Source organism: Ammodytes marinus, assembly GCF_949987685.1.
Source record: "Ammodytes marinus genome assembly, chromosome: 17".
NCBI lineage: Eukaryota > Metazoa > Chordata > Actinopteri > Uranoscopiformes > Ammodytidae > Ammodytes > Ammodytes marinus.
In genome coordinates, this window is record NC_137221.1 from 27,566,961 (window position 1) to 27,639,049 (window position 72,089).

A 72,089-nucleotide genomic window follows, 5' to 3' on the forward strand; every position below is an offset into this window, starting at 1 on the left:
TTGTTTGCAAACTTAAAACTGAGCTCACAGACTGCTTGCCTGCAGTCTTTATCTTCCCGGATCTGAAGGAAGTTTCACCAAAGAAACTTCATCCTACCGCGGCTGCAGAAACTCAGCCGTGCCTTTCTCCCTGCCAAACGGAGAAGTAGCCGAGCGTTCCTGAACGCAACTGACAGTAAACTGCCTTCCTTCATCGCCGCCTCCGCAAAAGACGCACGCGACCCCACCGGAGCAAGCCAGCTGACCGCGACGGGCCCTGTCTTTCCCCAGAAGCAAGATCGCTCGACTGGCATAAAAGCAGGACCCTCCTCTAACCTGCCGTGTGGACCACACGATCGCACTCTTCCCCTTCCTCGCTTCTCATCACCGTCGGAGACGGTTCACAGTAGGCATTTGTCATCACAAATAGTCCTGTATAGTCGGAGCGGAGGGCTTTGCCAAGCAACGTGTAAACAACTTAATGGGAATGAACCCATTTTATATACTATCTATGGAGTGAACTAGTCATCCAGATACACTCCTAAGTGAATGAACGTCCTAAAACAAAGTTTACTTTGCTTCATCATCATCAAATTACCATTATTTATCTGAAATAGTCATCATTTACAAAATATACACAAACGCATCGTGATCCATACTGCCTTCTCTTGTTCATTCGCTTTCTGTGAGGGCAAGGAATAATTCCGCTCCGTGAGAGTGGTTAGTGACATATGCCTCGTTTCCACCGAGTAGAGCGGGTCGGATCGGAGCGGTTCGGTCCGGTTAGTTTGGATTTTCATTTGCCAAAAGTTGGGTAGGGTACGGTTTAAGCGCACCTAACCGCTCTGAGCCGCTCCCGATCTCAGTACTCCTCCGTACGGGTACTAGCCGCCTGAAAGCGGGCCGAAACGGCGGAGCTACACACCCCCGTCATTTGATTGGTCGAAAGAATCATTTCCGCCATGTGTAGTCATCTCGGCAAGAGTGAAGAGAGTATTGTGTATTGGCGAAAATGTGAGCACAGCAATGTTTATTGTGTGGTGTTTTTCCTCGTCAATAAATTAACCAGTTGGTTACACTGTGTCCCACTAGTCACGTAGCTGCCGCAGCCAGCACTGTTCTCTCACTGTCTCTATCAGTTGCAACTTGCACCGAGCCGTCTCTGTGTTTTCGCCATAGATAGTAGTAAATACACGCTCACAACAACACGGGGGGAATAAATAAAGAAACGGCTGGTTTGACCAAGCAAAAACGAGAGACCGCTGGCTTGTGAGCGCGGCACTGTTTATTGTGTGGTGTTTTTCCTCGTCATTAAATGAATCAGTTGGCTACACTGTGTCCTACTTCAACGATGCCGCGTAGTTGCCGCAGCCAGCGCTGTTCTCTCACTGTCTCTATCAATTGCAACTTGCACCGAGCCGTCTCTGTGCTCACAACAACACGGGGGGAATAAATAAAGAAGCGGCAGGTTTGACCCAGCAAAAACGAGAGACCGCTGGCTTGACCACAGTTGTTCCACAGCCCGATAGTTTAACCCACATTCTGGCGGAGGCTATTGCAGTCCAGCCTAAACCCCGCCCTACCAGCAAGGGTAGGGTCGGCGGTGGAAACAACACCGAGATTCTTAAAAGTGAGCTGTCCCGCTCTGAGCCGCTCTGATCCGACCCGCTCTACTCGGTGGAAACGAGGCAGTCTCGCAAAGCCAGACCAAACTACAGCAAGTAGTATGGTCTGGAAGCACTCCGTTTAGAGCCGTCTATTCGGGGGGGAAACTGGGCTGGCCTGTTTTTATTTCTTTAAAGAGGACCTATTATACTACTTTTCTGGTCTTAATTTCTTGTTTTACACTGCAGGGAATACGTCGAAATGCATGCAAGTCATTATTTGATAATTTAGTATGGTTAAGCATGACTATGAATCATCATAACAACGTTTATAGGTCATAAAAGTCAAAAAGCATCATAGGTCCGCTTTAAACCAATCACAATCATCTACGGTGGGGCTAACCCCGGGAAGCAGCAGCGGTGTCCTGCAAAATAGTGCTGGGGGGAACTTATTTTGATGGAACGTCTTCACGTCCAGAGGCTGTCAGAGAAATAGCTAAATCTAACCCGCAACCGGCACAAAAAAACTATTAAAAGACAAAAGGAATACACATAGTGTGTTGCTTTCTAACCAGCATGTCAAGACACCATACACTTTAGCCCCTGAGGAGCTCACGGGATAACTTAACCGGAATTAACTAGCCACGTAGTCACGCAGTGTCTCTGGTAACATTATCATCGGCGGCCCGTTGTACTGTAAATCACCAAAGAAAGGGAACAGCGGATCTTAATCTATCTGGATATAAGGTCCGGTGCTCAATCCAAACCCTCACGCTTCATTTCCCAGTGTTTATGAGGGTATTTCAGCCCGGGGGAAGTTGTACAATGAAGTTGGCTAAGCTAGGCTGCGTCCCGGACCGCCGCCGCCAATATTATTATCCCGAAGTATCGCCACACTTTGGTTGCGTTCCGAATAGCATACTCTTTCTTTTTTCTATTCTACATACTACATCCGACGATAAAAAGAATCTAGTTAGGATGCAGTATGCATACTATTGGGACTAGGGGTGGGAAAAAAAAATTCGAATTTCCGATTAATATCGATTCTCTCTCGAACGATTCTGAATCGATTCAGAAAAGTTAATAATCGATTTTTTTTTTTTTTTTTTATATAATTTTTTTTTTATATATTTTTTATTTTTTATTTTTTTTGTAAATACTAATACTTCCTGCGCCATTGCGCATGCACACCACACATGTGCGAGTTGTTTCCAAAGTGGCTTCAAAAGGGCTGAGAGCAGCAAACCCATGACCTGCACCGGCTTTATCTCTGTTTACGTTTTTGTATGAGAGCTGAATTCCAAGCCATACTTTTTGTACAATGTGTTGAAATGACATAGAAAATAGATAATAGAATAGAAATCCTATAGAAACATGATTTACAAGATTAGAAATAAAATAAAACTGAATCGGTTTAGTTTTTACATACTTCCATATTGTGTTGAAAGCTGCATTGATTATTGCACTGTTCATAGAAAGTCATATTTGTGACAAGAAAAGCTTTTCTCTTAGTACAATAATAGAGAAGGCAATTCATCTGTTGATTGTCTTTAATGATCATCACAAAAGTAGGAAGTGATTAGCAAACTCTGAGTAGCAAACTCAGATGTGCATATAAATATATTTTTGAAATTCACACATAGGTATGTACATAAAAAATGTTTTGCTTTGAGATGCATTGAAAATCGATTTTGAATCGAATCGTTGACCTCTGAATCGGAATCGAATCGAATCGTGAGGTGCCAAGAGATTCCCACCCCTAATTGGGACATACTTTACTCTCTTATTTCATCATAACATTGCGCCTTGATCTCTTGCCTCTTGCTTTTATATCCGTCGCATCCCCATTTGTTTTCATATGGAGGCTTCGTCGATGTGACGTCACTTCACGTGAGCACTGGATTGTGGTACGTAACATTCAGCATGCTTTGCTGAACTAGGGCATCTTGTCGCTTAGCGGGGAAAACAACATGGCTATCGCTCGGAAAATGTTCCTTCGGATCTCGGGGCCGTGGATGAGGAAAGGAGAGATTTTTTTTGTTTTTGAAATTTTGGCAGTCCCTAGGCACACCGTGGACCTATAGTTATGTTCCAACACATTTAAAAAGTGCGTTTTGCATAATATGTGATCTTTAACACTCAGAGAGATGTGCGAGCCACACACACACACCACACACACACACACACACACACACACACACACACACACACACACACACACACACAGACGTTTCTTGCTTTATAGATAGATGATAGGCTGGATGCAGCGTTACCGTTTCTAATGAAACAGCCTCTCAAACTGCCTCATGAGTATTATATGACTTTTGGGGATCTGGAGTTTTGGTATTCTGCAGTTTTACATTGAGGGATAAAAACTAGGGCTGTCAAATTAACGCGTTAATTTCGATTAATTAATCACAGAAAAATGTACGCGATTAAACAAATTAACGCAGATTAATCGCACTTCTATATTACCCTTTGACCCGGTGCAAAAGGGGTGGACGAGAGCGCGGCTTGGAAAGAAGCAGGGGAAAGGGGCCGAGGTCTCTATGGATGTGTTATGGGATGTTTCGGGCAAAAAGGTAAGAAGACAGCTTATTACATTCTCCGCAGTGTCTGTGAATTATTCATTTAGTGGGCGCCAACAATGTAGGTTCAAAAATCAAGTAGGCTATCTCTCAATCTTCCTCCGTGTCTCACTTTCATTTGCTAGCTGCGTGTGTGTGTGTGTGTGTGTCTCAATATTTTTGGCTTTGAGTAGTACTATGGCGAATGAGTCGGCGCTATGCGCAGTTGTATGCAGTGCAGCGCTGTCTGTTTTGGAGATAGACAGTCTTCATTTAGCCTGCTGTTTTTTTTGTGGTTTTGACTAGACAATTTGCCCCGAGTTCCTAATTTTATTCCATGTAGCCTAGAAACCTGGCTAAGGAGAGGAGATAGAGCTACGAGAGATGGAGAGAGAGAGAGAGAGAGAGAGAGAGAGAGAGAGAGAGAGAAACAACTGTTTATAAACAGGCACAAAAGTGTCATATTTAAGTATGCGATTAATTTAGATTAATTAATCACAGAGCCTGTAATTAATTAGATTATTTTTTTAATCGCTTGACAGCCCTAATAAAAACATATTCTTGAACAAAACTTTTCCTTTAAAGCCACTACGCGTAAAATTGCCCGTTGGCGGCCCCTTTGGACAAAAGCGGTAGTATTTTTACGACGCCAGCTCTCGTGAAGCTGTTTTCTAGCTCGTGCCGGGCGTGCGAGATTCAAATGATCAGGAAGCAATATAGTGCATGTCCGTGTGTTGAAAGTGTGAGGGCACCGGACTCTTGTCGGCTCCGTGAGAGTGGTTAGTGACACAGCATCAACTAATGCCTGTCAGTGCGTCACACACACACACACACACACACACACACACACACACACACACACACACACACACACACACACACACACACACACACACACACACACACACACACACACACACACACACTCCTGATTGCAATGAGTTGATGCAGTGTCACCTAACTAGGGCTGGCCCGAATTATTCGAATATTCGAATACTCGTTCGGAAAATTAGTATTCGGAGTTTAAATTAGTATTCGGAGCTTAGTTTTTTTTTTTTTTTTTTTTTTTTTTATAATTTTTTTTTTTTTTTTTTTCAACATTTTTTTTGCAAGAAGCTAGTACTGCAATATAATGTCATCAAATAATTTTATATTTGGATATAAAAGTTAGTAATATTGTAGTAGTAGTAGTAGTAGTATTGCTCATTTAGGAGGATATTACATCACTAAGTGTCATAGCGCATCCATTACTTCACCTCCGAGCGCGTAAATCTTCAACAAAATATGCAGATACTGTCAAAATCGGTTCCAGGGAGTATATAGGGATTATTAACGTTTAAAAAATAAATAAATAAATAAATAAATATTTAATTTTTTTTTTTTTATGTTGTTTTTGATGGTGTGTTTTTCTGGAACGAATATTCGAATATTCGCTCGGAAAAACCAACGAATATTCGAAGCCTGAAAAATGGTATTCGGGCCAGCCCTACACCTAACTACTCTCTCTCACGGAGCTGAAAGATTCCGTGTCCTCACACAAAGCGAATGAACGAGACACGGCAGTTAGTATGGATCACGATGAGGTAATGTGTTTATGTTGTTGTAAATAATGACTATTTCAGATGAATAATGGTCATCTGATGATGCTGGTGAGGCAAAGTAAACTTTGTTTTAGTAGGCTACCGCTCATTCATTTAGGAGTAAACACTGCAGTCTAGGTTTGCTCCCGTGAAATTGAGTATACGTTGCTTGGCAACGCCCTCCTGCCCGCCTATCACTCTCCCTATCACTCTCCCTTTTAGCTTTTCATCATTGCATTTTCTTTTTTTTCTTTGATGGTTCAGCCCCAATATCAGTCATTATGACGACAAATAACTGTCTCAAACTAGGCTCCCGCTCCCCTTCCCTCACCTGGAGGGATAGGCTTCTCAAACCGCATTGCTGCGCCACACTGAAATCTGCGACCAATACGGATATGTGACCATAGAGCATGCACGCGTGAACCGAAAATCTGACTGGGTGTGCGACCAGACCAAATGCAGTAATAAAAACTATATAAAAACGTCTTTCTTTGCACTGATGGTCTCGTTTGCTGTTAAAGGTAATTTATGATTATGAGAGGAAACATGAGGCTGTTTAAAAGATATTTAAATGTTACTCGTAGCTGCTTTAAGTTAAGTGGCTAAGAGGAACTTTGGACAAATGTGGTAGTGTTGTAACAACACCAGCACCTGCTGTCCTAAAGGTCTTTGCTAGCGCGTGCCTGCAGTGCATGCTTGTGTTTTGAGAGCGAGTGAAAGAGAGACGGGAGGATACCTCGTAATGAGGGGTTGCAAGCAAATGCGATGTCATCATCTGTCTGCCATCACCAGTGTTAATACATACAGTGATGTGAAGCTGAACTTCCATGAAAGAGCAGATGATAGGAAGCCAGGTGACAGAACAGAGCAGGCCGGCTGTCACGACGGTGTGAGCTGCTTTACTGTACCGCCTGGGACAAAATATTAACAAGGGAGTTTAAATATGAATAGAAGTGAGTGTATTCCATTTACCGCCGAAACTGCTGCTCCTCGGGAACTTTAAAAAAAGTAGCAGAGGCACATTTGAATGAAACTTTAATTTAAGTATTTGTTGTAGTTTTCCAAACTCAGTGCCCTAGGGTCATTGTTTATCTAAAAGAATTGTACAATCCAATTGATCGTGTATAAAGGTCAACTTAAAGCTGCACTCATCATGATTCTTTCTCTACTTATTTTTGTGAAACTATGGATCAAAGTATTACGTTTGATGTGAAAGCTGATGCTCATAATGACAAACCAGAAAATCCTCACTAAAGTTCCACTCAATGGAGCTTTTAGCCTCTTTTAGCTGATTGTTTTGGTTTGCTGACCACAAATGTTGTGCTTTATTCTCACTGCAGGAAGCTAGCTAATGCTAATGATGACAGGGTGATAAGTGTGTAGATAGGCAACTGTTTGCTAACACATTTGTCATAATAACTTTATGTGGTGATTATATACCATATGTGTTTTGTTTGCAGAATGTTCTGCAGCCCCAAGATGACAAGAGACAAAAAACATAATAATAATTGTTGCTTTAAAGTAGTATAATACACTGGAAATAATGCCTCTTTAATAACAGGTTAAAAGAAAACCAGCAATACAGCAATACAAGGCGTATTTCACTTGTAATATGTAAAACAGATCCGACAATGGAAAAAGTGAAAATTCACTTGGCAAGAGTTCTTAAAATAAGATGCAATATTTAACCCTTTCAGGATAGAATATATCTTGTCATTTGCTGGGGAAACTAATTTTGAGCTATATTTAAAAGTATTAGGAAATGTTGTGTATCATATTAAGACTGTAATTCTCCAAAGCAGTATTCTTCCCCCGACTTGTCCACGTCCCTTTCTTAATTTCAAGTGTGATTTAAATTATTTCAAGTAATACATAAGAGTCACTGTTCTAGATTGAAGATAATCAGAATATTATTAAAGGTGAAGTAAGTGATTTATTTATGTAAATATAAGTGTTAAATCGCTCTTTATTCATACAGTGATCACTTATATAGTGTGCGCGTTTCATAAAGCCGATCTCTCAGTCACGCACTCTGCATGTTATCGGCAAATTAACTTTTCGGGGCTCCCACTACTGATAACCAATCAGAAGAGAGAACGCTACAAAACCGGCACCCGTCTCACTGCCAGTGCACGTGCAGAGTGACAGATGGGTGAATGTGTATGCGCCTACAATGGCGGAGCAGGTAAAAATCCGTCCCAATGTCTGTTTTGATGGTTTTTATCATGTTTTATCACACTTATGGATCTGATATGATGCTAGATAACTCGCTGCTTGAAGACCGCAGTGCATTAATGTGGTGACGTGGGAAGGGACTGCTAACTGCAGTCACTGACAGGAAGTTAGCTAAACTGACCATTCCGCTTACAGCACCTTTAAGTGATATATTAGTACTTAAGATGAGATATATCTTGAAGTTAGCTGGAAATAAACATATTGAGCATTGGTTACTATTAATAGAAACAGCTTTTGTGTCAAGGGTTGCGTTCCGAATCGCATACTTTCTACTATATAGTATGTAGAAAAAAGATTTAGGATGTCCCGATTCTTGTGGCCAGATTTAGGATGGTTAGAATACCCGGATGGTCTACTTCATGCGGCCAAGATTGTTAGTGTTGAAAAGTGCATCCTATTTGGGCGATTCTGACCCACAATCCAGTGCGCACGTGAAGTGACGTAACATCGACGAAGCCTATAGGTCCATGTTATGAAAACAAACGGGGATGCGACGGATATAAAAGCAAGAGGCAAGATCAAGGCGCAATGTTATGATGAAATAAGAGAGAAAAGTATGTCCCAATAGTATGTCTACTGCATCCTAACTAGATTATTTTTATCGTCGGATGTAGTATGTAGAATAGAAAAAAGAAAGAGTATGCGATTCGGAACGCAACCATAGTATGCCAGCCTTGTAATCCTCATTTTCAAGTCAAGCAACATTTTTTTTCTCAACATTCACCAAAAGCACAAAGACTGAGGCTATTTCGAGGGCCTAGACACACACACGTGGAACTCATTTGAATTGGAATAGAATCTCACCAAAGTATAAGGCCACGGAGGGCTAAAACACACACACACACACACACACACACACACACATACACACATATTCATTTTCACTTCAGGGACAGTTTTCTTACAGTTTTTTTTTTAATCACTTAACAACAGTGGGCACAACTGGAACGACATGTGCAAAACTCTAGCAGCAGTTCAGTGGACCAAACTCTAGCTCGTTTTTCATTGCTTAAACACAATTTTCAAAACTCTACACACTTATCTGCTGGCTTAATCACAACCTGCACAACACTGTGGATTTCCAGCACTTTGTTCCAATGCTAACACACTGCTGTCACAACTGTAAACCACACATTCAAAACAGAATGGATTTCAGCCTAGTGCATTTCAAACACTGCAGATTGCAATTTCAACTGACACACTAAGTCTTTAGCACATGTAACGGCAGATTTAGAATGCGTACACTAAAGTCACAAATGTGTAACAGTAAATTTGAAGTTGTACATTTTTTTCTACCATTGTGGACACAAAATAGGGGCTATGAGTTTACAAGTCTTTGTTACAGGTGCACAAATCCTATCCTGTGCATCACAACTTCAAAGAGTCATGCGCTTGACACTTTTGCTACAATCATTACAGCTCAGTTGGTGCAAAACACATTTGCACACCCGTGTTTCATAATCTGAGAACATGCCCAAAATTCGTCAGAAGTTGCACATCTGTGAAAAATGTCCTCACAAATAAAATTATATAGAACACAAGCACAAGTCCATCGATACAACTGCACGAATCTGTTCCTACAAGTCTCAGCTGTGGGTTTTTTACGGCAAAAAATCTGCTCCTACAAGTCTCAGCTGTGGGTTTTCTTGCAGGTTTTTTGCACCACGTCTAGGTGGTTCATGTGTAGCAAAAGTGATTCGTATCCGTAGAGCAGAGTGATTTGTATCCTTAGAAGCAGATAAAATATGTATATTTTGAAGCAAACTTGTGATTTTCATTTATTTTTGTTTACCTAAAAAAACTGGTAAAAAATAAACAATTTCATGTGAAAGAATTTCACTCATTCCTCAAAGAAAATATTGTGTTATTCGTGTGAAGTAACTCAAATTATTCAAACTGTAAAGATTAAAAGTTTGTCATTTGTGTATTGGGGTTTGATGCTAGTGTTTCTACTCTGAGTGTGTTCTGAGTGACAGTGTGTGTTATCTCAATGATGACTGTTCATAGTGTTTGCTGCACTGAGCCTGTTTTGCAGGTGAAGTGAACTGTTCAGCTCCAGTGACTGTTGGTAGTGCAGACTGTAGTTAGAGTTTTGCATATTAAGCTACAGTTGTGCCCACTGTGGGTTAGCGATTAAAAAAAACTGTAAAGGTGCGAACACACCAAACGCGTTGGGTGCGGTGGCGGCGTTGAAAAATCCTATTTTTGCATGGGGAACCATTGGTTTAGGCGCGATGATGCGTTAGCCGCGGTAAAGCGGTACTTTGGGCGCGGTAGCCGCGTTACCAAAGCGTCACCGCACCATCGCACGAGTTCAAAAAATTTAACTTTTAACGCTCCAACGCGTGACGTTTAGCCGCTTTGGCCAATCAGCGGTGAGCTTGACCCGACGTCACGGACATCGGCACGGTGGGAGGACAACACAGAGGCTGAGAAACACCGGGGAGGAAATGTATTTGCGGCTGGCCGCCTAGTGCTGTATGAAGCCGCTCGGGGTACGTGGGGAAAGTGAGCCAGGAGAATGGGCTTTGTCACTACACGATCTGAGGAGCCTGCACGATATGAGGTGCGCGTGCGCAAAATGGCCGCCATCGTTAACAGCCCGCTTAGCTCAAAGTGTTTTGGAGAGCCACGGGCTGTGTCTTGATTCAGGGTTTGCAGCCTTGGTAGGACGCAGTCTCGCGGTCTATGAAGGCTATAGCCTATGAAGGCCGATTTTAAGGCCGGTTTTAAGGCCAACGAGCCTTGTTAAATGAGACGGTCTCCGCAGGTCTCGGTTTACGAGCATTTCCGGTTTACGTAACAAGCCGTTACCTTGCGTGACGACTCGCCGCTCCTGTGCTGCCTAGCAACCCTGATTGCTGCCAACGGAGACAGCCTTGTCAACGGAGGAAAAAAGAAAAAGACGAAAAGAAAAAAAAGTACAAGAAAAAAAGAAAGGAAGATAAAAGTTAAGAAGATGGAGCAACACGTTGCTGTTTTGTTATTTTTTATTTTATTTTATGCCATCTCTGAAAAAAACGCAATGAATCTTGGGATATGTTGGGCCACGAAGGATACATCTGATGCAGCCTTCAAAACCGTGAAACGAAGGCTGCATTTCTCGGCCGCATATGAGGAGCCTTGCAAGGAGCCTTGCAAACGGGACAGCCTTTGCGCGCCGCTATGACGCAATCGGTCTTCAAATGCCCCTGAATCAAGACACAGCCACAGACTGCGCATGCGGTCCTCATATCGTGCAGGCTCCTCAGATCGTGTAGTGACAGGCTTCCTGGTTAATTCAGTGAATATGTGCGGCTGTGCTTTAGCCGATAAACCAAGTTAGCACCGGTTGGATAGCATTAGTTAACTCACCCGGTTGTGTGCGGTCACCGTCTCCATATAATGAACCCAAACATAACGGCTAAGTCCGGGGAACTTTCACGACGAGTAGCCTACAGCGAAGGACCGGTGTTTAGGCCTATATCTACGCCAGCCACGGTCCTGTCACAGCCAGGTAGGGTAATGTAGGCTACTTGCCTTTATTTTCTACTGCCCTGCACACAATGCTGCTGTAAATGTGTTTGGTATGGTTCTGCCTTGCTGTTTGTGTTCATTTCCGAGTGGCGTGAATCTGCAATGCTGTTTTAAGGCTATTTGTTCCGTTCAGTTGCTGTTTATTTGTCTTTTGGCACAATTGTTGGCCGTGTTGTTGTTGTTTTTGTGCGGACATGATCGCTGTTGTGTCGGGTCGGGTCTGATCGCAGCCATGGTTGATTAGGGGAATAAATATATCGGGAGGGAGACTAGCTGCGTAGCGTTGGGCGCGTTGAACCATTTTTTGACACAAAATGACCAAGCGCCAGATCAGGTGCGTTGGGCGCGATGGCCACCGCACCCAACGCGTTTGGTGTGTTCGCACCTTAAGAGTTTAGCAAATTGAAGCATTTGCCAATAATGACTTCATATTCTTTTTATCAGCCAGTTGAAGTTATGAAATATTTAGTTTTTTTTTATCTGTGGTTAATTATGTGTATTTCTAATACATAGGGGTCACATTTAAAAGACTGAATAATGGCACATAATGCTGTGTCCACTGTTTGCTTTTGCTTTCACAACCTTATACTGACCAGACCAACTACTCCTCTCCTCATATTCTCTCAAGCCATGTGGATGGATCATAGGATGCTTTTCTTATGTTGGTACACATTCATCTCTGGAGTTTTTACATTTGAAATGTTATGTCTAAAGTTTGAGACTGATGCATTCACTCTGACTTTCACCCTCACTTCACAGTTCATCATATCATGAGCATCACCATCAGAAGGTCACAGGTTTACGCACCCTTTGATAAACCAAAGCAGATAATCCAGCTGTCATTGAGCTCCCTGTTGGAAGCTGTTGGCATTTTCTCTAGCAAGTCATTCCTCTCCTCTGCCTGTTTTATATTGTCTGTCTACGTATAGACGGCAGCAGCAACAGTCAGTCTGATGTCCTACCTGTGGAGCAGAACAGGTGACAGTATGTATTGTTCGCAACGACGGCCACTCACCAACAGATCTCAGAGCGCTTCGCCGAGAATAAAAACCAAGTGAGTACGAAGTTGGAACTATCCGCCAGCAACCATCTTCTGCGGGTACGAAGAGGAGAGAGTAAAGGGTGTCAGGGGCTCCGTGCGCCTATTCCACTGCTTCATAACGGCACGGTGGTGGGTACACACGGCGCTCATGCCAGACGGTCAGCCGCGCGCGAGTTTGAGCGTCAAGCTAGCACACACTTAGACGGGAGTGAACCGGAAAAGAAGAATTGGGCTTTCAAAATAAAAGCGGAACAACTTTCGAGAAAGAGAAGAAAGGGGAAATTCTAAAATTATCTATGATTTGCAAATTATTATTATTGTTATTAGGCTTTTGTTATTATTATTAGTTTAATTAGATGTTTTTATTTTGTCTGTGTAATTATTATAGTTTTTTAATGTTTTGTCTTCGTTTTATATTTGCTTTGATAAGTAGACTAGACTGTATTAATGTTTTTTATGATTAAGTTATTTAACTTAATAATGATAATAATAATAATAATAATAATAATAATAATAATAATAATAATAATAATAATAAATAAGTAAATAAATAAATAATGTAACATGTAATGCTTCAAATAAGGACATTATATTCCTTTATTTGTCCCACGTTGTTACAGGAACATAAGGAACTACAGGAAAAGTAGGCTACTTTATACAATTTAACCTAGGCCTATGTGTTAGTTAGACTGATTCATTAACTTCAAAGAGATTAACACTAATGTGTGCCCTAAACGGACATCGAATCATTGGACTAGCTTAATTGTGTTTCCTCTGTGATGAAGAGTTCATTTAAGTTGTTATCTCGTGATCACAAGATATTTTGCTCGTTATCAAAAGAAAATCAAATGTACAATTCTGTGACTGTTAGGGGCTTCTTTACTAGGCCTAGTGGTGGTTTAAGTGCTTATCTTTTATTTTGAAGTCCCGTACAGTGTTCCTGTGTAGTTGTTGCTAACTCGGACCGCCTCGCCGCTGCTCCACAAAGGTTTGTACCATTGTCTTTTCATTAAGGGGTGCGCGTTATCTACACATTCAAATATTAGTCGGTAAACTCCGTCGGTAGCTTGTTGCTTTAAATATTGGCACCGTAAAGGATTATGGGATACCACTATCTCCTTTCCTTTCGCATAGGTTGGTCCGGAGTAACCTATGCTAAAGGAGGGTTAAAGGATGAATCGAGGCTCCTTTCCTATGCCTTTCCTAAGCATTTTGAGAATTCGAATCACCTATCCTCCGAGCACTTCCGGGTCATCTCGATAGGAAAGGAAATTTCCTATGCAAAAAAGACTATTCGTAGAGGCCTCTGGATAACCCCTTAAATGCATAAATGCACATTTTTTTTTTTTTACCTCGAGGCTTTTATTTTGAAGGTATTATGCGTATTTCCGCCTGTTCTTTTTGACAGACTTGACTTCGCCATTTTGCCTTAGTTTCTTCCCTAACTTAGGAAGTTTTCACGACGTCGGTAGAAATTGAGAATTAAACGAAAATGGGTGCTTGTCTGGCTGTGGGTTCCCTCGCCAGCTGTGTGAGTATACCTTAACCGGTCGTAGTGTCGCCACATTATTTACGTAGACATAGTATTTCTTACAGTTTCTTGACTCATTTCGCTTGTTTTGTTGTTTAGCCAAAAGGTAAGCTACGTCATGTCAACACAACGTCATGTGAAAGTTGCTTTTTAAAACTGATATTTCACGGCTGTCACATTAACGCATCGACGTGTTTCATGTGACATAATATTTCTCGTGAAGCTGAATTCCAGTTACAAATGGTGTTCAATTCTGCAAATACCATGTTATAAGACATTCATCACATTAACTTATGGAAGGCCGTCCTCAAAAGCTGTGAAAAAAAAGGAAAACCCCCGCATTTTTCAAGTCGACAAACTTGTGGCGCTTGCTTAGTTAAGTGTAATGTCATGCCTCATTTTAAATAAACCTTCAGACGACTCATTAAACGTTTTAGTAAAATGTGTTGGAGTAGGCCTACAACTGGTCCGTCCGTGTTTTATGAAAAAGCGCAATTTCCGGTATCGAGATAGTCATTCCCTCTGTAACAGGGCGTCACATTAGTTTCGCTTTTGCTTGTCATAATAATACTACCATGATTTTTAGGTGATCTTCAAGTTGTGTATTGTTGTTAGACCGTTTCACCATATAATAATGATTACTATTCTTAGCATATTATTGTTTATAATTATTTATTTATTTATTTATTTTAAGCACAGAGTAGCCTTGATTTATTCTCGATTGTTTGACAGTGATCAAACCTTTACTTGATCTCTATGAAGAACAAAAGTATGCATCTTCTATTTCAAAAGGATACATAGCCTATATTTGTTCTTCATTTAAAGAAGAACTCTTTATGGCGCTTTTCCACCGCATGGTATCAACTCGACTCAACTCGCATTTTTGGCTTTTCCACCGCAATTTCATGGTACCTGGTACCACGTAGCGGCTGCTTTTTTGGTATCGCCTCGCTCTAGGTTCCAAGCGAGCTGAGCCGATGCTAAAAGGTGACATCGGCAGACGGCCGGCCACTGATTGGCCAGAGACTATTGTCTGGCCAATCAGTGGCCAGAGACTACCGGCTTCATTCTGTTGTTTATTCTCCCCAACTCTCCGGGACTTTTGAGTGTATTTACGCCGCGTGCAGCCTTCTCTGGCTCTCTTTCATTTGATTTGCATCACAGATCTGAATTTATTTTCCATATATTCGCTAAGCTCACCCAGTGTTGGTTGTTGGGGAAGTTACTTATCATACGAGAGGAGACATGTAGGGCAGCTAGCAGCTAGGCTCATATAGTAGCCAGCTGGGACAGACATGATAGCGAGCGATTACATTACAAGCCTCGGACTGAACTGATTACCTCAATAAAATATTCAGGCTGAGACACGGCTTGCATTTGAAAACACGTATCCTGAAACAAGCACTAAACAGTCAACTTTATCATGCCCGTGTTTACGTGCATAGGGATGTACGTGACGCATCCCTACAGCTGACTGTGTGGCAGAGTCACACATCGGGACAACAACCATCCCTTTTAACCCTCTGAACCCGGAGCCCGCAGTACTGCGTTCTATTGCGTTACTTGACGTGCTGATCACGTGATCACCTTCGATCCGACGCAGCATAGAAACTAAAGCGGGGACAACTTCGCCGACGGTGTGTGTCGAAAGTACTGGCTTAAAGCTATATGCCAGTCTTTGTTTCATTTAAATTGACCCAGTATAACCAGAGATATAATGGTTTGAAGTTGATACATATCTATTTTATTTTCGCGGGCTCAAAAGTATGATAATTCGATGGTCGCGGCCATTATTTTGTCATTTTACGATCAGAAAATGATGCCGGAAACTAGTTCCTACTCAACAGGCTGCATTTACCAGGGAGGGGAGGAGGAGGGGCAGGGGTTGGCGGAGTGATACGAAGCTACACCAAAAGAGACGAAGAAGAAGAGTGACAGGGGGCCGGGAGCTGTGGGAGAGTCGAGAGAGAGACGAGGCTGCTAGCTAACAAAATTGACAGACTCGAGAGGAAGATTGAGAGGTACTGAGAGGTTTGAAGATAGACTACTGAGAATGTTTTAGTCATATTGAAGAAAACTTTGAACGTAAGTCAAGCTATCGGCTTGTTCTTTGACATGAAGGAGGAGGACAGTTCATCCTCAGAGTCAAAGTATGACTATGTAGGCTACATAAAGCCATTGTTGTCTGACTGAAGCACTGAGTACACACACAGCCGCCAGCCTTCATAACGTGTAGCCTACAGACACAGTAGCCTAATAATCTGTTATTTACACATACATGTCATATATGTATCCATATACTGTATGTTTTATTATATAGGTCTACCTAGGCCTAGCTTTTTTTAAATAAAAAGGCATATATGAATTTTTTATTTTTATTTTATTTTTTTTGTGGTTTGGGTCCATAATCAGGGTTCGACATAACGTATAGCCCGATGGCCCGGGGCCAGTAAAATCATATGCAGGGCAAGTTGATTGGCCAGTCACTGTCCCGCCCGGGCCAGTGACTGGCCAATCACAGTTCAGTATCTTTTTGTAGACTACATCATGGTTCATTGTAATGCGCGTTCTGAGTCGTAATGAAAGCAGTGTTTATTTAAGACTCAATATAATAAACCTAATATAAAATATATTTTTTAATGAAAGGCCAGTGGACAACCGATGCGTGGGCGTTTTGACAGGCACCGTTGGCAGAGCTGCCTACCGTCCGCCTGCGAGTCGACAAATCAATCGACTTACTCTGCCCCCTTTCTTTCTTCCCACAGCAGAGGTTGAGGCGCAGAAAATGATAACTGCGCTTTTCCTTTATCTGCCGCCGTAATGTTACAATATTTGCATCCAAGCCCCAATGGTAATACAAATGAGAGGCGTTATTTAAACGCTGTGAATGCGTCTCCGGTGATTGTGTCGGTTGTAGACAGAAACGAACGGAGGGACTCCGCTCACTGTACAGTTCCTATAGTCGCGCAGTTTGGCACTGTGTTTTCAGGCTCGAGACATTCAATCAGATCGCGGAAGTCTTTCCCATTGAAATCGCTAACGGGGAGAATATCCCCGGTTATTATTTTAGCCACAAACCACAGTTCATCTGCGCGGCGGCTCACTCGCTGGCGAGATCACACGGTGAAACGCTGCTGTGATCAGACGAAGGCATTGTGTGTTTCTAAGGTGATTTAACGTCATAGTCTTAGACGAGCGTTTAACTTATGCTGCATATTTTGCACTGCATTGTTTTTTATCAATAGTTTGAAAAAATGGTCCCACACCGGACTCTTATATGTGAAGCTGACACTTCATGGAGAAGTGACACTGCTGCAGCGCGCTCACGACCAGACGTGAACTCACATACGGTGAAATCTCCCATTAAAAAAACGGCATAACCCACTGATTTTCGGATTTCTATTCTATTTTTAAAGTCAACTTGAGCGAAAGTGGAAAACCGGTCATTCGGTCGACACATTCACATCCCTAATGCATATAGAGAAAGTAATAAAAACAGCCTACCACACCACAAAGAATGATCAGACCTTCATCTCTTATTTATTTTTTATGTTTGAACATGACTTCTGCAGGTGAACTATTCATTAAACTGCCCAAATTCAAGAATAAAAACAACCTTCAAACTACTGGACTTTAAAATACTGGCCGACTCTTTCAACATACTTTCAGTTGTAGGCTTCTAATTCAATATGTTTGCCTGGTTTTATATTATGTGTATGAGCAATATCAACATTTCATATAATTAACTAAAAGAAAAATAACCAAATCTAAAGGGAATATCTATACTGTTACAGTATAGATATTCCCTTTTAGATCTGGTTATCTTTCTTTATTTTTCTAATACAGGTATTATAATTATTGACACTAAATTATGAAGAAAAAAAAAGTGTGTGCAGGGCCAGTGAAAATATACAAGGGGCCAGTAAAACTCGGATCCACTGGCCCGGCGGGCCAGTAGGAAAAAAAAGTTATGTTGAACCCTGCATAATGCTCAAATATTATGTCAAATTGAAAAAAAAACTGGCAGGTAATGTAGGTGAAGTTTTACTGAAACAAAATATACCAAACGCAGCAAGCTTAAAGAGGACCTATGATGCTTTTTGACTTTTATGACCTATAAACGTTGTTATGATGATTCATAGTCATGCTTAACCATACTAAATTATCAAATAATGACTTACATGCATTTCGACGTATTCCCTGCTGACCGTCTGGGGTGTCTGTGCAGAGCACTAAACACTATTCTAGCCAGTCGAGAAGTCACGTCTTCAAAGCGGTCTACCCTTTCATAATTGGTGACGTCGCATAAAAATTGGTGATGTGACCACGCGGATGTTTCCATGTATGGTAATGCTGTCACTTCCCTGTTCGCGTCTGCCTCGCGCCCTTATAGGTCCATGCTCGCGCTTCCCGCCACTGAAAGTGTTTCGGAAGGAAGGTAACCAATCACAACGGAGTGGGGTTTGCAGGAGGGGGGGGGGAGGGTAGCGGAGATGGCCGATGCACAGGCGGAGGGAGCGGAGATTGCCGAAGCACACACACTCAAGTGTTGACAGGATGTGCTGGATCGCCAAAATAAGAGAAAGAGCTTCCCGAAAATCTACATAGTTTTTTGTGATGTGATTCGTGTCAGGTTGCTCTATAGCAGTGTAAAACAAGAAATTAAGACCAGAAAAGTAGTATAATAGGTCCTCTTTAACATTTTTGTATGTGCCCTCTGTGTTATGATTGACAGAACTTTGAGGAATTTGGGGAAAACGCCTATGTATTCACCTGCTATTTGTTCATAAAATTTGTATGAAGGTTGATGCCACCTCAATCAAACTTTTAAATTACCATAAAAACATTCCATGTATTCATTTTCAGCTTTCAAAAAAATTCAATATGAATTTTTGAGTTACCCATGGTAGCAATAATATATTTTTTAATCCGTTTTTACATTTATCATGTTGTTTTTGGTCCAATATGATCATTTATCATGTCAAAATTTTGAACAAAAATATACCAAACTTTGGCATGATAAACATTTCTTACTGTAGTTTAGTAAGGATTGATCAAAAGTATGCAAAACGGCCAAAATAGCCCTAGGGTTCAGAGGGTTAATGGCCCGTAGCAATATTCTTCTACTTCTTTTAGCAAACAGATACAAGGGGGGTATTTCTTAAACATTTTTCATCCGTGTTTTTGGCGGTTGGTTCAGTTAATAGTGCAACAACTGCTCGCAATTTCTGCTCTGCTACTTTGCTCCGGAGTAGGCTTTCAGCCCCTTACGACGACCCCGCCCACGTTCAGCAGGTACTATTTGCGGTGGAAAACGACCCGTGCTGCTACCAAACCAAGTTGAGTCGAGTCGAGCTACATTTGCGGTGGAAAAGCGCCATTAGATAACTACACCATCACCAGTGACGATAGTTGTTACCTACAGTTCTGTAATCATTTATGAGATTCACACATCAACATGATGCCTTACTTTCAGAACTAAAACAATTTGCTCCACTAATAACACTTTCATTTATTTATTAACTAAAAGGAACTAAGACTGCTGACTGTCTCACCACAGGAAGCTGAAGTTACAGTAATGTTATAAATGGGCAGGATTATGTTTTAGACATCAGATGCCAGCTATTAGTCCTTTTACACTTTACTGTGCTACGCACACATTTTGTCACATCAGGAAAGTATGAATTTTTTGCAAAATATATTAATATTAATATTTTGTATTATTATGCTTGATTCTCCTACAGCACATACACTCCTGAACAAAATCTTAAGACTGGAGTAAAAGGCTATGGTTTTTAACTTTTGATCAGATGATGTTTGAGTTTAAATTCACTTTTCAATAAATTGCTTGATTTGTTTTTGTCTCTTGCTCCTGTTTGCATTGTGTAGCTCTACGTACAACTTGGTTACGATCAACCACCGCAAAATGCAAATACTTGCAATTTTATATTTTGCTCAGGAGTGTAGAGGCACATAGAGACATATCACACGCTATCCAACTTAAGACATTGGAAATTAAAAGAAAATAGCAAATTAAAAAAGGAAATTAAAATGAAAAAGTTCTTACAGGTCCAGATCATGATGAGATATAAAATATTAATACAGCACTGAGTAAATAGATAAAATCAGCAATAAATAATCACAAATGCAAAATATAGCTATGACTTACACTCACCGGCCACTTTATTAGGTCCACCTGTTCAATGGCTTATAAAAACAAAAAGCTAATCAACCAATCACATGGCAGTAATTTAATGCATTTAGGCATGGTCAAGACAATGTACTGAAGTCAAACCGAGCATCAGAATGGGGAAGAAAGGGGGTTAAAGTGACTTTGAGCATGACATGGTTGATGGTGCACGGTAGGGCTGGGCGATATGGACCAAATCTTACATCACGATATAGGTAATCTTATATCACGATATGGATATATATCACGGTATAGTATTTTTCCTTTAAATTCAATGGATTACAATAACCGTACTAAACTTTAATCACATTAGATTATTTTCATCTTTTGCTTGGAACTTACATTTCCATACAAAAGAGAAACTGGTGCACAATACCACACCAGTCTGGCTTTAGTCAGTCAGTGCAAAATAAAAATGACAGCATCAACCAAATAGCCTATATTTTCCAATTGATAGTAGCCTATATCAAAATAATGAAAGACTTTTTCCTGCAGTATTTGCTCATCTTCATTTTAAAAAGCTGTCCAAATTAACTAGTGAGCAAATGTCTGGTAATACTTTCAATCGAGCTTCAACACAAATAATATTTGACATGTTTTAAAGTTACATAAAACCAGCCTTGCTGGCTGTCTCCACCAATAACAGCACAGGGGTGAAGCCCCGAGTAGGCTAAAGATGTCATTATTAGCCAGCTAGCTCACGAGAGCTAACCCATGTAGTTTGCGGCTTAAAACAAGCCAACTCTGCGTCACGGCAACAGCACTGAAGCGCACAGCAGCAAGTTTCCTTTCCCCGATGACATTTTTGACCGTTAATACCAGCTGCTCTGCCACCGTGACACAGAGTTGGTTTGTTAACTGTAGTTACGGCACACCGGAGCTAGACCATGGACCAATCCGAATAGTCTTTTTTGCATAGGAAATTTCCTTTCCTATCGAGATGACCCGGAAGTGCTCGGAGGATAGGTGATTTGAATTCTCAAAATGCTTAGGAAAGGCATAGGAAAGGAGCCTCGATTAATCCTTTAACCCTCCTTTAGCATAGGTTACTCCGGACCAACCTATGCGAAAGGAAAGGAGATAGTGGTATCCCATAATCCTTTACGGCGGCAAGATTTAAAGCAACAGGCCACCGCCGGAGTTTACCGACTCTACACGAATACGAACGAGAGGTAAAACAGAAGAGAGGAGAGGAGAAGAGAGGAAGATTTAACTCGGCTTAAACAAAATACCCCTCCCCCATAAATAATAAAGAACTCATAAAAGACCAACATCATAATAGTTATTTTCGTAGCACATAATTTACACCATAAGAAAATAAAATACCAACTTCACATTTAATGAAGTTACTGGGGGCAGTTCATTTCAACATCAACATAAGTGTAGCCTCTTTTTATTCCACATGTGAATTGGGATATATGCGAGTGATTCTCACTCTGTTGGCGACAACCTGATTAAAGTCAATATGAAAAGAACGCATGGATCAAACAAGCGCTTGTTGTAGTCAATTTTCGGAGAATAGGCTAGTGTAGTTTCACGCTAGTGACTCACGTGAGCAGTACTCGCCGTCGCGCAATGACGTCGGTTAGGAAAAGTGGAGTCGAATTCATTTGAAACAGTGCTGTCTTTTCCTATGTTCGATAGGAAGCACCTTTCATCTCTCCTTAACCCCGATGACGTTTAGGGGTTAAGGCAGTGGTTCTCAATTATTTTCTGTCATGCCCCCCCTAGGGGACAGAAATGTTTTCGCGCCCCCCCCACCCCCCACACTCCCCCTAAATTGAAATACTTTTGAGAACCTGCTAATATTTATTTATTTATCCGTACAAAACCACTGTATGAGTTTCTGGCACGAGCATTCTGCATACAATCACCTTATTATCAAATTAGATAACGAAAATTAGCTGAGATAACTTCTGCAGCAAAAAATAGAAAATTCAGTTTATTAGCTCAATTTGTAACATTTAAACAAGACTGCTCAGTCTGTGTGAATCTCAGGACAGAGAAACAAGAACAAATGATTCACTGAGGTTTGCATTTCATTCAAAACATTTTTAAACTGTAAACATAGTTAGGGTGGTGTTTTTTATTATTATAGGCCAGGGGTGTCCAAACTACGGCCCGCGGGCCAACTGCGGCCTGCGGCCCGCTTTTTATTGGCCCGCGGCCGTTTTTAAAAATATAATGTGAAATGGCCCTTTGAAAAAAATAATAATTTTTTTTTTTGTTGCATTTCTTAGTTAACCCACTAGTGCAGGGGTGTCAAAACTGATTGATTGGCCCATGGCACATTTTAAAAATGTAATGTAATATGGCCCTTTTAATTTTTAAATAATTTAAATGCGCTCATTATATTACAGAGAAATATGTCCCATAAAAGAAAAAGAGCACCAAGCCCATCCCAGAGGATCCTGCATAAAACATTTTTTTAATTAATATTATCATGGAAAATCCATGTGTCCTTCTCCAATAGCTTCTAATTCATCTGACACAGTGTCTCCATTTTTATTCATACAAAATTCTTCGGATTTAGCCTCTTAATTTATTTTTTCTCCGCGGTATAAACGGTATGGCCAAATCTCTCCCGGTAGACACTCTCATATCGTCCACGGTATGATACCGTCATATCGCCCAGCCCTAGTGCACGGCAGGATGTTGTTTACGCCAAATTCTGAACCTGCCATCTGATTGTCGCAACTGAAATCAAGACTCATCAGACCAGGCATGATTTTTCAATCTTCTATTCAGTCCAATATTGGCGACCCTGTGAGAATTGTAGCCTCATTTTCCTGTTTTTAGCTGACAGGAGTGGCACCCGGTGGGGTCTTCTGTTGCTGTAGCCCATCTGCTTCAAGGTTGGTCGTGTTTTGTGTTCAGAGATGGTATTCTGCATAACCTGGTTGTAACGTGTGGTTATTTGAGTTACTGTTGCCTTTCTATCATCTCGAAACCAGTATTCCCATCCTCCACTGACCTCTGACTTCAACAAGGCATTTCAGTGTTTCCCCCAGGAAATGTCTTAGTCAAGGTGGTCACTGTCTAGCCGTACAGGAGTCGCGGCGCGGCGAAAATTTTGGGGGTATTTTGCTCAAAGATGCCAATGCGCACTAAAGAAATAGTTCTGTTTATCTGAATGACACTGACCTTACAGTTGTGCAATTTTGTTTGCTATGTGCACATTTTGTGCAAACATGCAGACGGTACAAAATACAATTAAAGAAAAATTCTACTGTTTTGGTGCAATACCATGCAGACACACTAAATGAAAATAATGGACCATACACTTAACATGTGTATGCACATCAAAGTGCTTTTTAAAGTTCCTTTTTGGATGGGGGGCTGTTGTGAGATTATTGTGGACAATAGGCATACTGTGATGCGATTAATTCATATATGGTTATTATTAGCCTACTTGCTTGATTTCTTTTTAAATACATAAGTTATTGGTCGTTTTGGAACATGTATTTCCAAATTTAAAACATAAAAATAAAGCAGCATTTAAAATTCAGAAAAATAAATCTTGTTGGCCTACACAAGCATGCTGTTTGAAAAATAATTCAATAATTGAAATAATACAATGCAGGGTTCGACATAACGTATAGCCCGATGGCCCGGGGCCAGTAAAATCATGTGCAGGGCAAGTTGATTGGCCAGTCACTGTCCCGCCAGGGCCAGTGACTGGCCAATCACAGTTCAGTATCTTTTTGTAGACTACATCATGGTTCATTGAAATGCGCGTTGAGAGTCGGAATGAAAGCAGTGTTTATTTAAGACTCGATATAATAAACCTAATATAAAATATATTTTTTAATGAAAGGCCAGTGGACAACCGATGCGTGGGCGTTTTGACAGGCGGAGCAACAAGCGGGTGCACTCTCGCTCCGTTGGCAGAGCTGCCTACCGTCCGCCTGCGAGTCGACAAATTAATCGACTTGCTTTGCCCCCTTTCTTTCTTCCCACAGCAGAGGTTGAGGTGCAGAAAATTATAACTGCGCTTTTCCTTTATCTGCCGCCGTAATGTTACAGTATTTTCATCCAAGCCCCAATGGTAATACAAATGAGAGGCGTTATTTAAACGCTGTGAATGCGTCTCCGGTGATTGTGTCGGTTGTAGACAGAAACGAACTGAGGGACTCCGCTCACTGTACAGTTCCTATAGTCGCGCAGTTTGGCACTGTGTTTTCAGGCTCGAGACCATGCTCGAGACATTCAATCAGATCGCGGAAGTCTTTCCCATTGAAATCGCTAACGGGGAGAATATCCCCGGTTATTATTTTAGCCACAAACAACAGTTCATCTGCGCGGCGGCTCACTCGCTGGCGAGATCACACGGTGAAACGCTGCTGTGATCGGACGAAGGCATTGTGTGTTTCTAAGGTGATTTAACGTCATAGTCTTAGACGAGCGTTTAACTTATGCTGCATATTTTGCACTGCATTGTTTTTTATCAATAGTTTGAAAAAATGGTCCCACACCGGACTCTTATGTGAAGCTGACACACTTCATGGAGAAGTGACACTCCTGCAGCGCGCTCACGACCAGATGTGAACTCACATACACAGTGAAATCTCCCATTAAAAAAACGGCATAACCCACTGATTTTCGGATTTCTATTCTATTTTTAAAGTCAACTTGAGCGAAAGTGGAAAACCGGTCATTCGGTCGACACATTCACATCCCTAATGCATATAGAGAAAGTAATAAAAACAGCCTACCACACCACAAAGAATGATCAGACCTTCATCTCTTATTTTATTTTTTTTATGTTTGAACATGACTTCTGCAGGTGAACTATTCATTAAACTGCCCAAATTCAAGAATAAAAACAACCATCAAACTACTGGACTTTAAAATACTGTCCGACTCTTTCAACATACTTTCAGTTGTAGGCTTCTAATTCAATATGTTTGCCTGGTTTTATATTATGTGTATGAGCAATATCAACATTTCATATAATTAACTAAAAGAAAAATAACCAAATCTAAAGGGAATATCTATACTGTTACAGTATAGATATTCCCTTTAGATCTGGTTATCTTTCTTTATTTTTCTAATACAGGTATTATAATTATTGACACTAAATTATGAAGAAAAAAAAAGTGTGTGCAGGGCCAGTGAAAATATACAAGGGGCCAGTAAAACTCGGATCCACTGGCCCGGCGGGCCAGTAGGAAAAAAAAGTTATGTTGAACCCTGCAATGTGTTTTCCCTTTAAAATTACTAAATGCATTTCAAAGACAGTTAGTGTGCACTTCTGTAAACTTACTGAAAGGTGCCTGGGCCATCACTCTCATGCATGTATCAGACTTTTCTCTGCGCTGTATGAGCCGATAAATTGTGTTGCCACGGTGATGTGAAGTCTTAAACTAGTCTAGCTTTGCAGAGCACTTCTTTCTGTTCAGCTAAATATCCCCATAGAACCGCACTGCGTTTATTATCGCCACCGGTTAAATGTCGGTTTGCTGCTGCTCGTTTACCCTCCCGCGTACATGTCGTAGTCACGCGCGGCACGGTTGCGCGCGCAGAGCCCCCGACACAGAGCAGCTGATAGTCTGAGCAGAGAGAAACGCTTGGAGACATATGTGCACATTTATTTACCGCAAATCACGGCCTTTCGTGCATTTCTGACCATGAAAAATCACACATCGCGCTTGCTAGTACATTAATTGTGCAGCACTAAAAATAAAAAAATTAAAGATTTTTTTTTTTTTGGTCGGTCAGTAGTCAAGGCGGGGGGCTGGTTTTGCTAAGGCGGCCGCCTTAACTATAAAGCGCTGGGGGAAACACTGCATTTTACGTCCACACAAATGCCGTTCACTGGATATTTTTTCTTTTTCTGACCATTCTCTGTAAACCCTAGAGATGGTTTAGAGTGAAAATCCCAGTAGATCAGCAGTTTCTGAAATACTCATACCAGCCCTCCTGGCACCCTCAACATTGCCATGTTCAAAGTCACTTCAAACCCCTTTCTTCCCCATTCTCTTGCTCGGTTTCAACCTCAATAAGTTGTCCCGTCCAGGTCTACATGCCTAAATGCATTGAGTTGCTGACATGCGATAACTGATGTGTTAACAAGAAAATGAACCGCTGTACCTAATAAAGTGGCGGGTGAGTGTATACCTAAATGTAATGGCTGCAGGGATAAAACTGTTTGTGTCTTTTAGTTCTACACATAGGGACTGTTAACCTGCGCCCAGAGGGGAGAAGCTGAAACTCAGTGTGCAATGGGTGGGAACTGTCTTTTAGAACTGAACCTGTAGTGCATATGTAGTGATGGATGGCTGATCTCAGCTCTGTTGTCTGGCTCAGTGCTTTACACATAGAGTATCATATAGAATCTGAATCTGTATAATGATAGGGGTGTGTAACGGTACACACAAGTCACCTCGTTTTTGAAGTCCCTGTTTTGGTTTGGTTCTCAGTTAAGAGGAAAAATGCAAAAAAAAAATAAAAAAAAATGCTTGTTTGTTTAATTAGGTAAAAAAATAACAGTTAAACATTTGTTACCTGTCTGACTTAGCAAGTGTTTCAAATGAAATGAAACATACAAATAAAATGTATACAAATATTTAAAAATAAATATATTTAAAAATAAAAACTGCTGCAGGTTCTCAATTATTATTATTATTATTTTTCAAAATCAAAGTGCAGCTTAAAAGTATTTTTCAGTATTAAAAAAGAAAATACTGCTGCAAACAACTGCACCACAACCAAAACAAGCCTGTACATCGGGCATATACGCCATATTAACGCTATTTGCGCCATAAATACAGATTGCAGTTTACCTCTGTAACAACCCATAACTGCCTGTATGTGACACTTGGATACCAATCCGGTATTGTTCCAGCCCTAATGAATGCGCTGCTAAATGTCTTGTTCAGGCGTCCTGTCTGTGTGGCTCGGCCTCCTGCCTCCTGTCCTCATGCTGCCCCTCCACCTACAACTCCACCATCAGCCGGCTGGCCTTCTCCTTCCTGCTTCTGCTGGGGACTCTGGTGTCTGTCATTATGATTCTCCCGGGCATGGAGGAACATCTCAAAAAGGTACGTTACATTGAGCTGCATCAGGCTCTTTTCAAAGGTGCAGTCAGTGATTCTGGGGAACGCTGGTTGTGTCTGCGCTGGGGGGAGAAAAAAAACAGCGCATATGAATAACAATAGTACACTTAATATGAAATGAATAACCATACAATATCTTCAACACAACACACACTGGACTCTTTTGAAAAGGGATAGGAAGAAACCTGGGCTCATCAAGTCCTACCCCCATTCTTCACCCTAAACCAGTGGTTCTCAACCGGTGGGGCGCGCCCCCCCGGGGGGGCGCGGACACTCTACCGGGGGGGCGCGAGGGGGATGAAAAAAAAAAAAAAAAAAAAAACTTAATTTTTTTTTTTTTTTTTTTTTGTAATTTCAATTTTTTTCCTGATATGTAGCCTAGTTCAGAGATGATATGTATTTTTTTTCTTTCTTAACTTTTTTTGATAGGTATTTGCCAAGTTCATCACACAAACACTCCAATCCACTGATATGAGATCAGTTTGCAATTTTCAAGTACTGAATTAATGGTAGGACTGTGGCCACTAGAACTGGTCTCTGGTCAGCAAAGGTCTTGAAAACAGCATAAGTGTGCTTGTGACATGCGTGCCACCCATGCACGTGTATGGGCACGTGTCCCAGCAGATTTTTGAAATCTGAATAAAAAAATGTAAGTTTGTAGTTAGCAAGTGTAACATGTTCTTAGGGCAGAATTTCATAAATAAAGGTTTATTTTTTTAGCAAGATATTTTGTCAAAAGCTAGTTGTCGTCCGTCCCTCTGCCCAGTTGTTAGGCATCTGGCTGCTAGCAAGTTATGTTGTCTTGCTAATTTTACTATTCATCTGAACTGAAATAAATATTGACTTTTTCCTTTATTATCTTCGCCAGAATGCACCAGAATGCTTAGATTACATGTTAAAAACACAAAAAATCTTCTGGGGGGGATGCCCCCAGACCCCCCTTCAGGGGTTTAGTTTTCTGACAAACATTACAATGGATACTAACATGATTTGGGCATTTGGGATTATAAATCATCTTTGAATTGGTTGTACAGCATATCACATGCTATTCATTCAGGGGTGCGATGGCCGTCTAGCTCTGTGGCCCACCTTGGCCACCCCCAGTCAAAATTTCCTGGAATCGCCACTGAGACACACACAATTCCGCGTTCAGGCTGCACAGCACATTAATCGCAGGTAGCATTTTGAGCTAAATCTGGCCACTTTCCAAATCCAAGACTCAATAGTTGAAACATTCTCTGAACTGGGTTGTCAGACAGCAGTGTTTCCCATTGATCATAGACTTTGTTTTGTGAAGCTTTTTCATAACAGGTATACCTATTGTAGAATTTATTCTGTGTATGTTCTAGTTAGGCTACTATTTTCTTCTCTTCTAAGGAGATTAAAAAAAAAAACATTGATACAATCTCATAATTAGCTTTTAAAGTGCACCAGAATTTAACGTTAAAATATAAGAAATTTCCGGACCCCAACCCTAAACCCAATGTTCAACTCAAAGGTGCGCCACTGGCCTAGCCCTTGTGATAATAACAATAATTGATAGATTATCTATCTATCTATCTATCTATCTATCTATCTATCTATCTATCTATCTATCTATCTATCTATCTATCTATCTATCTATCTATCTATCTATCTATCTATCTATCTATCTATCTATCTATCTATCTATCTATCTATCTATCTATCTATCTATCTATCTATCTATCTATCTATCTGTGTAGGGTGGTGTGTGTGTGTGTGTGTGTGGGGGGGGGGGGGGGGGGGGGTTGTCAGGGTCGGTGGGGGGGCCCAACTGCAATGACCCAGCTTTGGGGGGGCCCAGCTTGCAGAAGGTTGAGAACCCCTGCCCTAAACAATTGCAACTTCCAATGAAACTAAATTATACATACAAGATACTACTCTAATTAGTGTCATAATGTATTAAAGGTCACATTGTTGGAACACAACTATGGGTCCACGGTGTGCCTAGGGACTGCCAAAGTAAAAAAAAATTAAATAAAATCTCTCCTTTCCTCACCCTCCCCCTTTCTGAAAACCTCTCCAATATACTCCAGTCAGAATTCTCGCCGACTGTAACGTCACAGTCGGCACAGCCACATCCCCATATTTTCTTTATATGTCCATGCTTCCCCCCCACATTAGTAACCAGAAACTTCCACCGTGCAGTAGTCTATGATAACCCCACCCCCCCATTTCTTATTGGTCCACGGCCCCGAGATCCTCTGGAAAATTTTCCGGGCGACAGCCATGTTGTTTTCCCCGCTAAGCGACAAGATGCCCGTAGTACAGCAAAGCATGCTGAATGTTACATACACCAACACAGAATGCTTTTGCTCAGACTCCACTAATTTATCTTAACCACAGCAGTCTATTAATGCCTCGTTTTTAATAACACAACGGATAGGAAGCTACTTGTGCTTTTTTTTAAACTGTGAAACTAAAAGAATAGTTTTTATTGGTATTTTTGCCTGACTGGTGTATAGCTATTAGCTTTGGGACAAGCAACCAGCTTTTGCTCATAACAAGCTATTTATATTCCCCACAGCAGTCTGACTATGCCTCGTTTTTAGCAAGACAAAGCATTGGAAGGTAATATAGTCGAAGTCTAACTTTGAAGCTAATTTTTTCACTGATTTAGTGATATTTTTAACCGTTAGCCCCTGAGTAGCTTCGCAGTAGCCTCCATCTTTTGCTGCATTTTTATTGTGAACATGCCGTTTCCATTAGCTTGTGGCTGTCAGTGCATCTGTATGAACATAGTCTTTCATGTAGACAAGGACCGGTCATGTCAAACTGTTCAAAGTGCGGTACTAGCACTAGACATGGTTCTTCTCATGGGTAAACCTAACCGTGGTAACATGCAGTACAGGCACGGCAAGCTATGGACCTATGGACAGACGCCAATGGCTTCGCTTCCAGACAGGGGCAAAGAGAAGGGGGCGCCCTTAGCTCAGTTGGTAGGGCGTCCGCCCCATGGGCCTCGGCCAGCAGCGGACCCGGGTTCGTTTCCAGCCCTCGGTCGTTCTCTGCATGTCACTCCCCTCTCTGCCCCATTTCAACTCTGTCTCTACACTATCAATAAAGCATAAAAATGCCAAAAAAATTCTTAAAAAAGAAGAAAGGAGCACCATTTACATCAGTGAGATGTACATTCTCTTTCCTCACTTTAAATTGCATTATATCAGTGATTCTTGAGAACCGGGACAAAAGGCCGTCTTCCATATGTAACTGCTGTTATGTTTAAAACTAAAAATATTTAAATTTGTAGATTAAGAATATAATGTCTGGAGCACAATTATCCCTTTAAATTAAATTTTATCATTATTATGTCAAATATGACACTTTTTATCTTCTCACGACATCCAAACTGTGTCCTCAGAGAAGGTTTCAATCTTTCATATGCATTAAAACCTATTAAAAATGTACTTTAATGATTTAAAAGTAGCTTTTTTCATCAAAAGCGACACTAAATAATCTCTCATATCAATAAAAACTGTTTTTCTACAACACATTCATGTTTTATAAGGATTCTAAGTGGTGGGACCACTTTAGGGCTGCAACAACGAATCGATTAAAATCGATTACTAAAAGCGTTGGCAACGAATTTGGTCATCGATTCGTTGAGTCGCGCGATTAATAAGTCACTTGTAGGCGCGGCACTGTTTACATCCAGCCGCCGACAGGTTCATGCACGCCCACAGCGAGCCTTCCGCACGTGAAGCGGTGCGGGAAAGCTATAGTGTGAGCGGCCACAGCTTGTATTTTGGTCATATCTAACACTGGACTGTAGGCCTATATAAAAGTGTTGTACCTTTGCTGTCTTTGGGTTAAAAAAAACTCCTTCAACTCTGTATCCTTCTAGTCCAAAAAAACTCGTGTCAGCTGCTGCTGCTGCAGACGGTGTGCAGACGGGCTCGGAGAGTCGGCATCGGCGCATCAACAGTCATTCAAAGCAGTGGCAGTAATCACACAACCGAACGGTGTAGAAAGTCCCGCCGTCAGTTAAAAATAGTAATCCAGTGGACAAATGCTCTTTTCATATCCCCAGCCAAACTCTCAGACTGATGGTACTACATGCATTTTTTCTCCCTTTTTTAAAATGAGTAAATCAGCTGGGTGAGCGTGACATTTTTGTTGCTTGTCATTTTGACGTATTGTCTAACTCACTCGCTTTTTAAATATGTATCTCTATTTTAAAACGGCTGGATAAGCGTGTCTGTTTTTTTTTTTTTGTTTTTTTTTGCCATTTGGACAGCTTGTCTAACTCACGCCTTTTGCTTTTTTTGTATTTTGAATCTGTTGGGTGAGCATGGTATTTTTGTTTAGTGTGTTGTCATTTTGACAGTTTGCTGGATTGTTCATAGTGTTACTAGGCTGTTATGGGGTGAATTGTACAAGACCTAGGTGGGAGCTAGCACAGGTCAGGAAGTTAAAGCTTGGAATGTTTGTTGTGAGACTAGTAAGGGTCTTTTGGGGTTTGCTGTTTAGAGCAATATATGGGGTGGGTTCTGGGTGGGATGGGTTGTTGTTAACTGGGGGTTTAGCTGATAAGTCATCACCTGCTTTGTTTACAGTTATCTATGTTTTCCTTTTTTTGTGTGTGTTTTTTGTTTCCTCTGTATTTTGCTACTCTTTTTCTTATCGGAGCAACTCTTTTTATTCTCACTATAACTGAGCTAGATGAAGGGCAATCTTAATTTAATTAGTTGGAATGTCAAGGTGCTAAATCACCAAGTGAAAAGGGGTAAGGTCTTAACCCACCTAAAACGGCTCAGGGCTGGAATAGTTTTCCTTCAAGAAACCCACTTACATGACTCTGACCATGGGCGACTAAGTAAATGCTGGCGTGGACAATTTTTTCATTCTAATTTCAGGGGTAAGGCTAGGGGCACAGCTATCCTTATTGATAGTAATATTCCTTTTGAGTCCTCAAACATTATATCGGATAAAAATGGACGTTTTATTATTGATTCAGGCAAACTTTACAATAAGTCAGTCATCTTGGCCAACGTCTACGCGCCTAACGTTGATGATGTAGAATTCTTTAAGAGATTTTCTCAACTCCCTGATCTCAATTCCCATTCTCTTATTCTTGGTGGGGATTTTAATTGTTATCTAGATCCAGTCTTTGACCGCTCTTCCCCCAAACCTGCCACTCTTAGCAGATCTGCAGGTTATATCAAATCATTTCTTGCTGATTATAGCCTCTCTGATCCATACAGGTTTGTATACCCCACAGGAAGAGAATATTCATTCTTTTCACATGTCCACCACACTTACACCCGAATTGATAATTTTTTTGTTGATAATTCATTGATGTCAGACCTAAAGTCATGCAGTTATGAAAGTATTGTGATCTCAGATCACGCTCCTCTGCTCCTTCAACTGGCTTTTTCTGACGTTGAGTATACAAGAAGGCAGTGGAGACTGGATCCATTGTTGCTCACAGATGAGAGTTTTCTTTCACACATCTCTACACATATTAAAACTTTTTTGAGTATAAATAAAACACCAGATGTGTCCAATGCAACAATTTGGGAGGCCCTGAAAGCCTATTTGAGAGGTGAAATTATATCATTTGCAGCATACAAAAATAAGTGTACAAAACAGAAACAAACTGAAATTGCTGATCAGATTCTGAACATAGACAGACAATATGCTAATTCACCTTCATCTGAACTTTACAAAGAACGTTTAAAACTTCAGACAGAATTCAACCTTCTTTCCTCCCGTCAAGTTGCTGACCAGTTGCTTAGGAGCAGAAGTACTTTTTACGAGCATGGTGACAAGATTGGTAAACTCCTGGCCAATCAACTGCGCGGATTTAGAGCGAAGCAACTCATCCCTGGAATACGGACAGACAGTGGGTGTACAACATCAGATCAGAAATTGATAAACGAAAAGTTCAAAACATTCTATTCAAATTTGTATAGTTCTGATTGTACAGTAGACGTAACGGTGATGGAAACCTTTTTCAGTAACCTAAACATGCCTTCCCTTTCTCAAGACCTGAGACATAGCCTTGAGGTACCTATTACTCAGAAGGAAATTATTGCAGCAATAACATCTATGCAATCAGGCAAATCTCCTGGTCCAGACGGACTTCCATCTGACTTTAAGAAATTTTCAGCCGAATTGTCGCCTTTTTTATGTTCAGTATTCTCAGACTCATTTGACTCAGGTAAACTCCCGCCTTCGTTCTATCAGGCCTGTATTTCCCTGTTGTTAAAAAAGGATAAAGATCCTCTAGATTGCGCATCATACCGACCAATCTCACTATTAAATACGGATGTGAAGATACTTGCTAAAATTCTCGCCCACAGATTGGAGGATGTTCTCCCCTCTATCATATCCCCCAACCAAACTGGGTTTATAAAGGGACGCCAATCATTTTATAATATCCGCCGGCTAATGAACATTTTATATTCCCCCAGAAATATTGAATAAGAATGCCTCGCTTCTATGGATGCTGAAAAAGCATTTGATAGAGTAGAATTGAATTATTTGTTTTTCACCCTTGAAAAATTCGGTTTGGGTCCTGTTTTCACTTCTTGGGTTAAATTATTATATGCATGCCCTTCTGCCTCAGTATTAACAAACAGCCGTTACTCAAGTAGTTTTGATCTGCACCGTGGGACCCGGCAGGGTTGTCCTTTGAGCCCGCTCCTTTTTGCTATTGCAATCGAACCACTTGCGATTGCCATTTGCGGTAACAAACAGATTCAGGGGATATGGAGAGGAGGAATTTAACATAAGGTATCATTATACGCCGATGACTTACTTTTGTTTGTCGCCAAGCCAGCCACCTCTTTACCGGAGGCACTTTCTGTGTTGGAGGTCTTTAGTCAGTTTTCTGGCTATAAACTTAACTTGAATAAGAGCGAACTCTTTCCGATTAATAAAGAAGCTCTTAAACTTGATTATACAGCTCTCCCACTCAAAGTGGTGACAGATCATCTGAGTTACCTTGGGATATGTTTTACCAGAAATTTTAAAACCCTATATAAATCGAACTTCCTCAAATTATTGGATCAGGCGAAGCAAATATTATCGAAGTGGTCTCCTCTGGCTTGCTCTCTTATAGGTAGAATAAATTCAATTACAATGACATTACACCCAAAGTTCCTATATCTATTCCAATGTCTCCCCATCTTTCTCCCCAAATCCTTTTTTCAGGCCCTTGACTCTTTAATGATAAATTATATTTGGAATGGTAAACACCCTCGGTTACGGAAAGCTTTTCTTCAAAGACCCAAACAAACAGGTGGAATGGCCCTCCCTAATTTCCAATACTATTACTGGGCTGCTAATATCCGTTCTTTAGTGTATTGGGTGCATTTTCACCTTGACGACTCAGCCCCAGTATGGGTAACAATGGAGTCCAGCGCTATTAGCCCATTGTCTCTATCTGCCCTCTTAAGTGCCGCACTTCCACTCTCTTCGGCTATTCCCAACAGCAGTCCCGTGATTAAGCACTCCCTTCGAATCTGGACCCAATTTAGGAAGAATTTTGGAATGCAGAATTTTTCATTTTTCAGCCCAATCGCAGCTAATCATTTGTTTACTCCCTCGACGGTGGATGGTGCATTCAAGATCTGGCATAAAAAAGGCTTAAAATGCATCGGTGATCTATTCATTAAAGAGGACCTATTATACTACTTTTCTGGTCTTAATTTCTTGTTTTACACTGCTATAGAGCAACCTGACACGAATCACATCACAAAAAACTATGTAGATTTTCGGGAAGCTCTTTCTCTTATTTTGGCGATCCAGCACGTCCTGTCAACACTTGAGTGTGTGTGCTTCGGCAATCTCCGCTCCCTCCGCCTGTGCATCGGCCATCTCCGCTACTCTCCCCCCCCCCCCCCCTCCTGCAAACCCCACTCCGTTGTGATTGATTACCTTCCTTCCGGAACACTTTCAGTGGCGGGAAGCGCGAGCATGGACCTATAAGGGCGCGAGGCAGACGCGAGGCAGACGCGAACAGGGAAGTGACAGCATTACCATACATGGAAACATCCGCGTGGTGACTTCACAAAGTTACATGCGACGTCACAAAGTTACAAAGGGTAGACCGCTTTGAACACGTGACTTCTCGACTGGCTAGAATAGTGTTTAGTGCTCGGCACAGACACCCCAGACAGTCAGCAGGGAATACGTCGAAATGCATGCAAGTCATTATTTGATAATTTAGTATGGTTAAGCATGACTATGAATCATCATAACAACGTTTATAGGTCATAAAAGTCAAAAAGCATCATAGGTCCTCTTTAATGATCTATTTGCTAGTTTCTCAATTGACAAAACATTTTGGTATCGAAAAGACACATTTTTTCCGATTTCTGCAAATCAGGCATTTTACGCAGAAGTTAATTCCCCAATTCCCTTATAAACCGCCAGCCAATCATGTCGATTTGTTTCTTTCTGTAAACCCCACATTAAAAGGCTCAATTTCTGTGTTTTTCAACCTTATTTCGAAGTTGCATAGCCCCTCATTAGCAGCTATAAGAACCCTGTGGGAGCAGGACCTAGGTTCTGCCTTCACAGATCACATGTGGGATTCAGTCCTGGATCGGATACACTCTACCTCCATGTGCGCCCGACATGCTCTTGTGCAATTTAAAGTAGTACATCATATCCACATATCTAAAACTAAATTAGCTCGTATGTTCCCCGATGTAGACCCGACCTGTGATAGCTGTAAGAGCGCACTGGTTGTGTCCCACCTTGACTGAGTTCTGGCCATCAGTTTTTCAAACAATTTCTGAAGTACTTCAGCATCAAATTGAACCGAACCCTTTCACTGCAATCTTTGGCATTGCTCCAAATCCGGGCTTACCTAAAGTGAAGCTGAAGGTACTGGCCTTTACCTCATTACTTGCTCGTAGGGCTATCTTACTCAAGTGGAAAGATCCTGCTCCTCCTTCCCACTCACATTGGATTAGAGACATTATGTCATGCATGAATTTAGAGAAAATACGTTACACCCAGGGATCCGAGAATAAATTTGACAGAATTTGGCGCCCCTTTCTAAATTATTTTAAAAAACCAACAATAACAATAGAAGAGTAGCTACCTCCTCCCCTCTTTTATTTGATTTAATTTTATTTCTTTATGTTTTTTTTTTTGTTTTGTTTTTTTCGTGTTGATTGTTTGTTTTTGTTTCTTGTAGTGTGTATTTCGTGTGGTTGGGTGTGAGGGTGGGGTGTGTTCGGGGAAAAAAAGGGGAAAATGTTTGTACCCATTGTGCTGCAATTCCTTTGCAACTGGCATTTAATAAAAAAACCTTTGAAAGAAAGAAAAATAGTAATCCAGTTTTTAAATCCATGTTAAAATCATGAAAATCGGAAGGATATAGAGCTAGTTAGCTTAAAAAAAGTAGCAAACATGTCAACTGCGATGTGTTCAGGCCGGCTCAGTAATATGATTGATGTGTTCAAATGCAACACAAAAATAAATAAATTTGAGATTTTGGCGAAAACTTGTTTTCCCAGCGATATAAAATAGACAGTAAAGATGGAATTATGACCTGTTTAATGTCCTATGTTGAGCTATGATCATATCAGCAATTAAAGCAATAATAAAAGTTCTATTTCAACAAAAGACTTAAATCGTTAAGGAGTCTCAAATGGTATCAATATCAATAAAAATGTACGATCTCCTGTCATCTGAGAGAAATTAAGATGATTTAATTAAATAAAAATTTAACCGTTAGTATTTACCGGTTAAAAATCTTATCGGTTGACTGGTTTACCATGGACATCCCATACACACATTGTATGTTTTTTTTTGTGTTATCCCAGTTAGGTTTATTTTTATTTTTTTTATCATTTAATATTACTTTTAATAGTTCCGGGACGTTGGAGCAATAACCTGGTGTTTGACACTGCAGTCTGCACTGTGAATTTGAAGTGATGTTCAGTTTTTGAATAAAGATGCGGCATTTATAAATGTTTTCTTTTTTTTTATCCGATTCATCGATTAATCAAAAAATAATCGACCGATTAATCGATTATTAAAATAATCGTTAGTTGCAGCCCTAGACCACTTTACTGTAAGTCAACACCGTCAGACATTTCATTATGTAAAATGTAATAAAATCAGGCGAAATAAGGAGCAGCTGTCACTTTGAAGGACCTCTCGTCAAATTCTACCTCTGCAGAGTACATTAGAGTCAGACAGGCTCTGATAAATGTTGTAGTTTTAGAATATTTTACATTCTGAATCTTGAAAGTTCTGTGTCACAACCATGATATGACACTGACTTACAATTTCTGAAGAAGTTATTAGAAATTTTTTGATCGTTTTATTTTCCTGAAGTAGTTCATACCAGCACCTAAAATCAACAGATTAACCAAATGGCTACTAGATAAATTCCATTTGTTATGTTTAAGAAACGTTAAATATGTCAACACCGTCAGACAGGAAATCTGACGGAGTTGACATCTGACGGTGGTGATAGGCCAATGACGGTAAAAAAAAAAAAAAAGCTGGGAGGTTGTGTCAAAGCTTAGCTCAGTAGCTTAGTATATGTTGGATACATACATGTAATTAAATTTGCCGAAACATAGGGTTTGTATTTTTTCAACATTGCACCCTGTTTTGTCCCACTTCTCAAGAATCACTGATATGTTTATACTTAATGTTTTATGGCTTTGTCGAGACCATTCTACAAAACCACCCCACATAGAGAAATATTACACAGGCTTTTAAGTTTAGTCCAAGCATTATGCCGGTTCAAAATTAATTCCACTCTTATTTAGTCCCTTGCACGTCCACCATCCATTCTCTCCTTGTTGTTTGTCAGATTCCAGGTTTCTGTGTGGGTGGATCAGGCATCCCTGGCTTAGAGAACCATGTGGACTGTGACATCATGGTGGGCTACAAGTCAGTGTACCGCATGTGTTTCTCCATGGCCTGCTTCTTCTTCCTCTTTTCCATCATCATGATCCGAGTGCGCAGCAGCAAGGACCCACGCGCAGCCCTGCAAAACGGGTTGGTACTGTCCACATGCTGCTCTCTGCTGGACAAACATGGACAATGCACCTCAAAGATTGTGCTTACACCAATATAATAACAGCACACTTTTTATGGACGTACTTAGAATAGTTTGACTTTTTTCTTCTCAGCTTCTGGTTCTTCAAGTTCCTGATTCTGGTTGGCATCACCGTGGGAGCTTTCTTCATCCCAGAAGGCACCTTTACTACAGGTATGAAGCACACTGTGTAGAAAGCTCTGTCAGAGTGAGGCCACATTTGATGTTGCAGTTGTATTGCTAGATTGTTTTCATTGTATATATACCCCCCAGTATGTCACACACCCTACGATATATACCAGGCTACAGTGCAAAGCTGAATCAGAAAAGAGCTTACATTTGCAAAGTGCTTGTATTCCTCAAAGTTAGATATGCCTTAATGTTAAATAACCAACACAGCACTGGTACTGTATATCCATATCTCAGATTAATAACTGTCCTGAATGCTCTCAGTGTGGTACTACTTTGGCGTGGTGGGCTCTTTCTTCTTCATCATCATCCAGCTCATCCTGCTGGTGGACTTTGCTCACTCCTGGAACCAGTCCTGGCTGGAGAAGGCAGAGGATGGAAACCCCAAGTGCTGGTTTACAGGTACAACATCAACACATTTATCCCAGTCAACCTTCAAGTGCAGTATCAAATGTTACATGTCCAAGTGTCCCCGGGCAAAACACTGAACCCAAATTGCTCCCAATAGTTAGCCTGCTATCGGTATATGAATGTGTGTGTGAATGGTAATGTTGGAATGGGAACAGGGCTCCCTTGAAAAAGAGTCTCCGGTCTCAATGGGATTTACCTGTATAAATAAAGATTTTTTTTTGTGCACTTTTTTTGTGCACGTGTACACACCCCTGTACACAAAAAAAAAATGGTACACGTGTTTATAAACATTCACACCCCTTATCCCAGTGAACCTTCAAGTGCAGTTTAAAATATAGCATTTGAACCTGTAATAAGGTTGCCAATAATTCCTACATTTTATTTCAAATTCCTTTTCAATAAAATATTTTGTGTATCATGTATATGTGGTTGGAACATTAGTCAGTTAAACTACATAACATGTACAGTGTCAGAACCACCTCATTGTCAAATGACTGCACACTCTTGGCCCATTTTTTCTTGGCAGCTCTGCTGACCGTCACCATCATAAACTTTGCCCTGGCCTTTACTGCTGTGGTGCTCTTGTATGTGTTCTACACCCAGCCTGACGACTGCACCGAGCACAAGGTGGTCATCAGCCTCAACTTCATATTCTGCATCATTGTGTCCATTGTGGCCATTGTTCCCAAAGTCCAGGTAACACAGACAGACACCTCAGAAGACACATGTTACTGTTGGTATCAATTGAATGAAGTGTTTGACAAACACTGATTGATTTTCTGCCTGCACAGGAAGCTCAGCCCAGCTCTGGTCTGCTCCAGGCCTCCATCATCTCCCTTTACACCATGTACGTCACCTGGTCGGCCATGACCAACAACCCCAGTAAGTCCAATGAAGACCACTCGCTCCACCAACTTCAACCAAACTTACTGACTAAGGGAAAGAGTGTAAAGAAAAATACCATCCCTATGTCAATGCTCCTGCTCCTGTGACTGTTGACATCTGTTGACATTGTTTTTTTGTGTTCACCACCACCACAGACCGCCATTGTAACCCCAGTCTGTTGAGTCTGGTGGGGCAGAACACTGCAACTCCAGCCCCTGGCCCCGCCCCTACACCCTCAGGCCATACTAACACCCAGTGGTGGGACGCACAGGGCATTGTGGGATTGATCATTTTCTTGTTCTGTACTCTCTACGCCAGGTATTTGTTATCATAAAAGACTTAAACATACAGTATTAACAGCCAGAATCAGGTTTAGCCTGTAAGCACACAATTTAGAAATGTATTTCGGTCAACATAAACAGTTTTCCATCGTGAATACACTTAAATAAATAAAGGATTGACAAAGGCATTTGATTTCCAAAGAAAGAAAAAAATACATGGAAAAAATTGAGGCTAGGCTCTGTAAACGGGTAAGTAAACAAAGGGGGCCCACTATAGCTAGCAACATGCCAGTTTAGCGCATAAACAGTACGTACAGGTAGATAATCGTAAGGAGATATTCACTGATCTTGAGAAAGTAATTTTGACACATAAGCGTTCTCCAGATGGAGAATTTTGGGGAAGTTTGGGGTCACTTGTTTCCCCTGTGACATTACCCCAAAAAAGAAAGATGAGAAGAAAGAAAGAAGATGAGATAAGATGGCGAGGAACTCCCCAGAATGGTTGACTCCACCTTTAAGTACAAAAACCAAACCAAACCAAATCAAATCAAATGTGTCTATTATGACTAAGGCCACATTGTTTATAGGCATCAACATTTCAGATGCATATATTCTAGATGATTTCATGTCCCTTTGTAATATCTTGTTGTATGTTGAGGTAACATCTCATCCTCTTGCCCGCCACAGCATCCGCTCCTCCAACAACTCTCAGGTGAACAAGTTGATGCGTACAGAGGAGGGCCAGGGTCTGACCCCAGACTATGATGAAGGAACAGGGGAGGACGGGGTGCGCCGTGCTGTGGACAATGAAGAGGACGGGGTCACCTACAGCTACTCCTTCTTCCACTTCAGCCTGCTGCTGGCTTCACTCTACATCATGATGACTCTCACAAACTGGTACAAGTACGTATCACTCATGTGGTCACTGTGTTCCCTGCTCATCATCATTAAGCCTCATTCATTTTATATTAGGGCATGTGCTATACTCTACTCAGGGCCTGTGTGATCTCCTCACCACCAAGTGCAGCATCTATATTTTACTTCTATATTTTACGTCCTAAAGTACATTGTTGTCTTGTTATGTACCTTTATGTATTGTCTACTGCTACAAAAGGATTGATTGATATTTAAAGGTGGAGTCTGTTAATACACAAACTGGCCTGGTGCTAGCTATGATGGCCCCATTTGTTTACATACCCTTTTTGTTTACATATCAGTTTTTAGAGCCTAGGCTGTGTAATAAAAAACAAATATCAGCGCACACACAGTAAGGACAGCAAGGGAGGAGATATTTACTGATTTTCATAAAAAGTTATTTTGACAAGCCTTCTCCAGAATCGCTGCCTCCACCTTTTAATGTGTGTTTTTTTTATGCACTTGGTGTCAGCTTTGCCCAAGACAAATTTCCTTTGTTACAATAATTTTTTTCATCAGGCCCGACAGCGACTATGCGGCCATGCAGAGCGCCATGCCAGCTGTGTGGGTGAAGATCAGTTCCAGCTGGCTGGGCCTGGCCATCTACCTGTGGACGCTGGTGGCTCCGCTGGTGCTCCCAGACAGAGACTTCAACTAAATAAATTCAAGTCTGTCAAGGCCTGGACGCTAGCCTCTTGCTATTTGCACCTTTTAAAGAGAATAGGTTTAGCTTCAAATTGATCTGCTCGATAGTTTGAATTGCTTGCTGATCCACATGTGAGATTAGAACAGGACATGTTGAAGGGCTCTATTTGTACCTGAAGCCATCTTATCATATTGTGGCTCCAGTTGTAGGTTTGCAGCAACGTAAGATTGTTTGAGTGATGCTTTAATCAAACATTCCAACTTTTTTTTCCCCTCAGGTCACTTTATTTACCTCTACATTTACAACAATTATAGCGCTACATGCATGTTTCCTCTGCGGATTTTTAGTTTGGCTTTCATCACAAGTATGTAAGTAATTCATGCTTAAAATATATATATATATATATATATATATATATATATATATATATATATATATATATATACATATATATATATATATATATATATATATATATATATATATATATATATATAAATGCCTTTATATCAGCCTGATCCAATGACTCTTTGACTCTTTTTTTTTAGTTAAAGCTCTGTTCTAGTGCCCATTTTTCTAAAAGAGTGCCTTAAAATACTTGGCACGCAAGTTATTCAGTGAAACCATTTTTGATATCTTAAATTTTATTTTTATTTTTTCAGTTTCAGTGTAAAGTTCTTCCTCAATAAAATGTATTAACCTTTATTATAACCAGTAAAGCCATCATTCTGTTAAATGTCTTCAGAGTGTAGGTAGCAGTTCTATCCTGTAGATGGTGCTGTTGTCCACAGAATTAGACAGAATTCTTTGTAGTAGACACGCAGGATTCCATTATGAGAAATCCATTTAGAAATATTTGGTGAAATATTTTTCCAAAAATGCATGATAACCAGTTAATTTAATTTTTCTTAAAGTTGGCTCATATTTCATCAGACATGTTGAACCCGATGTCATCAAGTCTGGTCAGCAGGGATTTCCAAATGCTTCACTGCCCTCCCTCCATCAATCACATGATCCTGCTGAAATATGATTTATTGTGTCCCTCCCATGCAGGATTCCCCTGTGCTACAGACACACACACACACACACACACACACACACACACACACACACACACACACACACACACACACACACACACACACACACACACACACACACACACACACACACACACACACGGCAAGTAATGTAGAGGGAATTTGTTTTTTGCTGTATCGCAAGATCAGCATGAGCAGTGGGCTGAAAACAACACTTCATTCTACTTCACAACATTCATTCCTGCCTTGTGTTTGGGGAAGAATGACACATGGGTGGCCTCTCAAGTCGTGCTCTAACATCTGGTGGCAAATCTCTGCCACGCTTCCTGCAACATTACCATGTACATTACAGTACCTTTTATGATAAACTATTGTGTTAATCTTGGGTTACCCTCTATGACTCCCCCTGCTTGTGTCTCACTCCCTTTCATTTGTTCCCTTCAGACCACAGATAAAAGCAGTGTATGTACGTGTGAGCCATTGCAGTTTGACCAGATAACAGTCTCAGAGGCCTGGTTACCTGACAGTATGATATGTTTTTCAGTTATTTGTGTGATGGCCTGCTGGATGAAATGCATTCTCAGTTCTAATCCACCATATAAACCATAGTCAAGGATTAAATAGAAAAATATCAAATAGTCAGATAGTCCTTAGTACAGGTCACTGACCAAACTTGAAGTTTTTGGCCTGAATGCAATATGTAACGGAAACTAACACTACACATGGTGGCAGCATCATGCTATGGGGGATGCTTTTCTTCAGCAGGTACAGGGAAGCTGGTTAGAGTTGATGGGAAGATGGATGGAGCCAAATACAGGGCATAAAACCTGTTAGAGTCTGCAAAATACTTGAGACTGGGGCAGAGTTTCACCTTCCAGAAGGAAAACTACCCTAAACATACAGCCAGATCTACTATGAAATGGTTTAAATCAAAGCATAGTCATCATGTGTTAGAATGGCCCAGTCAAAGTCCAGACCTAAAAACTATTGAGAAAGACTTAAAAATTGCTGTTGAGAGACGCTCTCCATCTAATCGGATGCTGAATCTGGAGCTCGAGCTATTTTGCAAAGAAGAATGGGGAATAAATATCAGTCTGTAGATGTACAAAGCTGGTAGAGAGATACTCCAATAGATTTGCAGCTGTAATTGCAGCGATAGGTGGTTCTACAAAGCATTGACTCCGGGGCTGAATACTTTTGCACACCACACTTTTCAGTTTTTTATTTATAAAAAAAAATTAAAACCATGTTTAATTTTCATTCCACTTCACAATGTTGCGCCACTTTGTGTTGGTGTATCACATAAAATCCCAATAAAATAAATGTACGTATGTAACGTGACAAAATGTGGAACATTTCAAGGGGTATGAATACTTTTGCAAGCCACTGTATGGTGCTCTGGGGCGGACATAACTGGATGACGACAGCAGTACCGGCCTTAACTATGTTTCACCTGTTTCACTTGACGACAGTGCTGTGCATGTGCCGTCGAAGCCGTGATAGTAAACAACAGAGATGGGCGTTTCAGACAGCTTTGGCCTCGACCCTTTACGATTTGGAAGACGGCACTCAAATCTTTCATTAGCAAGTAAGAGGAATATTCTGTTTTGCCGACCGACCACATATAAATTTAATTTAACAGTTAATCCCGCTGTTCGCTAAACGAACAGGGCTTAATATGTCACCTTGTTCATTGCTCTGATTGGTTTTAGTGCTATCCAATTGCATGCTGTGGTATTTGAAATGCACGAGTAGGTGACGCCCCTTGAGTTGGGAAGGTCTATTGATTGTGGCCAGACCTAGCCTCGTCCTACCAGACCATTTTACTTAATTTAATTTGTACAAAAGGTCTGGAATCGCTCAATTGACAAACGTAAACTCACTTGAGGGCGGGTGTCTTTTGAAGTGCAAAACTATTGAATCTGCCCAGTGCCACTCTGGATCTGCCAACCAATCGCATTACGTTTGGTCGTGACATATGTCATGCGCCGGCTTCTGACTACAACTGAAACTGGCACACGTCATTGTTCTCAGCCACTCCCTCTGTTCGCTGATTGGACAGGTAAAAATCTTCTGGAGAAAACCAGGCCCCCAGGAGCAGTGCCTTCTTCCTCAATCCAGCAGTGGCCAAGGCTGGTATCAAAAGAAAATTGCGGGCTGGGTGCATATTTCCAAGAGTGCCTATTTTTATAGACACAGTTTCCACCGGCTATGGTGCTAGTAGACAGTAAAATAAGTCCGTTTGTTACAGCTTGTGGCCAGGACGGTGGTTAAAAGTAGCTAGATGTTGAGGTAGAAGATGAATGAAGCAACAAAGCTTTGTGTACATCTTCCGAAATCCGTCTCTTCAATTCACAATTATCACAAGTAGTTAGTTAGTTAGTTAGTTAGTTAGTTTATTCGTCAAATGCACAACATAACAGGCAAGCAGTCATAGCTGGCAATGAAATGTTTGTGTTCCAAGCTCTCCTCAATAATGCAACAATAAAACATTTAAAAATAGTATAGAGTATATAGAGTAAAAGAGTATCAACGTATACTGCAATAAGAACCAAATTTTAGATAAAATAAACCTAGAATATATGTACAGTATATATACACACACATACACACATATATATATACATATATATATATATATATATACATATATATATATATACACACACACACAACATGTAAACATGTATGTAAAGAATACATATACACATATATATAAGTGTCTCAGACAGCAGTTAAGGGACTTGCGGAGTTCAACATTCTTGTGCTGCTCGGAAAAAAGCTGTTCTTGAACCTGGTGGTTCTGGTTTTGATGCTCCGATACCGTCTGCCTGACGGTAGCAGAGTGAACAGTTCCTGGCTAGGGTGGCTGTGGTCGTTGAGGATGCGCTGTGCTTTTCTCCGACATCTTCGGGTGTAGAGGTCATGTATGGATGGCAGATCAGACCTGGTGATGTGCTGAGCAAAAAGTAGATAGTATAAAAATAAGTAGGCCTATCACATAAAAATTATGGTTATGTCAGTAATCTGTCCTCGTTCCAGTTTATCTCTGAAAATTCAGCTCGCTCAAGCACTTTAAACTGAACATGCTGCAGCTAAATGCTAGAAGACTCAGGGAAGATGAGACCCCTGCTAGAGACCATGTCTCCAATCAGCCTACGTTTGTGATCTGACCCACATTGTGAAGGATAGTTCCCCGGCCCAGCTGTGACCTAATGCTGTTACATAATGCTGAATGGCGCTGTGATAAGTTGCATAAGCCAGTCATAGGATCATTCTCCCATAGGGGGCTCACCACACTCCTCTGCCTGTTGTGGTTTGGTATTTCTGGGCCCTGACCGGGGGGACTTCACTATTTGAAATGTTTTTATTCAAGATAGGGACAGAAAGTGCATATTGATGAAAATGTATCTAAAAATGCAAGATTATACCTGGTATTGTATTTACATATTTAGTCCCTCTGGCAGGTTGATGTTAAATGAAAAAGTTCTAGCACAATAAATCAAGAAGAATTATAACAGTAAAAGAGTAGGCCTACAATAAACAAACAGGCAAGCTCATGACAAACCAGAATTTAGGGGAACCAATCAAATTTGGTGTTAAGTGCTTAAATGTTAAAAGAAGGTAGGCTATTAAAACTGCTAGTGTTTTGCAAGTTTTTTAAAATATCATCATCCTAACCATCATTAACAACAATCGCACCCATTCCCCTTAGAGGCATGGAAGCACCTGGCAACCAGCTAGCACAACAAGCTAAATGTAGTCCCCCCCCCCCCCCCCCCCCCCACAAAATAAAAGGCATTACAATTAATCAATAAAGGGTATCAAATTCAAATTTATGAACCGAGAATTGTTTTTATTTTTCTATAGGCTACCTGTTATCTAGTCTATTAGTCTCTAATTAGCGTAGGACTTGAAGTGTTATCCTTTATTCTTTTTTATAATGTTACTGTAAAGAGGCGGGGTCTCGTGGTAGTGCGCGTGTTTGGCTCGCGCTCCAGCTGTGGCGGGAGGTTGGCCATAGATATTTTAAATATAGAACACTTTAAATCTATGGTTGGCACTGTTAAGACACCAACCGGACTTTGGGACCGTTTCTCTTCAGAACAAGTGCGCCACAATGTGACAAATGGACGACATGCCTGCTTTATTAATTCACGTTTTGTGGAATTGTAAATAATATTTAAATGCTATGACGTTAATAAGGACTTATTTAAGTCATGAGATAGGACTACACCAGACTTCAGTTGCTATTTTGTCGTTGTGTATGAACGTCGCTCCACGGAGCCTAGGCCTACTTGTTCTATAAAACGTAGTGCAAAACGTTGTTCTTGGAGAGACAACGAGTCCTTTTATTTTCACAGTTGGAGAGTTCGCCAACGTAGACTGCTTTCGTAGTTGTAGGACACTTTATTGAGACAGGAAATGCTTTGATTTCGGTTTACCATACATTGGCAAGGATGGTGCTAGCGCGATGACGAATTGCAGCATCAACTTTCGGGAGGATTCACTCTGTCCCGCTACAAGCAGAGGAGCAACTGGACTGGACCCCATTCACAGAATAAGGAGGTAACAACACTTCCCTGTAATATAACAACAAAAAGCTAGAAAAATGCAAAAGCTACAGCGAAAGATCTGTGTTTGCGATTTAGGAAGCAGTTATCAACAGCTGGAGTTGTTAAGACAAATTAGCATAGGCCTACACTTATTATCTGGTAGGCTTGTTGAGATGCCAAGTAAAGTAGCCGGAGTTAAACAAGATGTTTCCGGTCTAAAATGTAAGCTTGGTCATCTGACCGAAAACAAATGAATATGGTTGAATTTACAACATTATACAGCTACATTTCAATTTACAAGTGGGACGACAACATGTTTCAAGAGTGTAAGCCGGACTTTACGTTGCTCTATTTTTTTTTCAACGCCCACAGGCTTATACCTTTCCGCTATTATTTTGAAAGCCATATGTGAACACTTCCTGTCTCGTTTTGATGCAGCTCGGACGCACCGCAGCGAAGTGAAGTTGAGCATCTTGCAGGTAACGTAACGCCCATAGACCTACATGGTGTCAGTCGCGTGTCGGCGGAAATATTGCCCTGTATTTTGAAGCTTTGTTCAATTGTAATATTTTACATTTTGTAAATTCGTGTGCAGCATGTTTTTATTGGAGCTATTTATTCGGAAATGTTAGATAAAGATAGCTCCCGTTAAGATGGACAGCGTCACCGCATCTGAGAGAGAATTGTCCGTTTCCCGTTCCCCCCCCGGCTTACACGTTAGAAGGATGTCTACCTGAACCGGTCTTGGGCCAGTCAATTCCCAAAACTGGTTTCATTCATTGTCCGTAAGAGGAAGGAGGAGGTGAAGAGCTGCGGCAAGTCAGCCAGTATTGGATATAACGAGAACGGAAGTGTAGCAATTCTATATTCAAAATAAACACCTTGATTTTGTCGCTTGTGGTAAAATGGGTAATGTGCGTAGCCCACTAAGACACAGGAAATAGCCTGCGTGAGATGGATCAAATAAATAGGCTACATATAATAATTAATACAAAAATACAGTCCGTTTTTATTGCAGAATCACCGGCATGATTAGACGTGCTTGGGTTTGTGGTGTTTTATTTTGAAATGTTTAGATCGTGTAGGCTTTGTTATTGCTGTGAGCCTGACGTTGATCGTAGTAGCAGCCCTGCATGGCTTGATCTGTGGCATGCGCTACCTAGGAAAACTGGAGTAGTCTGCCATAGTGTTTTGTCATTCTATATGGCCGAGCACTCGTTGTTGCTTCGAAATCACAGGAATGCTGGAATTTCTGTGTTTCAAAGAAGTGCAGCTTGCCAATGTTACACAGCTACAAGCTGTTAAAAAGCCCAAATGAGACTATGACACAGGTGCGTATCGTCTGTGGCTTTTGGTCGCTGGCGGCAGCGTGTTATTTCTCTGGGCATCACTGCTTCTCGCCCTACTACTGCAAACCAAGCTCCATTCAAAATATCTGGCACTGTAATATATTTTATTTAATCGTATACATGTATGCATGCCCCTTAACAAACATGACATAAATTAATGGTATTTTCTTAAACACATTGGTGGCTATCATACACCAACTAGCACTAATTTTACACCATTTATTTATAATTCAGATTTTCTGAATTCCAAACCCCTCCTCCCATTTCTATTTTTGGGGAACATCATTTGTGAAAACCAGTGCCAATGGCTTCACATTTGCTGAATTTATGAATGCCGATTTATGATACACATTTAATATTTTAAAAATACAACTACTCAAGTTTTTTAATGAATGCAGCTTGTTGAGATGCTGATTGAGACTAAAATGAGATTTCTTTGAATGGATATTGGCGTTGCCTTGTCTCCAGCTCTGCTTGCTGCTGCCTGGGAATTTGTGCATTAACCTGCTGGTAAGGAATCCAACATGACATCATGCATGAGAAACAGGAGCGTGTATTTATTTATTTAGGCTATAAGCCTATATTTAGTGACCGCAGGATGAAATCGCCAATAATATTACATAATCACAAACGGGCTTCCATTGGTGGATTGATTTGGATAGTTTGGCAAAGTGGGTAAAGCTTTAACGGTCCCATGTGGATTTCGGCAACCCCCTTGGTTTTTACTATTTCTGTCCCGGTTTGAATTAAAAAAATTATTCATAATAATCATAAATGTAGATGAGGTTTTGCCTAAAAAGATAATGAGGCAGTGTTGTGTTGAGATCAATGGGCAGCCCTCAGACACTCCCGCTGGATTCGAGGGCATGTGAGGACAACTGCACTCAGACACACTGGATACTTTTTTTTTGGAGCATCAGTTTATCTGCCAAAGCACACAGTGTTTGATCAATATGATTATTGTTGACCAATGAAGTAGAAGCCATCTGAGAGGGGCCTCTGTCCTTATCAGGACTGCAAATTATGATTATTTTCATTGTGGACTTATCTATTGATCCGTGGATTTAATGTAAAAAGAAGGAAAGAAAATGATGTTTGTTTCTCTCTGACCAGCAATATAAACCCAAATTGTAATTGAAATTATTAATTGACTATTGTCTACATTTTGTTGGTGAATCTTTCTGTCCAATGACCAACACATGAATTGGCTTCAGTGTTTCCCCCAGCGCTTTATAGCTAAGGCGGCCGCCTTAGCAACGGCAGCCCCCCGCCTTGACTACCAACCACCCAAAAAAAATAAAAAATAATAATATATATATATATATTTTTTGTGCTGCACAATTAATGTACTAGCAAGCGCGATGTGTGCTTGTGCATGGTCATAACTGCGCAAAAAGGCCGCGATTTGCGGTAAAAAGCATACGTGTCTCCAAGCGTTTCTCTATCAGCTGCTCTGTGTCTGCGGCTTTGCGCGCGCGACCGTACCGCACCGCGCGCGACTACAGCATGCACGCGGGAGAGTTAAATGAGCAGAAGCAAACCGACATTTAACTGGTGGCGACATTTAACTGGTGGCGATAATAAACGCAGTGCAGTTCTATGGGGATATTTAGCTGAACAGAAAGAAGTGCTCTGCAAAGCTAGAATAGTTTAAGACTCCACATCACCGTGGGCAACACAACCTATCTATCAGCTCAGACAGCGCAGAGAAAAGTTTGAAGAATGCATGAGAGTGATGGCCCAGCCAAGTTTCAGTAAGTTTACAGAAGTGCCACACTGTTACTGTCTTTGAAATGCATTTAGTAATTTTAAGTGGAAAACACATTGTATTTATTATTTCAACTATTGAGTTATTTTTCAAACAGCATGCTAGTGTAGGCCAAGAAGATTTAATTTCTGAATTTTCAATGCTGCTTTATTTTTATGTTTTAAATTGGGAAATACATGTTCCAAAACGACCAATAACTTCTGTATTTAAAAATAAATCAAGCAAGTAGGCTCAAAATAACCATTAATGAATTATAGGCTATCGCATCACAGTAAGCCTATTGTCCACAATAATCGCACAACAGCCCCCCATCCAAAAAGGAACTTTAAAAAGTTGAATTTGCACTTTGATGTGCATACACATGTTAAGTGTATGGTCCATTATTTGTATTTAGTGTGTCTGTATAGTATTGCACCAAAACAGTAGAGGTTTTCTTTAATTGTTCTTTGTACTGTCTGCATGTTTGCACATCATTTGTACCTGCACATAGCAACAAAATTGCACAACTGTAAGGTCAGTGTCTGTTGTATTTTTGTATTAAAATGAACAGTTGTTTATTTCTTTACATGCAGATGCATTGGCATCTTTGAGCAAAATACCCCCAAAATGTTTGCCGCGGCGCGTTGCGCCTCCCATGACCAGAGGCAGTGACCACCTTGACTAAGACATTTTTTGGGGGAAACACTGGGCTTGATCTGGCTCTTGATTGGGTTTAGGCTTTACGTAGTGTTACATGTTTATTGAACATGTTGATAAGAAGTCAAAATGCCTCACCATGGCAGTGATGGGGTAGTCTCCAACATGACAATATAATAAATAACTTTACTTCTTGAACCTGCAAATCGGCATTATATGTTAACTTTAATGATACACAAAAGACATGTGTATTTAATAATTACAAGAGGAGGAAAAGTTATTATATCATGAAACATTTCTTGTAAAAATGTTTGCAAACTATAGACAAAAGTTAGTAATTGTAAGAAGGAACTGAGCAATTATAGCAATACAAATCCCAAATACAAACAGATGGACCAGGGACTCAGGCCATTTTACTCTCCCATGGAGTGGTCCTTCACCTCAGGGAGGTCAGGGGACATAACAATCTACTGCTGCATGTTCCAGTGGCTGGGCTCCATGCTGTGTACCTGCATCTATCACACTCCTGTCATGTGCTGGTCAGGGAAACACTAACCTCATGTATCTCTTCAAAGCATTTATAAACATTTTCATAAATCTGTCATCGGTTGCACCATGACTATTTAAAGGAGCACTCCACTAATTGGACACATCTTTCAGTTTACTCTCCACAATGAGTCCTGCTCAGCCTAAGAGGACAGCTGTTTAATATCTTCTGTGGCTGTGAAGGGAGATTTTCAAGCATGGAAAAATGTACCCTGATGATGTCACCAAGAGAGTACATTGTTAATGGCAGGCTTATGTTTCAAATTGGGGGCAGAAGTTTGAAAGCATTCACCAGCCAGGGAGAGTCCAACAAATGGTGCTATTGAGTTGCATTGTGGAAATTGTAGACTCCAATGCTTTTGCGCTTGACCCACACTAGGGACTACAAGTCAGGACATCTGGGCATTTGCTGTATTGATTCAAACCATTTTCCGTTGCCAGTCAGTTCGTAACTTAATGGAAGTGTGACACTGGTGTACCCCTTTATATTGGTTCTATGCAAGCATAATTTACTAATACTGTTGGGACCGTCCATCTATGTCGTCTTTGTCTATCGCTCATTGTTTAAGTAGTTTTCAACCAGTTTGTGGATACAACGCTGTAGGAAAGTGGGGCTACCTCTTTGTGATAGAGGACATTTAGAGATGTCAGTTGAGGTGGATCAGGCATCTGGTAAGGATGCCCCCTAGTCACCTCTCTTTGGGGGTGTACCAGGCATGTCCAACATGGAGGAGAGCCCTGGGCAGAACCAGGACATGCTGGAGAGATTGTATCTGTTGGCTGGCCTTCAAAGGGACTTACTGTATGGGCTGCTCTGCTGGCCCTGTTGTCAGGAAATGAATGCATGGATGGCTGGATGGATGGTTGGAACTTTTCAACCAATTGTTTCTATATTGATGAATTGTCTCTGTACAGCCATGTTAACCTTTTGCTGCTCACATGAACATGAACTAGCAGTTACGACTTCATAGAGTGTTTTCCCACAACAGCCCAGACATCAAAAATGTCACGTTTTGTATTAATAAGCAATCAAATGTTGCGAAGAGAACATTCTACTATTGCATATCGCATTATCATTAGGGCTGTCCCGAATACCATTTTACAGGATTCGAATACTTGTTGGATTTTCCTAGCGAGTATTCGAATACTCGTTCTAAAAAAACACACCATCAAAAACAACATTAATAATCCAAGTGTACTCCTTAAAACCGAGCTTGTGGCACAAGACAGTAAGCTGCGTAGTCTGTTGATTATTCAGGGCTCCAGACTGCGACCAAATGCTCGCATTTTGCGACCATTTTTGGAGACATTGGCCCTCATTTATCAAACTTGCGTGGAAACTGGTGCAGATTCTGGCGCAAATACCTCCCTACGCCAGGTATCGCGTGGGATTTATCAAACAGTCGTATCTCGCCAATCTCGGCGTACGCCACGCAATTATTGATAAATGCAGCGGCTGAAAACAATCGTACCACGCCCCTATATTTTCTCAGTTTAGAGGCCTCGCCCAAAGGTTTTGCGACATGGATATGCGCAATACGGCACTTCCCTGAAGTAGAAATTGACAGAATAACAGCGAAAGTAGAAAAAAAAGAGTTTCATTTCGGAGCATTAGCCTACAAGCAGCATCAAATAACGACAGAAGGCAGCAGTTAGGAAGGAAATAACTGCTGCGGTCAACAGCGTTGGTGTTGACTCAAAATCGCCACTAAAAAAAGCGTGTTGCTGTTCTGAAATGCAACCAACTGGGGGTGCGGGGCTGCGGGCATAATATAAGTGGTGGAGGAGAAAAAGACGCACCAACTGTCCGGTAATGGTCCCCATAAAATAAATAGAGGTCTGCAGATATTTGAATGATTAGAATGTATTGGCCCTTTTAGATAGCACTACTCAAAAGGGTTTTAAAAACTAAAAATAACACATTTAGCGTTTTACTGTATGACAGCATGCGCTTGGCACGAGTGGTCAGCCCGGCCGTCAGCTGCACAAGCCGACCCGGCAGCGATCAGCTGTGAGAGCGCCCACTGTCCTGCTGAGCTGCTCCACCAGCAGATCGGAAAAACGTGCCGGTTAAGGTGGAAATAAATCGCTCGCTTTAGCATCAATGACACATTAAAAGAGGAACTAACATCTACAAAGTGCGTCAAATAAATAAAATGTTAAGCTGATTGTTGTGCCGTGTATTTTTTTGTATCATAAAGAGGCCTACTACATATTTAATACTTAGGCTAACATTTTGAATGAATGCAGCCCCCGTGCCTCAGTGTCCCCCCAGCTGCTCCAAAACGGAGACAACTGCCCTTACGTGTGCGCACTATTGAATCAGCTCTCCTACTCAGTTGCACACCATAAGCTGCTAATTTTTAAGTGATTAATATCTTTATTTCGGTCTTATTTGCACTGCATTTGTATTATCTTCTAATAATTGTCCAACAAAGTCATCGGCTACCCGGCACAGCCTGCACTGCGAGTCTAAGCTGTTTTCAAATTTGCGTACACGAGCTGAGAGCTGGCGTGGGATTTGAGCGTACCCTACGCTCACGTCCATATTGATAAATGCCGAGATTTGCGTGGAGATGTACGTACACCCATTTTTCTGGTCTACGCAAGATTGATAAATGAGGGCCAGTGAGAGTACTTTTTAAAACTAGGGGCACGCGTGCGACCGGAAAATTTGCCGACATTTTTATTATTAGTGCTTTGAGAGAGAGAGACAGAGGCCGTTTCTCAATTCGCGTTCTTTTCTGTACTTGTGTGCTTGCGTTCTCGTAAAACGTCATCAACCGTAGCCCAAGTACTGTTCCAATTCAAAGTTCGCATCAAGTCAAGTACCCGGAAGTGTTCCTGATGTGTTCTTCAACTGGCCATTCTATCGAGGATGCATCGGTGGTGACTTGTGCGGACTTGGGGCCGTTAGATATCCCAGAATGCATTTCCCAGCGTAGTAGCAGAGCAAGGAGGCAGAGTCGGCAGAGGCGGACAAGGCGGAGAAACCCACAACTGTAAGCATAATTATTACTATTTTATAAATACTACTTTTGTTTCAGAATACCGGTATGTTGTTTTGAAGTTTTTATTAGATGATAATTTAATTCTCCAACCTGTCAAATCCTACGTAGCTCCGTAAACGTCCGACTGCTAGCTTGCCCAGCTGTCCCACGGGGATTTCTAGCTTCCCCCACGGGGATTTCTAGCTTCCCCCGCGGGACAGCGAGCTTGCCCCGGGGGATTTCTAGCTTCCCCCCTGGGACAGGGACAGCTAGTCCCGTTTGGGGGTGCAACGTTGTGGTTCATAACCGTATGGTGAATTGCCCTAATGTGGGACACTGCTTAACCTGGGATACCTAAGGTCCATCGCATTTATCTCCTATTTCTGACACATGTTAATAGATAATATTGTTGTCAAATCCAAGCAGGGGTTCCCTGTGATTGAATTCACAAATCAATGCTAAGGCTCTACATTTGAATGGTATCATGTATTGGTCAAATGTATTGGCTTGATATGTTAATATATTACATAAGTTGTAATTGCAAATACTGTCCTCACCCTATGTTTTTTATGTATACTTTATTATACTAGCTATGTTTTTTGAGCAAATTGTTTTGATATCAACAGTGTTTTTTATATTTTACATTCACATGTATACTGGCAAATTCAGTTACAAATGGACTTCAGGAGGCAAGAGTTTCAAGAAGAAAATCGCTACTTTATTTAGCATAAAAAACAGAAGATGTCTGCTGAAAGTTGACTCATTCAGCATCAAGTCTTTTATAGACTTCAAACATGGTTAAACTCAACATGCCAAGCAAGTTAAAATCAGCTAATTTAAATATTAAAAACTGTACACAGAGGAGAATAAAACATGTCATTACAAATATGTACATTTATTTACAAAGCTAGGAATATTTACAAACCATGTTCTTATTATTATCTCCAGAGACCTAAGGAAGATGGCCCACCAGCGTGTTCTGATGATCCCTAACGACCTCTCCACAATGTTGCGCCCTCTGGCCTTTTGTACCGGGCTTCAATATGACCTGGTAATCAAAATTCACATGGATGGGTGGCGGTAGAGCCTAATGATGGCCACGGGACGCTGCAGGCAGGAGTACCCTCCATCACCCAGCAAGAAGTAGGTGGGTACAGGGCCTAATTATAGAACGGGGAACGCCGGAGCACGAGAGCATCATGCACCGACCCCGGGTTCCCGATGTAAATGTCTATACATTTGCTCTTAGCATCACAGATACCCTGCAGGATGATGGAAGTGAAGAGCTTCCTGTTAAAGTAGCTTTTCTTCTGTTCTGCAGGTGGCAGGACTCTGACATGGCACCCATCAATGCCCCGGCAGCAGATCTGAAGGCCGAGCAAAGCCTGCCCCCACCTCCTCCATCTCCTCTGGCTTGGGGAAATGGATGACCCGATGGAGGATGGCCTCCACCACGCCATGGACCGTCACCCTGCACAACGCACCACAGGCCAGCTTGAATTTGGGACGCTGCTGGCCTTGCTGCCCCGGCCGGAAGAAAGCCCATGGATGGAGCCATGAGGTCGAGGTGCTGATGGGGGTAGCCTGTCGAAACTATCCCTGGAGAGCCTGAAGGCTGGCTTCAGGTCCCCCTCCAGAAAAGAAGACAGCCAGGATAGGCACAGGGGTGTCGAGCTTTGTGTACAGCTGTGAGCTGCTTCTAAAAATAATAATAAATATATTTTTAACATCGTTGATTCAGTTATTTACTATTTATATTATTTATGTTTATTGTGTGTGTGTGTGTGTGTGTGTGTGTGTATATATAGCCCTGGAAAAAAATTAAGAGACCACTCCAAATGTTCAGTGTCTCTTGTTTTATTTTTAAGAGGCATATGTTTGGCTTAAAATGAACATTTTGATTTTATACTATAAAGTACTGACAACATTTCTTCCAAATTCACAATTAAAGTATTGTCATTCAGACCATTTTCAATAAGTAATTTAGAGATAAGAAATTTTAAGAAAAATACGGACTGGTCTCTTAATTTTGTCCGGCGCTATATATATTTACTATTGATAGATATATATACCAGTATATGCCATGCTTATTTGTTTATTTTAAGTACAATCAATTGCAATTATGTATTTAATATGTATTGTCTGCTAAGAAGTGTTAAAGTCTATCAGAATTAAAAAATCCATTAAACATTTTACTTGTTTGATCAGTAAAGGGCCTATGAATTATTACATGCCTAGGTTTTTTTTAATACATTTCAGCCTGTTATATATGTTGTGTGTAGCTTTAAGGGGCTTCAACTTTCCACCCTGTGGTAAAATGATAATTCACTCATTACAGTCAAGTGTATTTATCAATATTAAACGATAAATTGAAAGGTTAAAAACAAGCCATAACAATAAAACACATACGACGTGAGATAGACAACTGAGGAGGGCTCGTCTCCACCGCATCCCAGCTCTGTAGCACAGTTAACGAGCCGAGGTGATGACGCCATCGAGTCCGCTGCCGTTCCAATTGCAGGTGCGTCCTCCCGTTCTCGGAAGTTTGTACTTGGAAGTCCGGACTTAGCAAGTTCGAACTTCCAAGTCCGCAAGTCCGTACTCTGTGTACTTGGAATTGAGAAACGGCCAGAGAGAGAGAAGGGACAGTCCGCGAGTGATCAGTGAAACGATCAACAGCGCGGATCACGTGACCTACTCTCATCTCAGTGTCCCGCTGTCGTCACGTCTTTAAAATGCTTCCAACTGGCGACTATATTTGCCGACTTCTCGCCATAGCGATAAGGCTGTTAAAGACCAGAGACACATCTTGCAACTTTTTTTTTAACTGCACGCACGAGAGCATAGTAGCAACGGAGCTGTCTACTCCTCCTCACGACAGATCTCAGTCATATGGGCAGTCTGATAGAGGCCCCCGCCACCTGCAGCAGTCCCCAGACAGACAACACCGTGTGCCAGGTGACGTTTGTGAACACGAAAATTGTTTTATGTTTTAGGTCTACATTCAATAGGCCACTGCATATCTATAATAAAGTTAAAGGGGTAGTTCAGGATTTTAGACATAGGGCCTTATTCCCAAATTAGCCTTGGTGTTCTTTATCATTGGAGACAGTTTTCAACACATTTAATTCAGTCCTTCTAGTTGCAGAGTGCGCTCGTGCTAAGCTAGCGCACGGCATCGGGGGAATACCTAGCCTGCTACTAAAATAGTCTTACCCACTCCACAGTACACCCGAGGCCAATCAATTATAACGCCAGACTATCGATGTAAATGTCTGTGTTGATAGAATAATTTTAGAAATAAAACCAACCTCGCATCGCATGAATTATCGCATTTTGAGGGACTACTTTCTTAGCAGCAGCGGACTTCTACTTTGCTGTGTAACCGAATCACTACAGCAGAAAGTAAACAGAGCAGCGTGGGACAGAAACTGAAACTGCACTGCCACCAGTCTACCGTCATTCTGTCCCGGTTCTCTGCTGCAGCTCCAGCGGGGGCTGTCTCTACAGACGCTCTTTCTCTTTCTGCCCTTTGAGCATCCCTCTCAATTCTTCATCAGTGTATTCCGGCTCGTACAGGTACGGGCAGCAGCAGGTAAACAAACTATTATAGAGCCTGTAACCTAGGTATTAGTCCGCCGCTGCCGCAGCCTACAAGGAATAAAGTCCCTCAAAATGCAATATGCGAGGTTGGTTTTATTTCTAAAATTATTCTATCAACACAGACATTTACATCGATAGTCTGGCGTTATAATTGATTGGCCTCGGGTGTACTGTGGAGTGGGTAAGACTGTTTTAGTTGCAGGCTAGATATCCCCCCCGATGCCGTGCGCTAGCTTAGCACGAGCGCACTCTGCAACTAGAAGGACTGAATTAAATGTGTTGAAAACTGTCTCCACTGATAAAGAACACCAAGGCTAACTTGGGAATAAGGCCCTATGTCTAAAATCCTGAACTACCCCTTTAACCTTGTAGTTGTATGGCAACAAAAAAAGTGTCAAAAGTGAGTTTGTAAATATGTAAATAGGCCTAGTTAATTTATAAACTACCTGGTCAGCATTTTCTATTAATTTTGCCTCTTTCAGAACTGCATATAATGCAAATTAGTTGATAATGTCATCTAGCTACTACTAGTTACTTTTGGGCCAATAACTATTTTCCTTACAGGAATCAGCAGAGATAGATTATGAAAAATCAGAGGGCTCTGATGTAGAAGAAAATTCTTTTCCTAAAGAAATGTCTGAAGGATTTCACATGGTGATGCAAAATCAATCTGTTGTCAGTTTGGTCCAAAACATTCTGGCAATACCATATCAATATAGCCTGGTCCAACCAGACCATCATACTTATTTTCATTTGTACAGAAGGTCTGGAACTGCTCTATTGGCAAACGTTCACTCACTTGGAGGCGGGTGTCTGTTGAAGTTTAAAACTATTGGATCTGCCCAGTGCCACTCTGGATCAGCCAACCAATCGCATAACATTTGGTTGCGACGTATGTCATGAGCCGGCTTTTGACGGTGCGTTCCCAGGGCTCCAGACTAACTTTTTCATTGGGTGCACCGGTGCGTCTAACTTTTTCATCTAGGTGCACCAGCATATATTTTGGGTGCACCAAATTAGTGCTGCACGTTTTGGAGAAATTGTGCGATTGCGATTATAGTGGCTAATATTGCGATTTGCGATGCAATATAATAAATAAATGGTATTATGATTCTTGGTTTTCAAGGAAAATTTTGGATTATTGATAGTTTTGAAACTTGATCTCAATTTAAAACAAACACATATTAAGAATCATTGAAAATATATAGAAAATAAAGCTTGTACTAGGCTAGCAGCCTACACTAGGGGTGTGAATGTTTACAAAAATGTCTAAATGGTTACAGTCTGCAATTTTTATTTGGGGGGGGGGGGTCAACGTAAATTTTTTTGCCGAGGCTGTTGGAGTGACAGTGTGCAGTGAGAAAGACAAGCAGACAGACAGACAGACAGAGAGAGGCAGTAATTTCATGATTTTGCTTTTTGACTCAAGTGATCATAACTGCCTATGATCATCTGTCATTAGACTGACTCCCGCTGTCGGGCTGTTGGGCTCTCGAGCCGAACAGCTGATCGGATCAGCTGTTTGAGAAGGAGATGAAAACAAAAGTGAAACTGAAGGTGGAGCGTGCAGTTAAATATTTAAATTAATAAATATTGTAACCAAACACAATAATGTGTTGTGTTATCTGCTTTAGTACAGTAAATCACATCGCCCTCCACTCCTGGAAATATAATCATTTCCCAAAGTAAAAAAAAAAAAAACGGTTTTCATTTATTGATTTTTTCCTAAACGTTTATGATTTACCAAACAAGTACACGTGTACTCGTGCACACCCCTTACCTACACTGTTTTCAAAATAATAAAACACTTAATTGAAAAAATTATCATAATTTCCCCATGAAAATAAAGGCATTCCTCAAGACAATAGTCTCTATCAACTTACTGAAACTTGCGTGGCCCTTCACTCTCATGCAATCGACTTTTCTCCGCACTGAATTGATAGATTGGGCGAGTTGCCACCGGTTGCCACGCGACATATAGCGACTATTACTTTCCAAGTTTTAGAAAGCAGTTCAATGTGTTCAACATCACCTTACTGAATCCTAAAAATCCCCATATATCAGACGTTGGCTTTGATTTCCGTCACAGTTCAGCGTGGATGCTGATGATGCGCGTCGGAGTCCATGTTTGTTTGTTTACTCTGCTGTCTGCACCATAGTCTGCATCTGTCTTGCACGCCGTGTAGGTGCGCGCGCAGCTACACACACACACTGTCAGAGGAGCCGAGGGGCGCTACCAAAAAGACGAGAGGAGCGGTTGGAACGTTTAGACACACGCGCACATTTATCCTACATTAAATCGCAATCGCAGCCATTTGTGAGGAATGTAATCGCTCTAGCTCACATCGTGATTGGATGAATCGTGCAGCACAGCACCCAATATTACATAATATGACGTGAAAAATTTCAGGTGCACTGGTGCAACCAGTGAAAATATCTGGGCGCACTGCCCAAATTAGGCGCACTCTGGAGCCTTGGTTCCAGTTGTACTGGGAACTCGGAAATTTCCGACTTCACTACATATTGTAGTCTATGGATCTACCGGTACCTGGCAATGGTAACTTGCTTGAGCCTAACGTTTAGTTATTTGGATGAGGTTGTAGGCGTAAGTAAGTAAGTAAGTAAGCTTTATTTATATAGCGCCATTCACAGACCAGGGTCACAAGGCGCTTCACAATGCGCTTCCAAAGCGCTTTACATATCTTGTCACATTTTATACACACACTCAAACACCGATGGCAGTAGCTGCCATGCAAGGCGCTTTCTGAACCATCGGGAGCAATTTGGGGTTCAGTGTCTTGCCCAGGGACACTTCGACATGTGGCGGGTAGGCGGGGAATCGAACCTCCGACCCTGCACTCCAGAGGCGGTAATAAAGTCGGAGTTCCTTACTTTCCCCGTGGAAGCGAACAGCTGTTATTCCGTTCCAAATCAGCTGGCCTCTCTGTCACAGTAACCCAGTGGTTCTCAATTATTTTCTGTCATGCCCCCCCTGGGGGACAGACATTTTTTTGCGCCTCCCCCCCCCCCCCCCCTTAATTGAAATACTATTGAGAACCTGCTAATATTTACTTATTTATTTATCTGTACAAAAACACTGTATGAGTTTCTGGCACAAGCATTCTGCATACAATCACCTTATCAAATTAGATAACAAAAATTAGCTGTGATAACTTCTGCAGCAAAAAAAATCAAAGTTCAGTTTATTAGCTCAATTTGTAACATTTAAACAAGACTGCTCAGTCTGTGTGAATCTCAGGACAGAGAAACAAGAGCAAATGATTCACTGAGGTTTGCATTTCATTAAAAAAAAATTAAACTGTAAACATAGTTAAGGTGGTGTTTTTTTTAAATTATAGGCCAATAGGCCTTCTGTGGTGCGATAACCAATAATTAATTAATGTTATTATTAGTCTACTTGCTTGATTTCTTTTTAAATAGCCTAAAGAGACACTTGGAGACACATGTGGACAATCATTTACTGCAAATCGCGGCCTTTCGCGCGGATATGACCATACACAAGCACACATCGCGCTTGCTAGCACAAAAAAACAAAAACAAATGGTGGGGCGCGCCCCACCATTTGAGAAGCACTGCAGTAACCCTTACAGGAGCTTATCAATTCATACATGCATCTTTTCGGCGATTTCTAAATCCATACAAATATCCAATATTGATCGTCTTTTTTTGTCCATATTGTATACATTATTGACTGCGTATTCCCATGATGCAAGCCAGCCAGTCACTGTTGATGATGGGCAATAGCAGCGCTGCCTAGGGAATGCAAACAAACAGCTGAGGTAAGCTATCGTTAGGTTAGCATTTCGCCTAGCATTGCTTTTCCTTCCGATAAAGTTAAGGGGAAAATATAATATATTATTCCTCCATCTCTAGTTCCCTACAGCGCTTGGTGCCGCTTTTAATTTGCCTCGCTCTGGCAACGTCAGTAGCCTACAGCTGGTGTATCACCGGTTGTGCTTTGAAAGGTCAGCGGCCAACTAGGTCAAAGTTCAAATAATATGATGATTTATTTTAAAAGAGCGATACATTTGTATTTTAACAATTGTTGTAACATGTTTATCTGAATATTATTATTTGCTGACAACATACTGTATAGTGCAATTCAGGATACTTCTGAAAAAATAATAATAATAATATTCCGAATACTGAATTGAGCTTTGAATACTAGCTTAACAAACGAGTATTCAAATATTCGAATGATTTGGGCCAGCCCTAATTATCATATCGTATTGTATTCTTTTTTGGTTACCATTAGAGCTGCAACAAACATGTTTTGATTAATTACGTTTTCAAAAAGTGATGAAAAGCAGCAAAGTGATGATCAGTGTTGCAACTATTGATACTGATGTTTCGGATGTAACATAATAATAATAATAATAATCATAATAATTGATAAGATTTATATAGCGCTTTTTTGGAGGTCACTCAAAGACGCTTTACATCACATAGAATATACAATAGGCCTACAAAAGAAAAACAAAACAAAACAAAAACAACGGAAAAACAAGATACAGATTCAGATTTGGAATGGTCAGGTGTGGTGTGGGTGATCATATGCTTTCTTGAAAAGGTGAGTTTTGAGTAGGCTTTTAAATGAGTTGATTGAGTCTGCATTTCGAATGTTTATGGGGAGGGAGTTCCAGAGGGTTGGGGCAGCAATGGCCGCACTGTGGCGCTGATAGGCCCAAAGCCCAACTGGCTTTCACTGTGTTTGCCACCCTAGTCCTAAATGGTGCATGTGGTTTCCTTGACACTTGACATGAGCAGCATGGCTCAAAGGTAAACCGGTCTCAGAGTTAACCCCGGCCTGGCTCATAACACATGCAGTGGTGGTATGGAAAACATTTACACGGTGTGCAGAGTCTCAGAGTTTGTCCTGAAGGCCCTTGGCGTGCATATGCATTATGGAATGGCATATAGTCTTGGTGTTTTCTTTCTTGCTACGGCCCTGTCAAAGGTCCCTCTGTTCAGCCAAGGGCAGCAGATCTAGAGAGGACAGCATTGATATTCACTCAGCTGGTTCTCATGGAGTCACAAGCGGTCGCCCCATCCCTCAAACGTCATTACAGTGTCCTTGGTAGCAGGTGAGATGTGAGGGCACTTGTACAGTCATATGAAAAAGTTTGGGAACCCCTCTCAGCCGGCATTATAATTGACTGCTTTCACAAAAAAAATATAAAAGTGGTATGTCTTTAATTTACCAGGAACAGTTAAGTACTGGGATGTTTTCCAAACAAAGATTTTTTGAAAAGCAGTATTTGGTTGTATGAAATAAAATAAAATGTGAAAAACTGGCTGTGCAAAAATATGGGTACCCTTGTGGTTTTGTTGATTTCAATGCCTGTAACAGCATGTAAAACTGATGACTTTAAACACAAAGTTGGTTGGATTATGTTGTTAAGCCTTGAACCTCATATAATTGTCTGTTTAATCATGAGAACATTTATTTTAGGTGCCTAAATGCAAGTTGCACTTCTCTTTGACTCTCTGCTGAAGTGAGACAGAATGGGATCATCAAAACAGCTCCCAAAAGATCTGAAAAACAAAGATTGTTCATTGTCATGGTTTAGGGGAAGGCTACAAGAAGCTTTCCCAAAGGTTTCAATTGTCAATTTCGACTGTAGGGAACGTTGTCAGGAAATGGAAGGACACAGGCATAGTGGCAGTTAAACCCAGGCATGGCAGACCAAGAAAAAAACAGGAGCGGCATAGGTGGAGGATTGTGAGAATGGTTGCACACAACCCACAGATCACCTCCAAAGGCCTGCAAGAACATCTGGCTGCAGATGGTGCATCTGTACATCGTTCAACAATTCAGCGCAATTTGCACCAAAACATCTGCTTTTTATAAAGACCAAATAACTTAATTTTTGTCTCATCAGTCCAAAGCATTTTCTTCCAATATGAAGCTGGCTTGTCTAAATGAGCTTTTGCATACTCCATGCAACTGTATCTGTGGCGTGGGCGCAGAAAGGGCTTCCTTCTCATCACCCGGCCATACAGATGTTTTGGTGCAAATTGCACTGAATTGTTGAACCATGTACAGATACACAATCTGCAGCCAGATGTTCTTGCAGGTCTTTGGAGGTGATCTTTGGGTTGTGTGCAACCATTCTCACAATCCGCCGCATATGCCGCTCTTGTACTTTTCTTGGTCTGCTAGACCTGGGTTTAACTGCAACTGTGCCTGTGTCCTTCCATTCCCTGACAACGTTCCCTACAGTAGAAATTGACAATTGAAACCTTTGGGAAAGCTTCTTGTAGCCTTCCCCTAAACCATGACAATGAATAATCTTTGTTTTTAAGATCTTTTGGGAGCTGTTTTGATGATCCCATTCTGTCTCACTTCAGCAGAGAGTCAAAGAGAAGTGCAACTTGCATTTAGGCACCTAAAATACATTTTCTCATGATTAAACAGACAATTTTATGAGGTTCAAGGCTTAACAACATAATCCAACCAACTTTGTGTTTAAAATCATCAGTTTTACATGCTGTTACAGGCATTAAAATCAACAAAACCACAAGGGTACCCATATTTTTGCACAGCCAGTTTTTCACATTTTATTTTATTTCATACAACCAAATACTGCTTTTCAAAAAATCTTTGTTTGGAAAACATCCCAGTACTTAGCTGTTCCTGGTAAATTAAAGACATACCACTTTTATATTTTTTTTGTGAAAGCAGAGTCAATTATAATGCCGGCTGAGAGGGGTTCCCAAACTTTTTCATATGATTGTATCTCCTCGGCCTCAATGAGGTCACTTTTCCAGGCACTTGGCCAAGGCAGAAAAAGGTCACGCAGACGTTCAATCTGAACCTTATTGAAACATACAGTGAACAGTCCTCCAGCTGAGGGAGTGGACATTTGTTTACCCAGGACAAAGATGAATGTATGGATGACAGAAGAATACATGCCATAAGTGTGAGTCACTTTAGTCCATGTTTTTTTCTTTCATTTAACAAAATACGTTCTCAAATATCCATAGTTGGTCTAAACATTAGCAGCATTAGTGTAGAAACTTTGCTTTATAAAAACCTGAATGATGTCCCTGTGTCACATTATCAGGGTTAAACCAGCAACTTTATCTGGATAACTTTTTCTTTTTTTTATGCTCCATGTAGGAGCAGGTCTGCAACTAACAATTATTCTCATAACTGATTATTGATAAATTAGACGGCTAATTTATCATAATATGGTAATAAATCATAGATTTCCTGCTTGATTTAAGATGTGTCATGTAACCGGCACTTGCATGTGAGCTAGGATGTGCAGTAAGTGTACATACGCATACTTCCCTGTGTAGATAAGGGTGATAACGCTCAGCAAGTCATGCAGAAAGGGGACCCTATGGTGGCCTCTCTCATCAATCTTGATGATTCCCCCAGCCTCAGAAAAACATGCTTAAATGCCAAAACTGCCACAAGCAAACAGATTTCCTCATCGCCGGTAACAACGGAGCAGAAATGGACTCTCCTCCTTGTTAATGAAAGCACATAAGTGTGTGTGTGTGTGTGTGTGTGTGTGTGTGTGTGTGTGTGTGTGTGTGTGTGTTGGGGGGGGGGGGGACTAGAGTTTATGTGTGCCCTGGCTGAGAGTTGTTATGCCCTTGGCCGAGCTGAAGGGGTGGGATGCCGTCAGTGAGCCTGGGGGCGAGCGTATGGACCCAGCTTGGGTTGCTCTGCGAGGTGGAAAGACCTCTGGTTTGTGTGAACCCTGTGGTGAGAGCAGCCTGTCGGGCAGAAGGTCTGTCAGTGTTACTTCTCATTCACAAATAGTGGACACTTGCGCGCGCACACACACACGCACACAAAATGCACCCACATTCATGTCAAACGCTGCCTCTGCCCCCCTGAAACATTTAACATACACAATGGTTAGATTGCATTTTTGCTGTGGTCAGATTGGCTCACTGGAATGTCTGGGTTGTTAGTCACAACCATGCTTTTCCTACAACCGGCAGTTAAAATGTCCGCAGTGAAAAATGTCAATTGTCCAAAATAGAGCTGACTATTAGCCCAAGGTCACGTCCAATCCCAAAGGTATAGATGGTGCAGCGATAACTGAGCCTGGTGATCATTCTCACTGGATTTTTTCATGTAGAGTGACACCTTTGACATTTTAAAGGTTTAGTGACCAACTGGTGTTGGGGAAAACAGTGTATACTCCAACAAGTGTATAGAAAAGATACTAACAAATGAAGACAACTAAAATACAAAAAGTAAGCATATCTTATTTTCGATTTGGGTTTAGGTTTGTTTAGTTTGTCGGGGGTGTAAGTTCTACTGAACAGGTCAGGCTATACAAGTATTCATTCTAAATTCATCTTTGGTTTGGAAGTTGATGGTTCAGAGGATTTTCCAGTTACAGTATCTCACAAAGGTGAGTACACCCCTAACATTTCTTCAAATATTTCATTAGGGGAGTTGTGCATCAAGACAACTTTTTTTCCGAAAGCTATATTTCTTCAACAGTTTATTCCAGATCCAAAGTTTTTATTGCCAGGGATGCACAACACCCTGAAATATATGTACATATTTGAGTTGGAGACTTTACTGTCAGGGCCTTACTTTAAAGTCACTTTGAGTGAAAAGTTGCACAACTTAGGCCACTCTCCCCTATATCTTTCCATGGGACACTCACTTTTGTTACCAGCAGTTTAGACATTAATGGCTGTGTGTCGAGTTATTTTGAGAGGAAAGTAAATTTACACTGTTATACAAGCTGTACACTGACTACTTTACATTGTATCAAAGTGTCATTTATTCAGTGTTGTCCCATGGAAAGATATAATGAAATATTTGAAGAAATGTGAGGGGTGTACTCACTTTTGTGAGATACTGTAAATGCACATATTATCAAGGTTTTACACCATTAGCTCACCGGCAAACATAATGGTTAATATTGAGTATGTTTTGTTGAACTGATCAAGTTGAGGCTTTTTGTACAGCTGATTGCTGTTCCACTGATATTTGTTGTTTGGGAAAATCCAGACAGAATTTCCAAGTCACAGAGTAACCACACCGAAGGCGATAATGGAATTTTATGTCTAAGAAGTAGTGACAGTAAGCTTTTTCCAAAACTTTTATATGCACATCCAAAGTGCATGAGGTTGTTGAGTGCGCAGTGAAAGTCTGTGCTGTGTGATTTGATATTGTATTGAATTGACACAATGTTATTGTTTGTTGACATGCTGTAGGGTTTTTTTCATTGTTTTGCCCTGTTTGATTACATTGTTCATGATATTGACTTGCTGCTCTAGAGTACTGTGTGGACACATACAGTGTTGCATACATGGACTCTCTAAGGAGAAAGTATTTTAGAGTGCAATGGAAGCTGACCCGAGTGCATCCCACTGACTTCCACACCACGTAGCATGTCCCCTCCTCTCTTCTGCTTACCCCTGTTGACATTGTCATGGTCTATCAAGGTCGACTGTCTTTTCTCTCTCTCTGAGCGTGACCGCGGGCCTTCTGCATTATTCAATAGCAGTTGCTATTTTTCTGGATTTTCTGGCCACACGGTGCTCCTGGGATAGATACTGCAGGGCCGGTAGCTTCACACAGAGCTACTGCTGACTCAGCTCGTACAGGTAGACACCTCAGTATCACCGCCAGCCACGTCCCAATTATTGAATTGCATCGTGATTGTATGTCAAAATATTACAGCTGCCTACGGTAACAGTAGCTTCTGCCGGTGTGTGTGTGTGTGTGTGTGTATATTTGTGTGTGTGTGTAAGAGATATGGATTCTTGGACAGGCAGGTCCTTTGGCAGACTGCCTCATCCCTGTCTGTTGATTCACTGTTGCTGAAATAGGAGAACATATGGCCGCTTCTCTTTCCTGCATTACATCACCTTGAAATCCAAGCAGATTGGTTTGCATTCACTGACCAGCCCCATTGTGTTTGGGTGGGGTTTATCAGAGCTGTGTTTTCTCCACTCCGATTGCCGTGCTGCTGGCCTTTGAAATTAACTGTGTCTTAATGAAGTGGATGCACAAAAGGTCAAACATTTCTGTTCTTTTTGCTTGAAATAAAAGCAGCTTGTTTTACACCGGGCCTCCTGCTTAACCCAGCTCACAGCCCGGCCAGATGCATCAGGCTCTACTGTGTTAGTATTGATCCTGTCTGAGTTCTATCACATCATGAGGAGTTACTGCCCGCTGTACGTGTTCAGGCTCCTCTGAAGACTTTGCATGTGGTTGTTATGAGCTATTCATTGCTTTCCATTAGCTTTCTATTTTGGCAGTTTTACCTGGCATTTTCCAGGCACTGTGGCTAGGGCTGGGCGGTATGGACCAAATCTTATATCACGGTATATGTCATTCATTTTATATAACGGTATAGGTATCTCACTGTATAGTATTTTTCCTTTAAATTCAATGGATTATCAGAAATAACCTACTGTACTTTAATCACAGTTAGATTATTTTCATCTTTTACTTTGAACTAACATTTCCATACAAAAGAGAAACTGGTGCAAAATACAATACCAATCTGGCTTTAGTCAGTCATTGCAGGGCTGTACGCTTATTTTTTTAGGTGGTAGCACTGGTGCTAGCAAGCAAAACAATTCAGTAGCACAAAAATAAATTTGGTAGCACACAAAGTAGGCTATGATTGAAAACTTGCATAACCTTAACCCTTGCATTTTGCTCTAATTACCTTTGAGCATGTCATCCTGGTCTCATTTGAGATTCACAATTAATATTATATCCTAGTGTGTGCAGTAATAATTGTAGAAAAATTAATAGGGGTGCACTGATTGCAATTTAGAAAAAAGAATCTAACCTGCCAATTGCAATTGTTTGCTGATTCAGAATTATTATTATAATGTCCTTCTGTTAATTAAAACAAACTTTAAAACATTAAACATAGCCTATTAAATAAATAAGTATACATATTGGTACAATTTAGGATAAATTAAATAGGTTGTTGTGAATGTGTTGGGAGTAGCTTTTCAGTGGCTTATTTAAAACTTTGTTTAAATAGACTAGGGGCCTATCCAAAAAGTCCAATCTCCTAACCTATAAGCCTCCTTTCCTATGCCTTAACCCCTAAACGTCATCGGGGTTAAGGAGAGATGAAAGGTGCTTCCTATCGAACATAGGAAAGGACAGCGCTGTTTCAAATGAATTCGACTCCACTTTTCCTAACCGACGTCATTGCGCGACGGCGAGTATTGCTGACGTGAGTCTAGCGTGAAACTACACTATTCTCCGAAAATGGACTACAACAAGCGCTCGTTTGATCCATGCGTTCTTTTCATATTGATTTTAATCAGGTTGTCGCCAACAGAGTGAGAATCACTCCCATATATCCCAATTGACATGTGGAATAAAAAGAGGCTACACCTAGGCTATGTTGATGTTGAAATGAACTGCCCCCAGTAACTTCATTAAATGTGAAGTTGGTATTTTATTTTCTTATGGTGTAAATTATGTGCTATGAAAATAACTATTATGATGTTGGTCTTTTATGAGTTCTTTATTATCTTAATGGGGGAGGGAGGGGGGGGTATTTTGTTTTAGCCGAGTTAAATCTTCCTCTCTTCTCTTCTCCTCTCTTCTGTTTTACCTCTCGTTTGTATTTGTGTAGAGTCGGTAAACTCCGGCGTTGGCCTGTTGCTTTAAATCTTGCCGCCGTAAAGGATTATGGGATACCACTATCTCCTTTCCTTTAGCATAGGTTGGTCAGGAGTAACCTATGCTAAAGGAGGGTTAAAGGATGAATCGAGGCTCCTTTCCTATGCCTTTCCTAAGCATTTTGGGAATTTGGATCACCTATCCGCCGAGTACTTCCGGTTCATCTCGATAGGAAAGGAAATTTCCTATGCAAAAAAAAGTTTTCGGATAGGCCCTAGGATACTGTTGACTGCTCTCTGCAGCTGAAGGAGTTGCCTTTCAAGCTAGAAAAAAAGCGCTAACTTCCTGTTCTTATCGGCTTCAAAATAAAAGGCAACTCACGTTTGGCTAGTAACAGGCTTTTAATGTGAAGGCGCACAGGAAATGTTCTGTTTGTACACGCGCTAACTTAACTGCGGTAATGTGCCGTCTCCTTCCGGTAATTGCAGTAGGTGAAGTTTTTATACCTAGAATCGCTGCACGAGCACAGATCCCGAGCACACATCTTTCACCAGCCAAAGTGGAGGGTGGACTTTATAACTTACTTGCCTAAGACTCATTTACCCGCAGTGTTAATGTAGAGCCCTCTAAGCAGTGCTGTGCATCTCTCCTCTGTGTTTCAAAGACAGCCTCTCCTCATTATCAATCTGTCGCACGAGTGCGAATGGATTCGTATTCATCATCGCACGTGATCAATTTCAGTAGCAAATGCGATCAAAACTGTCGCACTGTACAGCCCTGCATTGGAAGAAAAAAAAAATACAGCATCAACCAAATGTGTAGCCAAAATGTCTCAATTTATAGTAGGGGAGAGTGGCCTAAGTTGTGCATTTTGGAAGTTGTGCCACCCCTTGTTTCTAGAAAACCGTGGAAGAAATTGGAAATGTGACCACATATTTAAGAAGAGCCATCCATTTGACTCATCCTGTAAAGAAGGGAGACACAAGGAATAAGATATAAGCACATTTAAGCTCAAAAAACTGTGTTTTGCCTTTCAAAGTAAAATTTCCATGATCAAGGTTTTTTGATTATTGTGTCTGAACACTTATAGACAAGTTTGAAAACATTTGACACATGTTTTAGTGCTTCAGTATGCTACACTTTGAGTCTATACAGTTAGCACGATGTCAGCCCTAAATTGCTGCATCATGCTTATTATCCAAATTTCTGGGATTGGGGTGATTTGTGCCAAAGGGCCTAGGTGAGTTATAAGTAAGTAATTAAGTAAAATGCATTTATAAAAGCACATTTATGACAGTTTGCACTGTCCAAAGTGCTGTACATAGTGCATTCAGTAGGTAAACAGTGAAGGTAAAATAACAATAACCAAAATAAAAGACGTAAAGCCCATACATCCACATAAACACAGATAGTAGTGCAGAGGTAAGATAGTTAATGGGGAGGAAACACCAGGGTGTACATATGGGTTTTGAGCCTTGATTTAAAGGCAGAAATGTAGAGGGAATCACATTTGTCAGGTGGCAGTTGGTTCCACAAGCATGGAGCAACTAGTGCAAAGTACATTTCTGAGAGTTGTGCCATTAGCATGGCTGTAAACGCTGGTCACCAAAAGAAAGTGATTGTCTACAGTACTGCCCTACAAAGGAGAAAGGCAGTAACTCAATTTTTTTCAAAAATTAGTTATTATCATTTTTGTGCCATTGAAGACATCCTTTGTCATGTGGACAAATATCTTTTCTCAAATGTGTTCTATTTTGGAGAAAATAGGGGGTCGTTATTACAGTAACTTCAAAAAGCCCGTCTGAAACCAAGGTAAAAGACAGTAACTCAAGAGTTACTGTCTTCTTCCTTTGTTTTTCGGTGCTGAAGCAAGAGTTACTGTACTTCACCTTTGTTTTGCCTCAATTAAAAAGGATATTACTGTTTTTCAACACTTTAACATTGATTTATTTCTGTATTTCTGACTACTATCCCTCTCAGTTCCTTACAGAAATCAAGTTTCTAAATTTTTTTATCTGATCAAGGCACTAGCTAAGCCTCACTTAATGTTACCTTTGCTTGCGATTACACAGAGAGCACCATAATGTCAGACAGCCTTTTACATAGTTTCATTTAGGACTTTAGAGGGGTTTACTTAACTGTTGTTTTCACTGTCAAGGTTGATAGATAAAAAAGATATATATATTCTCGAGTTATAAGGCAAAGCCTACCCTCTAAACACATTTTATTAAAAAAAATATTAGTAGGCCTAGTTGCAAAATGCTCAAAAACCTCCCAAAAGCCTTGATATAATTTGATTTGAAAAGTTACTTTGACACATAAAAAGTGT

The 72,089-nt window shown here is 41.0% G+C and overlaps 1 protein-coding gene across 1 annotated transcript; it reads left to right on the plus strand.

Moving 5' to 3' along the window:
• The first annotated feature begins 13,888 nt into the window (after positions 1 to 13,888).
• serinc2 (serine incorporator 2) lies at positions 13,889 to 42,372 on the plus strand. Its single transcript, XM_080044861.1, has 10 exons — positions 13,889 to 14,054; positions 27,126 to 27,287; positions 38,113 to 38,300; positions 38,435 to 38,514; positions 38,794 to 38,931; positions 39,467 to 39,636; positions 39,732 to 39,822; positions 39,981 to 40,143; positions 40,794 to 41,009; positions 41,541 to 42,372. The coding sequence occupies exons 1-10, from the start codon at positions 14,016 to 14,018 to the stop codon at positions 41,677 to 41,679; spliced, it is 1,386 nt and encodes a 461-aa protein (XP_079900987.1). The 5' UTR covers positions 13,889 to 14,015; the 3' UTR covers positions 41,680 to 42,372.
• Positions 42,373 to 72,089: the final 29,717 nt, after the last annotated feature.

Bases quoted from the DNA above. Each gene is read 5' to 3' on its own strand.
- serinc2 (XM_080044861.1), top strand. From the start codon at position 14,016: ATGGGTGCTTGTCTGGCTGTGGGTTCCCTCGCCAGCTGT. The intron at 27,288-38,112 runs GTACGTTACATT...GTTGTTTGTCAG, and splicing joins TGGAGGAACATCTCAAAAAG to ATTCCAGGTTTCTGTGTGGG. The intron at 40,144-40,793 runs GTATTTGTTATC...TGCCCGCCACAG, and splicing joins TTCTGTACTCTCTACGCCAG to CATCCGCTCCTCCAACAACT.